This window comes from Brienomyrus brachyistius, chromosome 1 (assembly GCF_023856365.1).
Source record: "Brienomyrus brachyistius isolate T26 chromosome 1, BBRACH_0.4, whole genome shotgun sequence".
Taxonomy (NCBI): domain Eukaryota; kingdom Metazoa; phylum Chordata; class Actinopteri; order Osteoglossiformes; family Mormyridae; genus Brienomyrus; species Brienomyrus brachyistius.
In genome coordinates this window covers 5,158,041-5,230,129 of record NC_064533.1, presented here as the reverse complement: position 1 = coordinate 5,230,129, position 72,089 = coordinate 5,158,041, and the positions used below count along the sequence as shown (strand labels likewise).

General features: G+C 46.1%; 1 protein-coding gene across 2 annotated transcripts; it reads left to right on the top strand.

Annotated features, from left to right (window-relative positions):
* The first annotated feature begins 34,521 nt into the window (after positions 1–34,521).
* Positions 34,522–71,355, top strand: LOC125751896 (protein shisa-like-1a). Of its 2 annotated transcripts, XM_049031315.1 has the most exons (5): positions 34,527–34,873; positions 49,373–49,567; positions 55,898–56,111; positions 61,048–61,341; positions 67,994–71,355. In XM_049031315.1, coding segments are annotated over exons 2-5 (576 nt in total). In that variant the 5' UTR covers positions 34,527–34,873; positions 49,373–49,500; the 3' UTR covers positions 67,995–71,355. The 2 variants fall into 2 exon arrangements, with proteins under 2 accessions (XP_048887263.1, XP_048887272.1); XM_049031306.1 differs by lacking the exon at positions 67,994–71,355 and having other exon boundaries at positions 34,522–34,873; positions 61,048–61,345.
* The last annotated feature ends 734 nt before the right edge of the window (positions 71,356–72,089 follow it).

The following is a 72,089-nucleotide window of genomic DNA, read 5'->3' as shown; positions in this document are numbered from 1 at the left end:
AAGGCCGAAGTCTTGCTTCAGCCCTTTTCACGTCATTAGTGCATACTAATAGTCATGCTTTGATTAGTAACTGACTGCAGCTCAGGGGAGGAGCCGATCCTGCGTGTGTCCCCATCGCCCTAAAACGGCTTTTTACTAAACAGCTTCTTTTTTTAGAGATCGGATTCGGAACAAGGTCAGGCTGGGATGCTTAGGCAGAGTGTACACTGCCGCTGTTTGATGTAACTACGCGATTGTCCGTGGGGGGGGGGGGGGGGGGGGGGGGCAAGATGAGCAAAATCACGTGACATGGACGGAGAGCTGGAACAGGGACCTTATTTGGAGGGACTGGAGATGGGATTAACAGCGCATTACCAGTACGAAGGGAAAACAGAACCAGCATTAGGTCACGGAAAGAGAAAGAAAAAACAAACTCAGCCTTACATAATTGGTAATAAACCACATGGTCTTCACCTGATTTAGCTCGAGTCCAGAACAGCGATGCTGGAGAGATTCTGTAATGTTCCCAAACACAAAGAAGAAATTACCCTGCTGAAAAAAGAGAAATGGACCTGCTGGTTAATGCTGGCTTGGTGCTGGTGTAAGCTGGTGGACCATCATAGCTGAGCTAGTCTACCTGCACATAATGCTGATCCACCAGCACCAAATCACAGCATATGCTGGTATAACCAGTATGCATTATTCTGGTTATGCTGGTAACCAGCCATGTTGGTCTGTACTGGTTTTTTTCAGCAAGGTAATCTGCTGGAAAGCCAAATTGTGACAGTTAGGGTCTGCTGTTTGGTGATTTTGAGACGTTTTGTATCGCATGGAAATTAAAATTCACATTCACATGACAATTAAGATCTTCGCTTTCAGCAAGATGTCCGAGAAGATCCAAAGCGGTCCTAAAGCAGCCCCGTGCACAGAATCATTCACTTGTTCAGACAACAAGGAATTTATAAAAACCCTGACAGTAAATTATTCAAAAGGGCCAACTTAACACCCTCCCAACATTGTAAAAATACTAACATGCTGCTGTGTGGCTTTCTCTTCTACTGTGATGAAATCAGTGAGATTTTCCAAATATTAAATGATCTGAGGAAAAATATTCTCCGTACTTGATACCACATGTGGAGTTTAGATGTTTATCTGGGCCCAGGAGGATTTTCCTCCAAGTCTTTCAGCTTCCTCCCACAGTCCAAATTTCAGAGAATTGTCCTTCCAGTGTGTGTAGGTGTACTGTGTGGTCCAGCCTTCCATCCCAAGAATTCCAGTTGCTCCACATCCATTCACTGGATGGTGGTGCTGGAGGGAAAAAAACATGTTGCAGGTCCTGGTCTTCCGGGGCTGTACGAGGCATTGGGAATACTGGGCATTTTCCTGGTTCCTATTATGGGACCCCCACTCCCCAGCTAGGCAATATTTACTGAGTGACACCCACCCTACCAAACCTCACCACCCAATTTCCCTTTGTCTCGGGTGCTGCATTACGTATTTCACTATCCACGGTCATGACGGCTAGGGAGGGGTGCTGGCAGTGGGGGTTCATGCCGTCGGCTAACACCCCCTCTGAAGATGCTGCCCTAGGCGGCCACCTATGTCGTCTGATGGGTTGACCAGCACTGGGCAGAAGTCATGTTTTGCTCTTGAATTACAAACATCAGTGTCGAAAATGCTTGTATTACTCACTCCTTACCATATTCTCCTCGTTTGTATATAGTGCTAAATTTTTATCTCACTAGACATTCATACACTTACGTGCACTGTTGGTTCATTCTGCACACCGAGACGAGAAAACAGCAGTTAAAAAGAGGCCAGGGGGTTTTTGCCGGAGGTCTCATGATTGTTATTCATCGCCACGCTCTGTCCTTGCCTGTATAGACAAACACTGTCATTTATATCACGCCGAAGAGTGACAGGGTCACTCTGGAAATGACAGACAGCCAAGGCCCACATGAGCGAGGAATGGATGACACCCATCAGCAAGCTCTTTGTCCCACTCCCTCACCCCTACCCACCCCACCGGAGACCGGAGGGGATTGTGGGTAAACAGAGAGCGATACTGGGCCTCTGAAAGGAGCCCTATTGCACACATTCCATGCAACATCTCAATGTTTCGCCATGACAGACTCAACGGTGCCTGAGTTAGCTGATCATGAAAAATGCATCGTTCGCGTTGAAATGGTTTCAGAGGTCAGGGGGTACATGAAAATGGGATTGTAGCCCATACCCATTTTTGAAATGATTTCTCTTCAGATTATCCACTAATGCATTTTGCTTTTAATGGATGCAGGTCTTCGGCTATAACAGGCACATGTTCCAGGATGTGAGCCCCCTCCGGATCAGAGAAAGGAGGGCGATTCCTGATACAACTAGAAGCAAACTTAACGCTAACCATTAAACATTTGAATTTTAATTCAAAACACATACACATACATCAGTGGTTTGGTTTTTTTTTATCTAAATTATATCCACTTTTGGGCAATCACCTTGACAGCATATAATTAAGGAATCAATTAGGACACATTAAACAAACTACCCCAGATGTACACACTCGCGTTCCACAACATCTCACGTAATTAAAGACCTTTGGAGTCTGAGTGAGGCTCTTAACCCCCAGCTGCTCAGAGATCGTCTGACCCGGCTTTCTCTCTTGCACTTTTTTTTCTGATAAATAAATGTAAATGTTTTCTTCTGGTCTTTGGAGGTTTCCTCCCACCAGCTGAAGTGCGTGGTGCAGGTGAATTTGAATCTCTAAATGGCTTGTAGTAAATGAGTGCTTGGCATGCGGCAGTATCCCATCCAGGATGCTCCCTGCCTTGTGTCCTGTGCCTCCCAGAATTGGCTCCAGGCTCATAGTGACTCTGTACTGGATACACATTTTTGCAAGATGGACTGATGGAGAAACTATATACTCCCATTTGTCTCTCCTGACAAAAAAAAAAACGAATGGTGTAAAATGTGTGTATTTTAGCTTCCAGGCTGAGCTCACTTCTCCACGAGCAGAAAAGCAATGAGTGGAGTATTAGCATCTCACTGCAGCCATGGGATGGAGTAGAAGCCGCCCACTGGTGCTGTTTAAGGCTGATGATCTGCTGTCTCTCAGGAATTTTGATGAAAGAACACGATTCAACCCCACCTATAATGATCAGTTGCATTCCTACTTAGTCAGGCATCCCATTGAGCGTGGAGTTCCCTTTTTGCTGGAAATCACTGGGTAATGTGTTAAAGATAGCAGTATGCTTAAAGAGGACATCTTATTTGCATAAGAACAACCCCAGTGGAGCACAGCCGGAGATATCCCCTGCTTCCATGATTTATTAAATGCCCAGACCGTAAGCATTAGGTTTAAGAACACCACCCAACGATTTTTCTTTCTTCATATGAAAAATAAAAAAAAAAATGAAAATGGTGAAAAAGATATTGAAGAGAAAATTTCACTCACAGGATATATTTTAAAGGAAATTTCTGAGTTTTGGGAATCTAACAAAAGTTCCTCATGGGATTTCACAGGGAATGAGCGGATTTCGGTTCCCAACACCACAACATGTGATGAGGAAGTCTGACTTTAGGTCGCTGGCAGTCTCCACTCAAACACAAAAAAATGGGAATGAGTGAGTTTTGGAAATTTGCTCTTCAATTGTCTTGGTCCCTAGTGCACGCAGTAGGTGATCCCTGAGATGCCCATTATCTCGGACACAACAGTTGTTGTACCAAATCAGGACTGAAAGTAAGGCGGCATAGCCAGCCAAAGTCAGAATTATGTCAGGCTAGTCTCTATTCCTTTCCACCTGATTTTCATACCTGTATTTTTTTCAGAAACAGTCAGAATGGATTGCTCCTTCCGCCGTTCGGACTCTAGGGTGCTCCCGTATAAAAGTCTATGATTGCTCCATCGCGAAATGTGAGATGTAAGTTTTCTTTTAATACCTTTGCTGTCCAGATCTTAGACTGGGTCTTTCAACAAATTACTCACCGACGTTATATTTCTGAGAAATCTAAGATTCATTATGTCCTGTCTGCATATAGATGACTTGCTTGACCTAGTCTTAGTGAGTTTCAAATGCCCAAACAGAAAATATAAAGGTGGTCCCAGAAATTCACTAGGACACATCAGGTGTCGCACCAGATCAGGATCGGGATGAAGGCGGCAGAGCAAGCGGAAGTCCAAATCATTCAAAAAGCACGTAATGTTCTGGTCACGAGTGGGTGACCAGGCTCTCCTGGTAATTCTGCCATTTTATCAGACCGAAATACACACTGTCCCTGCCAGACGTAACCCCACCCCAACTCCCTACATCTCACAGTCGGGACATGGCTAAGGGTGGGCTGACTGTGAAGCGTGACTGCCAGGAGCGACATCCCCTGGAAATCCCTACACAAAATGAGCTTTAATATAATTTGCAAGTGTTTCTATATCAGATTCACCTCGCATCCAGGCTAAAACCTGCCGTACATCCTTTCCTTCCGAGAATAAGCCTCTTATATCACTCTGACTGTGACTGGATAAACAGTTAATGAAAATGGATAAATATTGCAATCTTTCAAATATAGTAAAACTACAGTGGTTGCAGGCAATGGCATAATCTGTGCTGTGCAGATGGGAAACATCAATCCTTCTGAGAAGATCTGAAAAGTCAGTTGCATGGTTAAGAGCAGACTTGTCTTCTAGTTCAAGACCCCTGAGACATCTTAATGACAAAGTGTGCAGACTGAGTATATCTATATATGTCAGGAAGGTCTAATATTCAGGTTAATGCTTTTAACCTGTATCCGCAAGGTTCTAACCTGTACCCATATGCTCCTGACCTGTATCTGTAAGATTTTAACCTGCATCTTATAAGCACTTATCATGTTTCTCTTAGCTTTTAACCTTCAGGTATGTTGTCCTGTGAAGACCCTGGTATCCACTGTAGCTTGTCAGGGAAGTGTTGGTAGACATTTCCCTGCATGATGGGGACCACCCACAGGTATCACCAAAACTGAATTTCGAGTTGAAGGATGACAAAAGTCAGACCCTAGGTGGGTGAAGATTCCTCTATGGGTGGCTGGCTGGGCTAATATTAAACATTTTGTGAAACAACACTGCTTACTTTCCACATCTGTGATAAGTCATGTGTAGTTTAACAAGCCCTTTGAAGTCAATCAAGTCGAGCCCTGAATCCTGTCTGTGTCGGCATTGTTGTACGTGCAAGCCGGGGCATGAAATGTGTGACTTTAAGCTAATCTCACAGGCGAGTGATTTGGCCCAAAAAGTGAGCATTCACCAGATAACGATTACGTGTGATTCAGCGTTTCCAGATGTCAGCACTGATGTGTTAGTCTTGCCGAGGGCGTCTGTTTCTGCAGTAGCTTTCATGTCAACAAATTCCCGTTTTCTTCTGGCAAAGCTGCATGTTTAGTTTGAAAGGCTTCTGGAAGTGCTATAACATATCTCTCATAGTTTGCATCTTTTTGCTGTAAGATAATCTGTCTTTTGCATAAAATGAAAATAATATTTTTTCATTATTTTTTGAGTTGAAACTACCTTTTACCTAACATCAGTTTAATGCAATGAAACTTGGATGACAATTACCATATTCAAACAATGCTATTTTGGACATTTGTTGATTTTTTTCAGGTGTTTGGAAGGATCTAGAAGTTAGATACATTGCTGAAAGCTGTAGAAAACAGATATGTCTCTTCCAAGAATGCTTCTTAAGATAAGGTCAAATCATAAATTGCGCATCTTCTAGCTCAAGGGCTCTGTGAAGATGAAGCCTCTTTGAAGATGAGAAGTGTTACAGAAACTGTGCTTTGGGAGATTAATGACCACTCTGAGTGCCACATGTTTTTAATTGACTTTTTAGCAATGTTTTTCATTCACTTTTAAAGTTGACCTTCAGAGCAGGGGATGCCATTCGACTGCTTGGATGGGGGGAGCCAGGACGTGTACAGGGGGTGGGGCCAAAGGGGCACAGAGAGCCTTCAGTGTCCCCCCACTCTTGCCTCTCACTGTTTCAAAACATTGTTAGGCTCCTCTGTATGAATTATGGCCCTTTTTTATGCATCCCCACCGTAAAAAAATCCTAGAATCGGGACAAAACCTGGGCAGAAGACTGAATTATCTTGATCTTCTACCAGTAAACACGAGTACCAACACAGTGTGATGCACTATGGGTACCTGAGCTCCCAATCATATGGTCTTTCTTACAGTATGTTTTACATAATGAGAGAGTCAAAAACCACGAAAGGAATCAACGGAGGAATCAACGTCAATCATTAACCCACTTTACTTAATATGTATCTCATGTATCTCATCAAATAATGAGGCTCTCTCTCACAACAGACACGAAGACTGAATGGAAGTTTCTAGAACTTCTTCATTTGGATGCCAAAGGTGGAGGGTTGGTCTCCTTAGAACTGAATCCCAGAGCATGAAGTAAGTGCCCGTTTTGATTAGAGATTTGATTAGAATATCGGTCCTCCGGTGTTTGATACTGTACGACATGTAACTGTCAGCAGCCCAGCTTAAATCATCACAAGAAGAATTTAGAGAATTTAGAAGATCTTTTCCCTGTTACTAAATATCTCCCTGCTCCAGGGAGGCAATCTGCAGAAAGATTGCATGTACGGACTTTGACATTTACCAAAAAACACACTATAGACACTATAAATGTCCCTGCTTGGAGATTTCTGACCGCCTACGATGTGCTTGGAGAGAAGCCTTCTGCAGTATAAACATCCATTATGCTGCTGCTAATTTGCCCGGACTATCCAGTATAAAGTTTTGACTATCTGTGGTGTTGGACGCGTTTCACAGAGCTACGTCGCTATCATGTCAAGGCAGCTGTTAACATTCGTCCCAAGAAATCCGTCGCTCAATGTCTGAACTGTGCTAACAGGTTCACATCCTGGAATAAAGGCACAAGTGATTATAGACCATTAGGTACATCTGTGACATTAAAACAAATGCAGTTTTCATGCCTGCTTCCTATCACATGCTCATGTAGACCAATCACAGTGCAATTATATACCCCCTAGTGTCCTTAATGTCAAATAATCAAATAATCAGCTTAATGGTGTACCATCACACATGCTGGGATAATACGCAGACCTACAGTGCATTGCTCTCGTGATGTACAGGTAAGTGTCACCATGAGTAGACGTGAAAAGTCAATTGTGGGCTGCCTCTTATGACAGGTTGCCAACACCTGGTGGCAGATGTGAGCTGAATGAATAGTCCTCTTTGACAGAGCCAGCTTATCTCTGAGGGGACACACACTGCAGTGATGCATTTATTCCCAGGGTTTGAGAGTGGGGTGCTGCGCGTGGTGTGTGCATTAGCCCGTTGATAGAAAGTGCATATCTATTAGCGAACCACGCTACACCAACGCAGCACTATCGATGCGCAGTTGGTGTGCCCTGGCAGGGTCCATGTGGCATTTAAACGGCCTGCTCCCAGCTGCAATGCCTTTCAACAGGAGAACGGGGACCAAAGCTCTTCCCATTATCTCAGGCCATAATACCTCGCGGTTTGGGCCAAACTCTGACATTTCCACCACAATGTTCATCCATTATTATGTGTCAGGCTAGCCTCTTTTCCTTTGTCCCACCTGTTTTTCACACCTGCATTTTTTTTTCAGAAACGTTCCGAATGAGTTGCTCTTTCCGCCATTTGGACTCCAGGGTGCTCCCGTATAAAGGTCTATGATTTTTCTATCCAGAAATATGGGATGTAAGCCTTCTTTATATGCCCTTCTTGTCCTGCTCTTAGACTGGGCCTTTCAACAAATTATTCACCTAACTCACATTGCGGAGAAATTTAAGATTCATTATGTTCTGTCTGCATAAAGATTACGTGTTTGACATTTCCCACTTCATTTTTAGTGAATTTAAAATGCCTAAACACAAAATCAAATAAAAGTGTGTCACATACAAAAGTATGCCTATTATTTTGGCAAGGTAGTATGTCAAATACTTAATAGGTACTGTCAAAGGAGTTAGCAACATCAGGTAAAATGCAATCCAGCAACACCAAACTTCAGTTCTGTTTTAAGAACTTACTATACATTTTATGTCACATCTGTTAATAGACAATTCAGGTCAGATCAGGTTGGGAAGCATGCGATCCCCCAGGCAGATACATGGTCCAGTCCCACCCTCCGGAAATGGCCATCCATCTGACACAGCCAGGTGTTACACTGGCGTCCCCCTGGCCTGGTCCAGCCACATGGGTCCTCAGCAATGAGGATCCTGCGAGCCGGATCACCCTCAGGGAAATGCGCCTCATGGCCGTAGTGCCGTGACTGACACTCTGTCACAATGCAGGATAGACAATTGACAATGATAATAGGCAATTATCACATTTTATTATCCATAAGATTTAAAATGTCTGTTGCAGTCTATAATCCAAATGTCTATGTTCACCTATGATAGAACATTAAAGGGAAAGTACACTCCCCGGCCACTTTATTAGGTACACCTTACTAGTACCGGATTGGACCCCCTTTTGCCTTCAGAACTGCCTCAATCCTTCATGGCATTGATTCAACAAGGTACTGGAAACATTCCTCAGAGATATTGGTCCATATTGACATGATAGCATCACGCAGTTGCTGCAGATTTGTCGGTTGCACATCCATGATGTGAATCTCCCGTTCCACCACATCCCAAAGGTGCTCTATTGGATTGAGATCTGGTGACTGTGGAGGCATTTGAGTACAGTGAACTCATTGTCATGTTCAAGAAACCAGTCTGAGATGATTCAAGCTTCATGACATGGTACATGATCCTGCTGGAAATAGCCATCAGAAGATGGGTACACTGTGACCATAAAGGGATGGAAATGGTCAGCAACAATACTCAGGTAGGCTGTGGCGTTGCAACGATGATCAATTAGTACTAAGGGGCCCAAAGTGTGCCAAGAAAATGTCCCCCACACCATTACACCACCACCACCAGCCTGAAGGCAGGATGGATCCATGCTTTCATGTTGTTGACGCCAAATTCGAACCCTACCATCCGAATGTCGCAGCAGAAATCAAGACTCATCAGACCAGGCAACATTTTTCCAATCTTCTATTGTCCAATTTTGGTGATCCTGTGCAAATTGTAGCCTCAATTTCCTGTTAGTATCTGACAGGAGTGGCACCCTGTGTGGTCTTCTGCTGCTGTAGCCCATCTGCTTCAAGGTTCAACGTGTTGTGCGTTCGGAGATGCTCTTCTGCATACCTTGTTTGTAACGAGTGGTTATTTGAGTTACTGTTGCCTATCAGCTCGAACCACTCTGGCCATTCTCCTCTGACTTCTGGCATCAACAAGGCGTTTTCGCCCACAGAACTGCCGCTCACTGGATGTTTTCCCTTTTCTGGACCATTCTCTGTAAACCCTAGAGATGGTCGTGTGTGACAATCCCAGAAGATCAGCAGTTTCTGCAATACTCAGACCAGCCCGTCTGGCACCAACAACCATGCCACGTTCAAAGTCACTTAAATCACCTTTCTTCCCCATTCTGAAGCTCGGTTTGAACTGCAGCGGTTTGTCTTGACCATGTCAACATGCCTAAATGCATTGAGTTGCCACCATGTGATTGGCTGATCAGTAATTTGCATCAACGAGCAGTTGGACAGGTGTGCCTAATAAAGTGGCTGGTAAGTGTATATGGTTTATGTTGTGTAACCTGAGGCTACATTTATGTATGATTGATGAGTATGATTGAACAACTCAACTCTTGCATCCAAGTTAACAACAACCATGATAATATATCCATCAAAAAGTTGCACTTACATGGCCGAAACTTGTCCACTATGAGGCACAATTAACTTCACTACTATTGCAGATCACAGAGCTAGAAGCTATTAGGGGTTTATTGGCTTTTCTTGCTTTTTGTTTCACTCCTTGCAGCCCTTTTTACTGAAAGCCCCAGAGGGCCGACATTTCCTGCCAGATTTGATTAGTAAGAAAGAACAGATCCAAGACCAACAAATTACCACAAAAATATCCAACGCAGCCATAAAACGGTGATGGCTGGTTTGCCAAGATGGTCGCATACTAAGCCCTGCCTCATATTCTCATATGACCTAATGCGCTTTATTTGTTATGCTTTATGTGTTTAGATGATTATTTTATTCACAGCGATGCTACACGGCTCGCAACGCTGCCCGTCTTAAACAGCTGTGTCGAAGATTCAGTTTAGCTATTCCTTTCAAGTGCACCGTGCTGGTCATCGAGCTTGGAACTGAACCTGTAGCCATTCCGACCTCCTCTACTTGTGATGGAAGAACCTGTATGCCCCCTGTAGGACTTCCAGCCCAGCTCCTCCTGGTATTGAATTGTACTGGTCTTGAATATCTGGATGCAGACTGTACTGGTCGAAGTCCATGCAGAGCTTTAGGCAAGCTTCACTACCGGCACCCCTCCTTGGCAAGCCCCACCGGTGACACCCTCTCGCCCAAGGTGTGAGGAGCACGCCTGTTCGAGACAAAGTGAAACCGGCTTGCTATGCCGGTGCCCCCTCAGAAGATGGCGCCCTACGTGGAAGCCTATGTGATCTAATGCAGAACTCTAGTGGTTTACCCACGGACATTATTTCTCATTCAATAAGCCACGGCCGAAGATAAAAGGTGTCGAAAAAGAGGGGGTGGGAATGGTAGGGGGGGTCATAGTGAGGGGGGGGGCAGGGGTTACGATGAAGGTTGCTGAGGAAAGAAGTGGTGGTAATTTGACTTGTAAACCACACTTTCCGGGAACCACTGAAAATAGTCTCACAGCCCAAGACCAACTGAGAAATACTAATCTGACTGGTTGACCAGCCCTGAATGCAGATGCCGGCCATGTGTGGCTCAGCTCCCCAGATGCATCGTGGAAGTCTGGCTTTCCGGGAGCTTAGATACAGGCCGTCGAGTCTCAGCGCTGGCTGGTGGGCAGAGCGTGAGTGCTGTCGGCTCGCACGCATTCCGCTCCGGCACGTTTCAGTACAAACATTTACAAACATCCCTACGCATGCCTGCGGCCCCTGAGCCAAATCCAGTCAAACACGCGCCACCCGTCATTTGGAAATATTTACTTCTTGTGACACGTTATAATAAATGCAAGCACACATCCTGGAAGCATTTCCGAATGATTTATTTGTGCGATTGTATCTTTAGCACAAAAAACAAATTCTCCTTTGTGCAAAACTAATACTACTATATATGACAGCCGATCTTTGGTATCTACCTACCTCTCTGTCAGCCCTAATATATCCACCCCATTTATTTGTATTTCCTGGCTCCTCTGTGGCTTGTAACGATCCTACTAATGTTTACAGTAATTCGGAGTAATGGACCATACAGAAAAGACAGGGATTCAGGGAAGGTAGCGCCGCCAACTCTCTCGCTTGGATCAGTCATCGATACCGAAGGCGAACGCGGCACTCTGTCCTCAATAGTTTGCTCTCACTTTCCAGAAGAAGATGCATATTATATATGGACAGATTTTGTTTAAGTCCCGAGGGCGGGGGAGGTTTCTGAGGGGTCTCTGCGGCTGCCCTCGATATAATGTGAGTGCTGCTTTAAGCACTCTGGTCTTAATGCATGAAACTACATTCGAGGTTTAAAGTTTCAGCGAAGGATTTTTGCATGGATGGGAACGACAAAAAAGTTTCACGAATGTCTTTGCCTAAACTGCATTCTCTGAGAACTGAAGTCAATGAATATTGTGTTATATTTAGAGATTCAGAGCCATGTTTTAGCAGATGAACCTGCAGTCCTGTTTTTGACCCCAAAGTTCTCTTTTATTTGTATTGGGGGGGGCGTAGGGACCAATATGCCTTGAAATTCCACCAGTTCTATCCAACACCATTTGCTGGACTGGGAGCTGAGTGGTGAAATTCAGGCCATAAGCCGCACTGACCAGCTATGCATTTTCTGTACAGTCAGACATATTCACATTTAATATATATCATAACAAAGGTCTTCATTCCAAGCCCTCTTCAGGAGGACCACATCTTTTTGCTGGTTTTACTTGTCCTACGGCTTACACAAAAACCAGCAAAAGTGTGCTCCTTTCTAAACTGGTGTAGATGACACGTACTTCGCAGTAGGAAGCCTAAGCCCTGTCAGCACTGAGCACTCGAAGGCCTGCCAATGAGGAGAGGCCTGGCAGGCAGGAAGTCCCGCCCTCGTGTGTCTGTAGTGTCTGTAGTATGTGCAGCCCAGGGTTGGTTCTTTACACCTAAGACAATGTATCATGCCCAGGAGCTTAAAAAGGCTCTATTTTCTGTAACTTAGTCCTGTTGGCCTGACATATTAGAATGGATGGGCATTCATTTCTCCTAAAATCATCTTGGGTCTTGATTTTTTTCTCAAATTCTCTTAAATATATTATTGAAAATCAAAGTAACAGACATAACACATGTATGTGAATTGTACTTGGGTTCTATTTTGACTAAGTTAACAATGAAATTAATTCAATAATTAAGACTTTTGCATTTTATTAATAAGCCATGACATGGAGTCTTGATTGAATATTGACTCTACATGGAGTGATGCTGTGTTTAGTGCCTAGAAACAGGATGGCGTGTCATGACACCTGGCCTCTCTGCTCCTGCTGTTTCTGTCTGTTCCACATTCAAAGATTTTTCCTTGCATGGGTCCTGCTGTATCTCCACATTATTTAAGAACTTTTTTCATTCTGCTGATCCGAAGGACTTGAAAACGGCACAGTGGGGTGGCCGGGATCCACAAGGACAGAAGAGGAGTAACTCTTTCAGAGCTGTCAACTAAGTTAGCCCGTGTTTAGAAGCTAAATCAAAATAACCGAAAAAGTTACATCCATCCTTCTTGAATAGCCAGAACTCCAGTAGAGCAGTGTTTCCCAACCCAGTCTTTGGGGCATCACAGATGGTCCACGTTTTTGCTCCCTCCTAGCTCCCTGCCAGATGGTCCACATTTTTGCTCCCTCCTAGCTCCCTGCCAGTTGGTCCACATTTTTTCATCTATCTATCATCTGTCTATCATCTGTCTATCTATCTATCTATCATCTGTCTATCTCGGTTGCCAACTCTCACGCATTTGGTGTGACACGCTTTCAGTGACTCGCGCTCATGCAAGAAGTCTTACGGTAAGTCTATAGTATTCCATTATTAACCTAAAATTAGATACATCAAAAGTTGGGGTATTTTGCTAAATCTATTGTCTGTTTGGTTTTGTTTCTCAGTTGATAGGTTGTTTGACTCATTCTTAATCCAGTCAGGGGTCCCTGTATCTGCGCTGTGTGATAGAACTTCCTTAAATGATGTTACAATGGGGGAAGTGTGTTTGCAAAAATGTTTTACCTAAAGAAAATTTGCCAGACATTAGTTTTTCTCCATTACTTTGGCACGTTTCATGAAACATGCTTAACGTTCACAGTATTATACAGTAAGCGCATTTCTTAAATACTGTTTTTTTTTTCTGAATGCTTAAACACTATCAGTTATTCTTGAAGCACAATCTGTGAAGCCATTAACACATGTAGCCAATGTATTTACCAAGTGTGTCAAACTGGATGCACATTCCCTCCTTTACACTCAGTTTGTAATTTTATTACACTCTTTTTGCAAAACTGTAAACACAGCTCACTGCTTTACGCTCAGTTTTTAATTGTATTCTTCAAGCAAGACCATAACTACCAGTTTCTACATTCCTACACTATTTTGCCAACTGTCTTTCCACATTGACACATGCGAAAACACTTTTAAATAATGAGTTCACTTATAAATCAGACCTTGAGCACTATATGCAGGCCACAGGTGTGTGGTGGGCCTCCCGCTGGGGGTGTGCGCAGGTATCTGACTTCCGGGCCTCCTTGGTTCTGTCTCATAGGAACCTGAGTCACACATCATTAGTCCAGACAAGCACCGCCCACAATGCCAAAAAACAGCCCCATGATGCGTTGGAGTGTCTGCAGCTGAGGCAATCTGTGGTAAGATATTTCCTACCTGGATTCGGTGGAGGTTCCCCTGAGACACATGGCTGACCAGGCCCATGTATGTGCACGTTTGGAAGATGGAGAAGGGAGTTCAGGAATTTCCAGCAGGGGTATGTGTGGGGGCGAGGCCACCAGGGCGCTGGCCACATCTTAAAGCTGATTGGCTCCAGAGTGTCTCCACCCCTGTCACTCACTGAATCAAACCATATCATTGGCTAAAATTATAGTTGACCCTCTGTATGAATTATAGCCCCTCTTATGGCGGAGTCAAAGATATTGCTAATAATTCCTCAAGGCACACTTGCCTTGTCTTGATTAGTGAACCAGAACATCTTTAGCACTGAGTTGATTATAGTATTATTGGGAAATCAGTGCTAAGCCTGCAGAATGTTTAAAAAGCGTTATCTCGGTGGTATTTTAAGTGTCCAAGCACCAGTCGTGCTGGATCCCTGCGGTTTTTACTTTTGTATTTTGATGCTTTCCACTGTTTTTACAGGCGCAGAGCACGAAACAGGGAAACCAGGAACCAAATAGGACTTCCTGCTGGTCTGCTTCAAACGGTATGTTTTTGTTGTTTGGCTTCGTTTGCGATTAAGCTAATTCTGACATCAGTGCGTCGGTTCGCTGAGAGCTCACTGCAGGCACAGGCTGCACATCTGTTCACATGCAACATCTGTCCGTCTCTACATGTTTCTCCTGCGTCACACCGTTCAGACACTTTCCACGGCCAGATACCGTTTGTTATGACTTGTGAAAAAGGACTCGAAACACCCCATGGTCACTGTGCTCTGGAGCTGTAGGAAGACCAAGGAGATTCCTTTGTCTCTACTGATGCTCTTCTACTGCTGGGGTCACTGGAGTGGCAAGGATCCTAAATCCTAATGAAGCGCGAAGCACAGTGAAGCCGTGCTGAAAAGCCAAGGGAGATTCTGGGTGATGCGAGAGAGGAAAGCCTTGCTTTCACTAGGACTTCCAGTTTTCCAGTGACAACCCAGTCTCTGTTCTTGTTGTCATGGAAACTTATATCAGAGACCAAGGGGAGGCACAGGAAGGAAATCTTCAAATACATTAGTTCTCTATTATTTACGCTATATATAAGCAAGGAAAATGCAAATAGAAAACAAAATATACTGCAGTCTGTACTTGACAGACTGTTAAGCTGACCTCAGTTTATGAGCTTATAAAATATGCTTTTGAACATGTTCTTTTATATAATAATCTACCTTTACTGGGTTGTATATTACCTTTTTATAATCACTATAAACTATTATTTAAATGAATGGCCTTTGCATCATATTTTGTAGTAAATGTTTGACGTTTTTAATGTTGAGGATCTCCTTCACGCTGATGATTCCCCGTCCTTCAGTTTAGAAGCATCGTCTCTGTAAGACACGCCGGTAAAGTGACGAGAAAATAAAAGACTGAGGCCAAGACCAAACCCCCCAAACCTTTTTTTCTGGAAGCTTCCGTACGAACCTGCGTCAAATGCCACCATTTTGCAGCTGGGACTCACCAGATGTACATTTTTTAGCCTTTAGCAGATGGTGACCTACCGCTGGATTCAGTCTGGGGCCGGTGATACAGTCACAGTGTACAACATCAGGGTCACTTTGCCGAGATGTTGATCAACACTGTATTTATAATGATCAAATTAAATCGCTTTGACCTTTCATGCTAAATGGGTTAGCTCTCAGTTCAAAGTCTAGACGCAAGCAAATCCTTTTATATTGCATTTCTAGCCAGGAACCTGCCTTTTAAGAATGAACTGCAGAGGAGGGGAAGTGTTATCCACTTATTATATATGTATGCAAAACAAATCGCCAAGACTTTATTCATAGGCTGGTAATTTCCAAGCGCAAGAAATACAAATTAATTTGCTGATTACAAAGTTCCCACTGTCCTACCTAATTTTTATATCAGCTGGTGTCCCACTCAACAAAGAACACAGACTGCTTTTTGTCTGCACACAATATGCGTAAGCTATTGCCACGTAATCGAACCCTCATTAATCAAGCCCCTGGTGATCCAGTTAGTCACCTAACAGACTGCTCTCCTTCAGACGTCTTTTAGCAGCTAGCTGGACGCGCACAGAGAGTACGACTGGGCGTTTCTGAAGCTGCAGTCGAGGTGCTGTGTAATAACAGGTTATGTAAGGCGCTGTGCATGCATATTCCCAGGCATGACGCACTTCAAGTCTGCTGTGTGCAATTAAAAGCAGATTTAGTTTTGACCTGAAGGGTTATAGGTTTTTCTTTCTCCTGAGAATTGGGTAAAAAACACACGGCGTCCTGGTGTTAAATTAGCTCGTCCCCGCACTTCAAGGTTTTCCGCTCGTGGGCAGCGAGCGGAGATGTGATCGGTGCGTGATGGCCGGGCGTCTCTTTATGGCCAGGATGCATCATGCCTCCCTGATGTGACTAGTGGGGGCAGAAAGCCTAGTTTTGGCGGAAAGCTAAAAGTCAAGCCCCCCGGAGGCCCCTACACAGGAAAACAGTGGGGGCGGGGAGATCTCATTCCCCGATAGCAAATGGTTTGGGTGGGGCAGTGATTGGCCCAATACACAGGGGCGGAGTCACAGGGGCACTGGCTGATTGGCTCTGGAGTGCCCCTGCTCCTGTCACTCAACGATTCAATACATATCATTGGCTAATGATAAGGATGGCCCTTTTGTATGAATTATGCCCCCTCGTCTACTGCCTCTCCTAGAATTGCCCCTGCCAGGATATGTGCTGCGGGGGTAGGGGCTGAGGTGGTAGCCGTAGCTTTTGTTAGCATGGGTAACACTGAGGCGCAGCTTCAGGGGGCGTGGTCTTTGAGAGGAGACCCCAGCTCCTATGTCTCCTCTGAAACTGTATCTCTCTCATAAGTTTATTTTATGATTAATGTTAATTTTATAAGACACTCATTTTCATTCATCGCTTTTGCATTCTTAAGCACCTCCTTTCATCTCTTTTCCAACTGAATGTTATTTTATAATGTTTTTTTAAATTCACCTTTTCATAACTTAAAAGCTCCGTCAAATCTTCGGTCTCTGTACTTTGAATTCGTTGCGACACCACGTCTTCCGTTCCACTAGTGCCATTTGGAGCTGTTTTTCCTAATACTGAGTGACAGTTAGTCACTGTGTACATATAGATTACAGATACACATACGATGGGCTGCAATGTAGATACGATGTAGATCTGTGGACCTCATCCATTTAGATTTTGTACCCTTTGTGCTCTATCTTTCTCATCTGCCTGGTCCTCCGGAGGCTGCACTCTGTTAAAATCTATCCTTTTGAGTCAGTGGCTCTGCTAAAAGGTAAGTAGATGTTTCTCTTCCCAATCAAGAAGAGAAATAAATACCTTCTCTCCAAGGACACGCTTGCACAGTGTCACTTATCGTGCCCCATTCAGCTTATATCTCATGCAGAATGAGCCACACCTTCCTAGTAGTGGCTGCAATCAGCCAGACGGTTGCCAGGGAAACTGCTTCCACCACATCGCCGTGATGGAGGACGGAGTAATGTTCTCCCAACTGACCTCACCAGGAAAGTCTAGACCTCTGAACTTTTTACTGGCATGTTTTTCTTAATTTCTAGCTATATAACCCTAGTTCATTATCTCGCTTTTTACTGAGGGAAAACAGTGATTTCACGGATCTGACAGGCGGTAGTTTATGTCCAGACTCAGATGTGCTTAGATTCTTTATTTTCAGCTATAACCTTCCCGAAAACCATCTGTACATTTTTTTTTTAATGATTTAGGTGTTTATTTTCATAAACATTCTGCTGTTCTAATTGCACTGAAGTCTGCTTGCCAATGCCAGGAGGCATAACTCATCTCGAAATGGCCCGTGGCACAAAATAAAGATATACAAAATAATACACAATGTTTGTGAGTAGTAAGATACGTCCGGAACAACTGGATCTTATTTCCGTCACCTTTGAGCTTGGATTTTGGAAGCATTTGCGAATGCTTTGTTCATGCATAAGGAAGAATAGTCTTACAGCACAGGAGTCAGCTGCAGATTAGCCAGAATCGCTTCAGAAATGGGCTGATGGGGACGTTTTCTGTCTGGCTAGTCACATAAAAAGGCATTTGTGAGTGCCTGTGAAAATATATCAACTGCTTTGAAGATGTTCTGGAATGTCTTATCAAGCTTCTCATAAATATGCATGGAGGCCTTGGCGTTTTCATAGTCCTGGACAAATTCTATGAGGTGAAAAACAGCCTCTATTATGTCATGTATAAACATCATCCCCATCCTCCATAATAAATATGTAAAAGGGACATCATTTTTACAGTCAAAAAGCTTTAAAAGCGATGCCGTTCAAAGAAAAATGTTGTCCTTACAACATAAAGATAAGTGCAGCGAAATGGTGTAGATTCAGCCGTATTCAAGTGGGTAGTTTTAAAGTTCAACAACAAAATATTTTGAAACATCGATCCATCCAGCCATCGATCCATCCATCCATCCAGCCATCAATCCATCCATCCATCCAGCCATCAATCCATCCATCCAACCATCGAACCATCCAGCCATCCACTTTCTGTATCCAGTTTTCCTTTTCAGGGTCACGGAGCCTATAAGCACAAGGCCGGGAATAACTCAGGACGGGGCACAAAGCCATCACAGGGCACACTATTTAAAACAGCTATTCATGAATGTTTAATGTTTAATTTGTAAGATCCCAACTTGTATTTGAATGGGACCAGTTAATCTTATTTATTTTATTGTCTCAGAACTATGATAATTAAAGTCTGGCAGCAGGATCTGTGTGCAGAAGCTTAAGTGTGTTACTGACACACCTAGGTGTATAAGGGCACAGTGTATTCTGGGTAAAAATAACAATATGCAGGGTTTGAGCTGACATGCCGTGCATGTAAATGCCATCCCCCTGTGGGAAAGAATGACAAACCTGCCCACCTGTCTGGAAAATATACCTGCCCTTGTCATCATCCTCCTAAACTGTACTCTCTAATTGTTACTGACGTGAAGGTAAATGTACCGACTATCAGCGCAACTCAATTGGCGGACGCCAATCAAAATTTTACAGCCAGCAGTCCGCTCGGCAAATTTTACGATGACCCATACAATCCTCCTTGAAATATTTTTGCAACTTGACCACTGCCCGTATGATACAGATGCTATTGCCCCAGGGAATACTTTAGTGATAAAGGGCTATGTACTGTGAAATGCACTATTTTATTTAGTATTTTATTGTTTTTGCTTATTATATCTCTTGTATATCACTTAGCACAGGGAGGTCTCACAGAAACTCATCTCATTGAATACATCTACATCTGTTTGCTGTACTGTTGTGCGTTTGATAAATCACCTCGTATTTGATTTGGTTTGATGATAGTAAGTTTGCTATATACTGTATTACAAAATTCAAGGCCAAGTTTAAGCCCATTTGCTGAACTGCCAGCCAAATAAAATATGACATTATTAAAAATAGCACCGTAGGTGGATGTGTTAATGGGATTCCCAGATTGTGGTTGAACGGGGTGGGAAAGCTGAGTCCTGCTAGCGGGAGCCGTCTGTGGGTCGTGTCTCCGTCGCTCGTGCCTGGACTTTGGCATCGATCCAGCAAGCGGCCTTTCCCAACGGGATGTGCAGGTGCGGGGAAACGGGTGCAGAGGCGCAGACAAGGACCTGCAAAGACAGCACACCGCAGGTAACCCCCCTCTCATAGCCTGGCAGGACAGCCTGGGGGACGTGCAGTGGACTTCTGCACATTTATTCCCGGGGGGGGGCAATGCTTAGCTACGTGGCCACACCGCGGCAATATGATGGCTGGCCACTAGGTGGCGAAGCACTTTCAAGACCCAGGAGGAGCCAATGAGGGAGCCAACGACCTCTGAGAGGAATCAATTTCACGGTTTGGTTCGCAAACCCAGCCCCATGTGTGTGTGTCAGCCCTGATTGGTCTAGGAAGGTGGACCCCGTGCGAGAACAGGGCAGACCTATCACAAAGAAGGTCATAAGGTCACCCAAGACACCCAGAGGAGCTCTGTCTGTGGTTATGGGATTAAGACGGCCACCCCCTCATCACCCCCGAGCTGAGGAACACTGCTCCCAGCCCGCCTCCCTGGCAGAGCAATCACCAGTCTAATGAAACCCGTTTCAAGGCCAGAACCGAAGCCGAGGCAGATCTACTGATTCAAAGAGCGTCTGTCCCCAAATGCCACCTTTCATTTACAGCAACACAGCGATTGCTCTGGGGGGGGGGGGGGGGGGGTGCAGCAGGGCCATGTGACTCGGGGATGGGAGGAAGTAAAGGGCAAGCTGTATTTTGGTGCGGGAGCAGAAACAGGTTTAGCAGGATGGCGGAGCAGGAGAAGAACAGAATGACAAATGCAATGTATTGTGGGCCGTGGGACACAGAGTGGCAGAGTCGCACAAAGTGCGGTCATGTGGTCTGGATCTAAAAAAAAAAATACAAAAACCAGTATCAGAAATAGCGACCAGAGAAAATGAGAGCTTAGCATCCTATCCAGGGTGGGACTGCATCCCAGCTCTCTGCTACCCTGCTCAAGATGGATGGATGGATGGATGGATGGATGGATGGATGGGCTCCTCCCCTGACCTTGCCTCAACTCCATACCCACATAACGATCCTTCAATCATAAATGGATGTTTCAAATGATACATAAATAATGCAAATTTAATTTAAACAGATCCCACTAATGACCAAACATTGCTGAGAGATTCCAAGCTCTTTCAAGCCTCATTAGTTTAGTTCCCTGTTTGGAAGGTTCTGCCAAGGAGGCTGAGAATGGGAATCCCCCTGCATGGGGTACTCCTCCCAGCTCGGCCCTCTGACCTCCGCCTGGCACCGTGTGACATCATCCCCATGCTGGGAATGGTGACACACCCCACTGGGAGTCATTCACATGAGGACAACAGGCCAGCTGCGAGCGCCGGGGTCCAATTAATCTCCAGCAGCTGGAAATAACAGGATCCACATTCCGAGAGTCACGTCGCATCGGGCTAACCATGGCAACCAGCTCCCTCTGACGACACAACGGGTTTCAAAACAGTCCCTTATTAAAATATTAAAATATCAGAGGAGCAGCCGGCTCGTGCACATCCGCAGCTGCCGTCAGGTCGCTGTCAGCGGTGAGTATGGGGGGGCATCGGCGCACCTGAAAAGGTTTTATCTCCCCTGTCAGCCCGTTCATTGTCGGGAATGGACAACCCCTAAATGTGGAAGAGGACACGCCCTAAACGACTACCCCCGCCCCCAAAAATAATCACCAGAAGATGATAAAAGAAATTAATGTTTATTAAAGTGCCAACTGCAAATACATCACTCGACACACATTTAAATGAATTATTAGATGTAATAAAATGCTGCGATTTTTGCGCTCAGCTGGCCCCACCCCTGAGCCCATCCCGTGAGTGCCATGTGACAATAACAGTCCTAAGCTCCGCCTCTCATTCATGGTAACTATGCCTCATTTATGGTAACCACGGAAAACCGTGCCTCTCAGTCTCACCTGGAGAATCACATGGTGTCCCCTTGCTCCATTGCGAGGGGGGGCGTGACGAGCTTGGAAGTCAGGGACAAGGTGTGCATGTAATCTGATCGAAGTCAGCCTTGCCAGACTAAGGCCAATTAAGGCTCAACGACGCGTGGAAAAATCGATCCGCCGCAACATTAAATCCCATGTGCATCCAGAACGACGATAACATTCCTAGCAGGCATAAATATCCAGGACTGCGATAAATAATAGCACGCTCTGTTTACATATGACTGACCCAGGGCTGGGGTTGAGGATTAATGGCTCTTACATGCATTCAAAAAGCATCTTTCCATATCTACCTAGCAACTGCTGTGTTGTTTTTCGTTTACTGTCTGTTGTGGGCCAACCCAATTAAGTGCCCCCCCCCCCAGGTCCCTGGCAGTCCTGGCCTTACAGCCCCCCTCGTATCAAGCCAAAGGCCCAGGAGATCTGCCGGCTTCTCCATGGCAACCTCACAACTTCCCGCCTGCGTCATGGCGACCGAGGCCGTGCTGCAAAGCCTATAAATATGTTCTTCGGAGGTTAATAATTTAAGTCATCAGCTGCGTGGCTGCGAGGTGATTGGTTATGATTGTAATAACCAGGAGCGGGCAGCAGAGCGAGCCCAGCACCTCACTTCCGAGACGGGAGCCTCATGTCTACCTGGGTACATCCCTGCGCTGCTTACAAGGATGCATCTAAAATTCAAGCTACTCGCCCTCAGTGATCATTATTGTTATCTGATCCGCTTTGTGTAAGTTGCAGCCATCTTGAGAAGATGCTAGTCGAGGACGGAGGAGGCTAAATTCTAAGCCAGTAACGTGTTTCCTCAAAGTATAAGAAATACTCAATGATATAGAGAGAATGGCAGCACGTGCAGTGCCAGTCGGGGGTGAGCTGCTAGTGATGCTTTAACTGCGCGCAGTTACAGTGAGCGTACTGGTGCAGAATGGCTGCCATCATATCATGCAGGTGGGGGCTGCACAGTGGTGCTGATTGACGTGGCTCCCCATTGCTTCTGTGAAGCGCTTTGGGTGTCTTGAAAAGTGCTACCTAAATGTAATATGCATTCACTCATTCATTCATTCCTAATTAGCCCCAGAGGCGCGTGTCCACCAGCTTCAACGGCCTTGGGGTCCAGGTTCTGTCCTGGAGAACAAAGCAGCTACATCTGCTTTCAGTCTACCGCTTCCCACTTCTTCCAAAGTCTGATCCCTTTCTCCCCCCCCCCCCGCCCCCCTCCCCCAGTGCCACAACCAGCTCCAGCTCCGTGAAATCATTCAAATTTGAAGACTGAAGTGCCCTGAGAGCAGGGCGGCCATAATGGTAACATCTCATTCTTCAGGTGGTTAATGCTTATTAATGCTGATTAACGGCAGAGCCGGTGACCATCACTGGGAATGCTGTACCATTTTCGAGAGCCGAGCGCCAGCAGGCAGCTGGGTGTCACTACCCCTCATGGGGAAATCGCCACGGTTATCGAGGAAATGCCGGAAGATCGCCGACGATTTCAGCTTCTGCTTCTGATTTAAACTCCACCCAATCAAAACTAATTTTTGTCTTTATTATGCACTAATTCATGCCTGATACTAATAAAAATAATCCATTTTATTTATATAGCGCTTTTACAATCTTAATCTCAAATATGCTTATAGAGAAAGTACACAAAAGCAGATAACAGATTACGCATATGGAAGGTTAAATGCCTTAACAAAAAGAAAGGTTCTTAGCTTGGTTTTATAATCTGAAACAGAGGTCGATAAACGGATGGCAGTGGGGAGTGAGTTCCAAAGGCGGGGAGCTAAACGGCAGAATGCACGGTCGCCATAGCTATGTAATTTGGAAGGGGGGGATGAGGAGAGAGCCAGTGGAGGAAGATCTAAGACTGCGGGGAGGCTGGTAGGGTAGAAGCAAATCAGTAAGTTATGGTGGACTTTGATTATGAAGAGCTTTACATGTGAGAAGCAGCATTTTGAAATGAATGTTCTCTTTTATAGGGAGCCAGTGCAGGCTCTGTAGAATGGGTGTGATGTGTTGGTAGGAACAAGTGTGAGTAAGGAGGAGGGCAGCAGAGTTCTGAACTATCTGAAGCTTATGGAGAGATTCAGCAGCGATACCCGCGAGTAGTGAGTTGCTGTAGTCAAGACGGCTAGAGATAGAGGCTTGAATGAGGGACTCGGCAGATAATACTAAAGCTTATGCTAATACAGACCAGAAGCTCCCATGGTTGTCCTCAGTCTCCTGCCCTCACCAAAACTGCTTTGCTTCACCTCAGTGTTTTCCAGCCCAGTCCCTGGGGACCCCCAGACAGTCCGCCCTTTCTCTCCTGCCCAGTTCCCAGCTGAACCAAAGAAACAGGCGAACAGGAACCCCGAATACCAGAAGATGTGGTGGGAGCTGAGATAGAACACAGACGTGGACAGTCTTGTAGTCTAGGTCTCACCTAGGTGGTCTTTTGGCACCTACAGAAGGTACACAAACGTATAAATGATTCACTTGGCTGTTGTTACAAAACAATCAATTCTGCATAAAGGCTGCTTTGAGAGAAGATGAGGGACTCAATGAATGTAAAATGCTGTCTGCGTTTATTTTTTTTAGATGTCTGCATTGTCTATTTTTCATAAAATAAAAAAGGTACTTAGGAATAAAACATCACTGTCGTTGGAGCAACTGTCTGTATTTTTTTCTTGATAGCTGCTGAATATGCCGTACTGGCAAGTTACACTGAGAAATACTGAGTTGTTATTTATTAATTTGCCTAGCAAGTATCTGTTTTCCTTACGTTCAGTTTGTAAGGCTACGTCACTGTTTCTCATGTGGGATATCCGTTTTCGGTGAGTGAGACCATTTTAATTGGGTCGCAGAGTATGCGTTTTGTCAGACTCTTTTTGTTTTTTAACAGTGCATGAAGGCATCGTGCCACTGTTACTGCCTTATATTCTATTTGCTATTACTGCATTATTTTTTTGTCAAATTAACTTGGTTCAAAATTGTTTTGAATTGAGGCGTGACTTAATGACCCAGGAAAAATGTGAGTCACGAGGCTAAACCAACCGAGAACCACCGCACTGATGCACTAAATCCTGCTGCTGATGTTGGGGTGAGCCACCTCACTCACCCCCCCCCCCTGACAACCCCCCCCCCGGGCCTCGGTGTCGCCGTCCCCAAGACTCCTGTTTGATGAATGGCCGGCCCCTTTCTGCACCTTGTCATCCTGTGTGATGTGTGGCTATTTCTGGGCTGAGCTGTCAGGCCGTTTTGCGGGGGACCGTGTCAGTCTCCCTCGGAAATGGGGGGGGGGGGGCAGGAGCAAGATGATAAACGGTCTCTGAAGATGCCGACGGACGGGTGGGGTGTTCCACTTTCCCACCATTTTACTTCAAATTTAACCAGAAATGTTTTCTTTTTTTTACTTGCCATTATTCTTCCTGCCATCATTCTTATGATTGCAGTGTATTATCTATTGCTCCTTCCTCTTGTTATATTTTTGCCATGCTTTCATTTATATATTTCACTTCATATATTTCACTTTGTCACTGTTCACAGCTGGCTGTCTCTTCTCTAATGTTTTCTCAGTCAATCAATAAATCAATGAAAGTTTTATTTGTCCTACATATATATATACTTGGTACAATCTGTATTGAAGTACTTGCTGCAGTTTAATGCGAGGTGGCTTTAACTGACTCGTTGCCTTACACAGGCTCCGAAGATACTCCTCTGATGTATTACTGTCAGTCTCTCGTGATTGTGTCCTTGTAGAGACCTGAGGTCAGTTCAGCGCAGACGACGCTGCGGTATTATAAAGCTGCCCTTCGTTCTTGAACTGGGAGATACAGAGGAGGAGGTCTGCTTCGCCACAGTCTGTAATTTAATTAGCCGGCTGTCCCTGAGTACCTGATTTTCAGAAAGAAAAACACCGAGGTCAAGCAGATGTCCTTTTCCCCCGGAGTCTCTGATTGTCCGTGGGGTTACTTTATGTCGCAGGGCCCCTCCGTATCTCAGCTAATGGAGACGTCTGTGGCTTTGTGAGAATTCCTTTGGGAATGCCTGGACTTCCTGATGCTAGCAAGGAGAGGACCCCTTTGGATGCTAGCAGGAGCAAAGCCTCGCATAAACAACAGCCAGTGTCGACACCGGTCGCTGTGTCCTACAGAAAACAAGCCAAAGCATGAAGCCAGAACCTATAACAACTAATACCAGTAATAAAACAGTCTATGAATGTAAGTCTGAGTGCATGAGCATCGCTGCTTGTGAAAATGCCCATTCAGGATATAATTATACCCATGACAGCCCTTTGCATTGTTAAAGTACCGGTGAAAATTACAGTAATGGCGTGATTTATGTTGCATAAACATTTGTGTTGTTCACTGAGGCTAAAGGATCATATCTGAACTGCTTAAATTATGGAGCAGAAGGATGTACATGTTCCCGGCACCTTTTGGCGTAAATAAATACGGAACTGAGAAATTTGAATAGCGTGAGATCAGGGGCAGGCTTTGAATATAAATGACAAGTCTGCAATTCGATGTACTGCATTTTAGAGAGTATTATAGCATGATAAATAGCCAGACCTTTGCATTTTGCAGCAGATCTGTCTCATTCTGGAACATCACGTCGGAATTGCTGCTCATGCATCGGTTTCCACACGCCGGCTGAATTTACATATGAGAAAATAAATGCTGCTGTGTTTTCAGAAGGATAACCTTTGTCTGCCCACTTGACAGCAATGGCACCTGAAACTAATAGCAATGAAAAGAAAGCCTAACGCAGCTGTCGGATGAGTGTGACGGCACTGAGTTTAATATCTGCCACACATTCCCACCCTTCTTCGAGATGCGGCAAACTTTGACCCGGAAGATGCCATTGGATGGGCAGAGTTCCCAAATAGTCTCAGATGTCAATGGAAGAAATCAAATTAAATAATTTAAAGCTAGACCCATCTTGTCATGCCCGGCTTGTCCGCTCATCGTGTGTGCCACGCCCCCTGATTACCCGCGTGTGCTTCCCTGATCCACTCCAGCTGTCTCCGATTATTTTGATCAGTCTCGTTCATTTAAGTCCTGGTCTTGCTTGTCTGCCTTGTCCGTCATTGTGGTTATGGTGTGGTTTCTTGATTCTAGATGTTCCCCGTTCTTGATTCTCGTATTAAACCCTGCGTTTGCCCTGATTTTCGCCTGTCTCACCTAGTCCTTACCTGCCTACCCGCACGATCACCGCTCTGCTCGCCCCCGATCGTGACACATCTAGATTGTGTCACTTGTGGCCTATGCTGGGATTCTGACCAAGATTCGCAGTTAGAAGATGGGTAGATGGATGGATGAGATCCTCACCTGACCTCACCTCACCTCGCTTGATGATCCTCCAGCTACAACTGGAAGTTTTAAATAAAAGATAAATAATGCAAATTTAATTGGAACGGATCCTGAGAATGATCATGCATTACTGAGACATTCCAAGGTAACAAAAAATGATGTAGGAAACACATTCTAGACAGTCATGTTCATATTTCTGTATTTGACTGTCATGATTGGTCCTTGTCCTACCCCCTTCAATATGTTAGTTCTCTGTTTGGCCAGCAGGTGTCACTGGCCATCTTGTGTCCTTAACTCCTAGTGTGTTTCCTTGTTCACCTGGCTGCCGTGTGCCTTAATGGGCTATGCGTGTGGCTGTTTTTGGTTCTTGATTTATTCCTCTTATATATTGGTATATTTTTGCATGTCTCCTTGTTTTGTACCTTTGTTTATTCCTGCTTGTGCAGTTTTATTATGCTCTGTTTTGATTATGCTTGCAGTGTCTCTCGGTGTTTCAATCTGTCGATTGTTCTCACCTGTGCTTGTTCCTAGTGATTGTTAATGCCCACACCTATCTCATCTCTTGTTTATCCTCATCGTGTCTGAATTTTATACGACTGCCCTTGCTTCAGTCTTCAGTTGGTTATTGTAGTTGTTCTGCTATACTGTAGCTGTTCCTGTGCTGCTTTGTTCTTCTTCCTGTGTTGTTCCCCGCCTTATTGTTTGTTGCCTACATGCTTTGTTTTTGACCCTTGTCCCAAGTCCCTTGTCCTGTCCGAGCCGGAACGTTCGCCCTTTACCACGCCCGTCCACAACAGTGACTTTGTCGTTCCTGCTTCAGTGTCTGCTCAGATCACACCTTCCATTTTAAACTCTTATGAATTAATCATGACATGATTGCAGGGTCCGTTTGTCTCTACACTATAGGACGGCAGACAAGCTTTGTTGTATTGTTTGTGATGCAGGTATCTTCTGCACCGTCATTCGTAGCAGAGTTTCAAAGGGTACTCTGAGAGCAGCTGTACTGCGGTGTCTGTTTGAAAAGTCACAGCGGGAGGTTGTGAGTATTTACACTGGAAGGGAGTGAGTATGTGCACATATTTTCCCTGTTTTTCTTAAGACGTAGAATAAACCCGTCCACAGGGTGCTTCGTATTAACTTTGGGAAGTTGTCACACAGTCCGGTGAAACATACGTATAGCTCACGTCGAAATATGAGTAAAACCCCCCAGCCTTTTCATCTGAGAGGCCCAAGCAGTCTTAGGCCGTCCGTTTCCTGCCTGAATCTTTATTTATTTATATATTTTTTCATTTATTGTAGATGGTTCTGTCACTTCTCAAAAGGTGCAGCTCACTGTGAAAATCGTCACCACCTGGCCCCCGGCCCCCAGCTGATGTAACTGGCTGCTCTGGCAGCAAAATAGTATCCAAAAAAAATACCCAAAACATACAGTTTGCTTCTTGTTTTGGCTTCTGAACCCTGTGAGGGGCCGTGTTTAGGACCGCGTGCGTGTGAATGACAGCTCGGGTGGCAAGATGTCAGTCTGTGTCGCACCACTAAGGGAGCATCCCACGCCCGTGAAGATGTGGGAGGCTGGAGAATGCATGCCTCTTGCTGGGAGGGTCTCGGAAGAGTGGCGTCCAATCAGACGAATGCCGCTCTCGCTGGAAATGTAACCTTATTGCAGGGGGGGCTGTGGCATGTTCTCTGAGATCAGATGGGTCCGGTGGGGGCTCGCACCCAACTGCAGGTGTTCTAGAGATTAGTCACATGAAAGCAGTGGGGGGCAGGCAGGCCTGTGGACACCTAACACTAAGCCCTAAACTCCGGCCTGCTGTCCATCTGTCTGTCTCTCTCCCTGCCCTGCAGAAAATCAACCCGTCATCGTGAGGGAGAATTCTACTACCGTGTACCTAAATGTACCTGGTTCATAAGCTAGAGGGTCATGTAACCATGGGGGTGGTGTGTGGCTATGTGGGACTGAGCCTGTGATTATGGTGACAAAACAAATAAAATGATTGAGTAAATACAGCCAAGGTTCAATAAGAGCAAGGTGTAGTGGAAGGTGTAACAGTGTTTTGGTGAGGGTGGAGGGGCTGACCAAATGGATTGTGTTGATTTCATTCACATGTTTCAGTCTATTTTTTGTTTACAAATAAGATGATTGAATTGCCCTGGACACATTTCTCCAGGTGCCAAAGCCCGTTTTCTCCCTTCTGACAATAATATTTGCTCCCACATCCACGTTAGCTTTTTAATTTTTTCCGCGGCTAATTTGTGTTAGCATCAGTCCAGCCCTGTCCCAGGAACCCCAAAAGGGAATCCCCATCCCAATATACTTTTTATTCTCTACCTTGTCCTTGTGCAATATATTTTATCTTCCTGACTTTATATAAACAGAAATATTACTGAAGTCTAATAATATCTGAAGTCAGAATGAAGAATTCTAGTATTATATTGCCTGCATATTCCATCGAGCCAGACTGTGTGGTTCCTCAGATTGCATAACCTTAGAACTCTACAAGACAAAACAAGCATTTGCCCACCTCAGTGCCACAGTGACGTTTCCTCTCTTGTAGTATCACGGTTGTTATGGAAATGAACCTTGAGAAATAAATTTATGGGAGGCCACAACTCTCAGTGTGTCATGATGTGTTCATCTCAAGCCTTCTCCTGATCTAGCACAACTGTTTGGCACATTATTTCTTAACACGGTCCTCAGTTTTGTTCCCTCCCGGCTCCCAACATGCTAGAAGCAGGAATTTGATGTTCTTGATTAGCTGGAAGCTGAGAGGCAACAAAAATGTGCAACTGTCTAAGGACCTCTGACACCTGGGTTGACATACACTGAATTAGGACATTGCTGTTGATGTGTCAAATGTATTAATGCTTCCTCTGTTATCTTACCTACATTTACTACTCCCAGGCCAATCTGGGCACTAGAACTTCTAGCTTTGGAATAAAGTGACCAGCCCGCCAAAAAAAATGGTACGTGTTGCACGTCGGTGGTGAAAAGGCTGTGTTTTTGGTGCCAGTGACTCCCGCAGAAAAGAAAAGGTGGTGATTACAGAGAGTGGGAGAGAGAAGAGGGAGAGGCTGAGAGCTAGCAGGTCGTCCCTGCATGATGCGGCGCCTGTATCTTCAGGACGATGGAACAGAAAAGGCTACGAACCACCGCAGAGCAGGCAAATATGTTACCATCACTCCAACGGTATCTGCTGCAGCTATACGTGGCACTGGAGAGAGCCTCGTACAGTGGACGTCAGGTTCTGTAACACTGGCGCAGTGCACGAAAACACAGTGAAGTCAGCTTTCACATCAGCATGGCCTCTGGTGGATGGCCTTTCTAGAGAGCGTTCTCCAGCAAGCCCCTGCGTTAGTCATAGCTGATTCCTACATCTGACTCAGCCCCAGCAGCGCATAAATTATGCCACATACACAGGACTCTGATTTGCGCGGATACGTATTTTATTAGAAATCCATAAACATTGTTAATCAGGGTAAACAAAGTTTAACAGAGAACAGTGAAGGAAATTCAGCGAAGCACAGTGAAGGATGCGGTTCTCTGTCTGACTGTCGGTTCCTTTTAATTACCTCTGGGGTTGACATTATTGCTTTCTGAACCTTTGTGTCTCACGGGACATCGTCTTTTCTATTGCGAGCGCTGATAACAGCAGCACCATGGCATTAAAGAGCAGCTGTGTGGTCTCAGCCGAGCAGGCGGCGTGGGATCAAATGTCACCCAGAAGATTACTGCTGCTGCCCAAGGACTCAGATAAAGGTTTTTATTGAAGGACCTTGAGAAGCTGTGCTGAGGACCAGGAGAGGAAACATGTCTGTTGTAATGAATATAGATCCATGTCTTGGGTGACCAAAGGAGTGACAGCCCTGTCATTCAGTCAGAGCTTCACACTCTTGCACCGTTTCAATACAAAGTTGAGAACCAACGATGACTTTGTGCATTATTCTCCTCAAAGGATACATCAAATATTATGCAAGTTTTTGTAATGGGCTTGATTGCTTTGTCAATCTCTGATGACGTTTTTCATTGGTTCATTCATCTCTGGGGGTTAAGATGGTCAAATGTGTAGATTTGGGTATTAATTGCAGGGAGGTTTTGGGCTGTTTGGTCCCTATCAGTATTGGAACGAAACCTACGGCCTAGTAATAGTTGACGTTTAGGAGACCATGCATGTGTCATAATGCGGTTTTACAGCTGTTAGGCTGTATTTGAATACCCCCCCCCAACCCCCACCCCTTCAAGGGCACACTGGATCTCAGAATCTCAACGGGGGACCAGCCAGCAAAAATCCAGTTCCTGGATTTCCATCTCTGGGGCCATGCTGACCCCAAGTCAACCATAAAAATAATGTTGAAGTTTCATATTAACCTTTCCAAATGGCACATACCAGATAGGGAACTCCTCGGGCTTTGCTCGGTGTGAGGCCCGTGGGATAACTGCTCATAAAATATCCTCTGAAACTTCAGACTGACTCTCTGCTGCTCAGTGAGCATTGCATTGTAACAGTTCACCCACCGCTTAGCTCTCCTGCGTGTCCAAAGTCAAGGAGACGTCTTCAGGTACATGCTTTGCTAACAGACGATTCATATCGCTGCTTGTTACAGAAGGGAGTGTGATTCTGGTGGCTGTGACTCAGAAGGAGGCACCACTGGGGGGAAAGATTTAGAGAGTTGCAATGGGGAGATACTGCCAGAATGTGTCAAAGGTCAAGGGCTGGATATGGAGGGACTCACTTATTAGTGCCTCAACCGACGAACAGAGGACATCATCCATACAAGACAAGAAAGCCCCCACCTCAACTGCAGAGTGACACTGCAGGGCTTGTTTTCACGGGCAGTAAAGCACGGAGTTACCAAGGACACACTTGTCTTTAATAAGGGACATTGAAAGCTGATGCTCCGCTCATGGGCTGCCCTTGAAGGACTCCAAAGCTCAGCCTTCAGTCATGGAGGAAAATATGACAATATTCGCTAGCCTTCACTGAGGGGAAATTCAATTCAACGAAATTTAATATGGTTGAATTATTAATTTACAGTACATAGTTGCACAAAAGCAGCAAAATTTCCATTTAGTGCTGGGATTACAAGTGTTAATTACATAACCTCAATAAGAGAGTCAACCAGTAATATACATTAAATATTATTCCTCCGGGAACAGTTAAAGGGAAATGTATATCATAAATGCCAGTTATGTGTGCTACCTGTTACACTTCTCAATTGGATTTCCCTCCATATTGCTTGGCGTAAGAAACATCCAGTGCTCTCTGGTTCCAGTGTAAGGGAAACCCCTCACTCCATATAGACAGTGCCAGTCAACCTATTAAGCAACATAGGCAGCTACCTAGGGCACAATGTTTTGTGGGGGCACAGACTTAATTAATTCCACTTTGTCTCAGAAAGGGGGTACCAGCGGTGGAGGTGCCACATGGGCTTCAAGCCATACTCCAAAGTGGGCCAGGAGAACCACAGAACCATCGGGTTTCATTGGTCACATGCATTGAGAATCTGGGGATCGGAACCTGCAAGGGACCTTCCGGAAGGCCTGTCTTGGTGCTTGAGCTGGGATGTGACACTTAAGCTCAGCAGGTTTCCCGCTCCTCAAGCCTCCAAGCCAGCATCACAAACAATATGAGCTTGAATTTTGGATTCCCCATGTATTTGAAATGTTAATATGTATGAGCGCTGGCAGACTGGCCCAAAGGCACAGATCACACGAGCATTACAGGCTGTGGACCATGGCACCAATTTGAAGATATCTCAGCTGCTATTAGCTCATACCGCATGTAAATGAAAATGCAAGAACCTTATTTTGAGCTTTTTTTTATACCATTCACCTTTAACCGTGGACCAACTGTCTACATTTGCTGCCCATGTCTTAGAGGTGCATTGCACATTTGAAGCACAATATCTGAAGAAGGTTTTCTTACCACTCTACCACTTCAAGGGCTGCAACATCTTTTCAGGAGTTCAAGAGAAGAAGGACCGGGGTTGTGTGGTAGGGGGTCTCTAACCCAGCAGGTTAATCCAGCCCCGCTTTCTTCTACAGCATCACAAGAACCTCAGAAGGCATCTGCAGGTCATCACACTCGAACTTTCTGCTTCCTGATGGACACCTTCAATAGGGGTTTAGGATAGCAAGTTGTGCTCATCTTGTTGTGCTTTTCTCCTTCCACCACCAATTTAGGAAGGCTGATTCTTATCTCACCCTCACGCCTTCCTGTTAGACTCATCTCCTTCCGTTGGGAGTTAGGATGCTAGCGGTTGCTGATTTTGATGGCCTTCCTCACTTCCTGGCTCTGGGCTGCTACTTTACCTACAGGCTGAACTCACTGCCTACACATCAAACAAAGCTGCCGATGTGTCTTGTGTGGGTTGCTACGATACTATAATTGACAGACACATATGCTTCTTGTTTCTCTTCAGTTTATCCCTCTTTGAGCATCAACTTTGAGTGCATTCCAGGGGTGCCTTTTTAATTTGAAACCATCTTTACTTACAAAAAGTCAACCCACATCCTCTTTCACTATATGAAACAACACACGCAGTATCATAGCCTGGCAGTCCCTTTTTGTCTCAGTGGAACGTATATCATTTTGCCTGTCAACATCTCTAAAAAGCCCAACTGCATGAGGCCGGTGATGGTGCTGTTCCCTGGTCGCACTTTGCCCTGCCTGCTCCTTTGGGCTGACTGAGGAGCTGATATCTCCACTATCTTCAACAACCCAGCCCATAAATGTGCCCTCTGGCCCTCAGGATGCAGGGTCTGTCTACATAGGGATCTTCTGTGCTTGCTTCTGGGGTCATGCAGCAAGGAAACGTTGAGGCTATTGTTGGATATGCAGCAGGGGTTTGTTTGTGTCCTGTGCTGGACTGTGGTCACAGGGGGGATGTAGTCTGGGCAGCGCAGGTGAGGTGAAGGTTTTTTATGATGGCGTCCCGCGCAGCCCGACGTGCCCGAAACGAGCGGCATCTCTCAGCAATGCAGTATTTCTCGACCTTGCGGCTCCTGCCCCTGGATCTAGTCCAGAGAAACCACAGTGACGCCTACATGGAGACACAGCAACACCTACACAGAGACACACCTCTACCTACACACAGCACAGCAACACCTACAGAGACACACCTCTACCTACACACAGCACAGCAACACCTACACACAGACACAACAACACCTACACACAGACACACCTATACCTACACACAGACACACCTCTACCTACACACAGCACAGCAACACCTACACAGAGACACACCTCTACCTACACACAGCACGGCAACACCTACACAGAGACACACCTCTACCTACACACAGACACACCTCTACCTACACACAGACACACCTCTACCTACACACAGCACAGCAACACCTACAGAGACACACCTCTACCTACACACAGACACAACAACACCTACAGAGACACACCTCTACCTACACACAGACACACCTCTACCTACACACAGCACAGCAACACCTACTCACAACACCCACAGAGACACACCTCTACCTACACACAGACACACCTCTACCTACACACAGCACAGCAACACCTACACACAGACACAACAACACCCACAGAGACACACCTCTACCTACACACAGACACAGCAACACCTACACAGACACACCTCTACCTACACACACAACCCCACCTATACTCAGACACACCCTCACCTACACAGAGACACACACCCCCACACACACCATGCAAAACCGCACGCACAGTCACAGACGGACCACACAGCTATACACACACACACACACACACACACACACTCAGAGCCAATCTCAGCCCCACACCAGGGCACACACGTTTTTTTTCTCTCTCTCTCTCCCTCTCTCAGTTGCTCACTCGCTCACTATCGCTTCATCTCTCTCTCCCACCCCCCTTCCAGCTGAGCTCCAATCATTCGGATACCGTGTGCGAGAGTCAGGAATACCGCTCCTTTCCCCATCACCAATCTCCCCTCTCTGACTCGAATCTGCTCGCCCGCGATGAGTGGGATCCCCTCGGCACCAGGGCTCAGCTGCGACAGGAGTGCGCTGGCTATGGAACGACGGGGCAGAGTCTGACGGAAGGAAAAATAAGAGACTCCCTTCATCAAGCCTTGGCTAAGGTGGAGCCGGCTGCTTTTAATCATCCCCGGACAAAGGTATCGAACTTTTTCTTCTTTCTCTCCCGCAGGCGTTCGTGTGCATGTGCTAGAAAGGAAGTTAAAAGTTTTTATTTTAGCCTTCCTGGTGTTTCTCACCACACATGTGATTATTTTTGAATCCATATGAAAGGGTTAGTGATGGAGTCTGGAAGCTAAGAGCGCGGGACAGGAAAGCCCAGGCAGCCGATCCCAGGTGCGCATTCAGCCGTCGTTAGAGAAGCGTGATGAAAAGTTTGTTACTTCTGAAAAAGCACGCCCCCCTTCCCCCCCCCCCCCCCAGTATGCAAGGGCCAGGTGAAGCCCTCTGTGTTGTCCGTCACCGCGGCGACCGCGGACTGTGAAAAGCCAGCCTTCCCTCCTCCCCGAATCTGGCAGCGGAGCCGGATTGGCAGGCGCTATCGTTAACTCGGAGACGGGAGCATCGAGCACAGATTAGCGTATTTACAGAGCATAATGGGGAAGTCCAGGTGGTCTTTGTGGGACTCTTGGGGCGTGAGGGGTGAGGGAGTCAATTTCTGCTGGACAAAATGTTTCTTGACCGCGCACGGCACACATGAATGACAGTCACAGTTAGGCTTCCTGACGGTTTGTTTCTTTAGTTTGATTCGAAGATGCATGTGAGCTTGACACACGGGTGACGGAGGTTCTTGTAAGCAACTGGCCAGAGAACATCTGGAATAATGCTAATCGTTACACCGGGGCCTGTTCTCCGCTTAATTGGTTGTAAGCTGTCATGTCTTTCCTGGGAAGTGGGTCACGCACGGACCACCACCAGCCCTACCTGAGGCGCTTGTCAATCGGGATTCTGGTGACTCCTACTATTTTTCGCGTAGCAAGTCAGAGATGTCACCCGGTGGCCAGGCAGCTTGGGAAACTGTGTACTAAGTGGATTCCTGGCCATCTGACCATCTCTTACTTCACGGGACAGTGTGCGTGGGGGGGGGGGGGTGGTTACCCTATACATCAGCAGATCTTGGACGTGAGGACAGCAGCCACTGATGTTGCTATGTCTACCTGATAAACTCTCGCGCTCCTGTGACACAATCTACCAGAGTATTGGTATATACTAACATGGAATATACCAGCAGGTGAACAATAGATCTCAATGCAGGTGCTAAAGGACCTATGAACACCCCAGCATTACAGCAAACTATCAGACAATGATTGCGTGGTGCACTGCGGCTTCGGATTTTACTGCTTAAAAGGTTTGAGTCAGCACACAAGTTAGTCATCAATGCACATTCGTAAAAAGGCATTCCTTGCTTTCTTGCGAGACAAAAAAAAAAAACTGTCTTTGGTGTCTTTGTTACATTACAAAATGCCTTTTAGAGAAAAAGGGGGTCTTTTAGATCAAGCTGGTAGGTGTAGTTGGTAGCACGCGGGAATACTGGGTGTGAAAGATAAACTGGAAGGTGCTTTGTTGGGAGTATGTCATGTGAGACCCAGGTGCATTCTGGGAGTTCTTTATGCTGTTAAAAATTCCCCTGCTTGACAAAGATTTCGCTAATGACCTTTGACATTCTAAAAACTACCCTTCCGAATCAGTTATTAGAGATGTTTTTTGATCTAGTGTTAAGTATGATTTGTCTGAGGATCAATAATGAGGTTTAAATAGACCCTGTCAGTCTAATCAGCAGGTAGATGAACAAAGCCTTGTGTTGAGTGATTAATGTACCTTACATATTGTAAGCATGGTATATATGCTTTGTCAGTGTCTATGGTCTTTAAAGGACGCAGGGGCTCAATTCCACCCTATGAGATGAATGTACACCCTTCACAGGCCTCCCCCAGGGTCTGTCAGTAACGAATGAATGTCCAGAGATGGGGGGTGGAGGGGGACGGTTGTGAATGTTCTGTTCTTGCAGAATTGTCAGGCGTTGCCAGATATAGCCAATGAGGAGCCTAATTTTAGGCACGAGCACTGATCACTCTTAGGCGTACGTGGTGGATCTGGGCACTGTAGCCAGAAAAATGAGAGCGCAGTAATTCACCGGCGTCAGGGTACCACTCAGCACACCTGGGTAGATGAAATAATGGATGGGGTCCGGAGATTTCATGCTTAGCAAAGGCGGGACAAAATGATCTGAGTATAAACAGACCTGATGGAAATTAAGGAGAGCGAGGTCATGTGGAGGCTGCCTGGAAGAGCACTGAAGGAAAACCTTCTCGCAAATAGCTGGCCTGCATCTCTCTAGCACAATAACAAGCAGCGTATAGCTGGATAAAAGCTGCATGTCACTTTGGGTAACATGACAGCTAAGCGACTAAAAGGAAGAAAATTGCCTACATGTCTGTTGTCATCGCTGGCGAGGCAATTCCCAGTAATTGTATAATTGAGTTATATACTTCCATTTGTTTATATCTATTTTACTGATTCATCTCAGGAACTTGAAGGAATTGCATGAGAAGGGCGGCCAGCCAAGAATTGTTATAGGTTTTTGGTGGGACGGTACATTCTGTGGGCTAGAATCCAAGGTTTTGTTCCAGTCCATGGATAGAGAGTGCGGATAGTGAATGGGGTCCATCGCTTAACGTGGTAACAGCTGATCTGTGACTGTAAAGACAATGAGCAGTAATACATTTGTGTTGCACCATTGACTAATGTTTGGCCTGAATTTTTATTGGTAAAGTGTAATTACTGCACACAAAGACCTTTGGAATTTAAATGGAAATCCACACTGAAAACAAGCACATTAATAAATGTCAAGTTATTGAAATTCAAAGAGATTTTGCATTTGCCCTCCCGCCTTGAATTCTGATGTTCATGCACTGAATGAAGATAAACCACAGCAGAGTCTGTCATGAGAACATCATCAAATTCCCAGCTCCGATGGAAAGACGGACTTTCTAATTGGGACAAAGTATAACGTTTGTAGGATGGGGTACAACTTGGACCCCCAAGTGTGTTCCCTGTCATAATAAAACCTTCATCATGGTTTATGGAAATGTGCATGAATCTATGGCTAAAGACTTTGCTCTGAACTATTAATGATTAGTCAGAATGTCTAATCAATTATTTCTAATCTCTGAGGTGTTAAAATGGTTGCCATTGACGCAAATGACAGCAGGCCGAAAAGTCATGAGGCAGTTACCCGCATGATGCACAGCCTTTCCGATAGGTCAGCATTGCCCATGAGAGATAGTTAGTGGCCCTTGTTTGTCCGGTTGCCTATGCCACCACCCCCCCATGTGACTAGATGTTTGCAGTCGATGGTGTTTCTGATAACGGCAGACAGAGGGGGGTCTCATTCGGTGAGCTGAATGGAAACGTACGGCCTGTCACCACAGTGGCAGAGCCGCTGACAGCCTGTCCTCCAGGAACCGCGACGGCGGCCCCTAGGGTGCTCTGGTTCTATCCGGAGAGCATGCTCCATTTCAGCTCCGCACGCTCCGCTGGTGCCAGGACTTTCGCTGTGAGCGACAAAAGGGCAAATGTCCAGAGGGCTCGGAGGCGGGATCCAAGAGTAGAACGGGGCACTTGGCAAAGAGTGGAGTTTAACAGGTGCGGACAGAACCCGGGAGACTCAGTGGGAACTGATGTACTAGAAGCACCAGAAAGAGTCTCAATCAGTAGGATTAGAAAGAACCCTTCGAATTTAAGAGTAGGAGAGGAGCTTCATAGTACTCTGTTCCTTAGCTGCTTAAATACAGCCTGAAAGCCTGCCAAAACTGGAACGTCTGTTCTGCAGAGCAGCGGAGTCAGGAGGCGCTGCCCTCTAGTGGACAAATGGACAATGCGTGATAAAGGAGACTGGCCGTTTTAGCCCTGGGTCCACTTTGCGGCAGAATCTTTTTGAGCGCAGGCCTAAGCACACAAGTCCAATCGTTTACTGCTGTGTCCGCAGAGACGTCCGCACTCCACTCTGCCGGGGAAAGTGAAACATTTACAGTGTACTGTGAAAAAGCTGCATTCAGCTCCGGCATTTCCGCGCACAGCGTTTTGTCCTGTTGTTGATTCGCAGAGTGACTGTACCAGCGGAACACATTTGTGTACGGGTTTTAATCAAATACGTCCCCAAAAGCGGCACGTTCCACACGTCTGGCATGTCTACGGCAATCACACTAACCAATAATAAGAATTTCTCCAATCATGTTAGAAATATTACAAAGATCAGCTTATAACCCAGGAGGCCAGTTCATAAAAAGTTACCATAAAAGGTTTCAGCCATAATATCAGCCTTATGAAATCCAGCGTATATTCCCTCCCCCTGTCAGTCTCTGCTCGCTTAATGAGTCCCTTTTATTAGACTTTATTAGCTTGTTTTGATAGAGGGCTTCTTCCATGCCATGCAGATTCTTACCACAATGTCGAAATTTGAAGAAAAAAAATCATCTGTTTCTTTTTTCATTAGAGACACACGATGCTGCCCATCAGCAGTTTTACACAGTACATAGCAGACCTGCCGTTTCATAGCGGCGTTTAACCGAGTTCATATTTAAGGATGAGAATTTTGTATCTCAAGTCAAAGAAAACTATGCAAAACTATGCTATGTGGAAAATGAGCACAGCGTTTAATTTGATTATGCCACAAAGCAGCATTACTGAGGGTGGCTAATGGGACGAAGGTGGACTTGGTAATTGGCTTTCCGGAATATCGCACTTTAACAAAGCATGACTGGAGAGGTCTGTGCACAGCGGCGCAAGGCTTTACACGTGCCGACTTTAGAGAGAGCTGGCTCTCCGCCACACGGATCGGTCTGGAGATCCCGCTGTGATTATGAAATCTGTCTTTGGCTTGCCTTTTCATTCGCTTTTTATTAACAGGGAGGCTAATTGCCGGACTAATATTAGAGTCATTTTCTTCCATTGTTTTGTGATAGCTGGTTTCCAGGGTAACAACGAACTTCCCTCCAGCCTTGCACAACATAAGGACTTAATTTTTGTTTTGCAAAGACTTTCGTTTTAGTTGATCTACTGTGGAACAGATCGATGCAATAGTTATTATTTGTATGACTTATGATTCATTACCAGTGGGATTAAAAAAAATGTATACAGCTAATTTTATTAGCATCTGATTTATTAATGAGTATTCCTGGTTAAATGCAGCACCAAATACTATGGCTTGTTTTATGTTCATGCTGACATGAAATTTAGTTAATACAACTTTGCAGTCTGGCTTAGGAGGGTCAGCCTACAGGGAAGTGAGAATTTCCCATCATGCATAGCTTCCATACTGCAGGTGGTTGTTGAGAGGAAGTCTGCAGTGGACTACTTAGCATTTAGCGAGCTTTCTTGTTCACAGTTATTTCTAAATCTGTTTCGATGGCAGGGGTGGCCTTTTGTTAAAGTGTTGCTGGGACCGACACACTTTCTCCCCAATACAGGGCAAGATTCCGTCCAGCTTCACCTAAAATGCATCCCGAAATGTCCATCACTGCGCGATTTTGCAGTGATTTTCAGTGGAAACTGTTTTAATTTCTTCCAACGTTTAAAAGCCGCTTTTACAAACCAGTGGCTCCCTTGATGAATTATGGCGAATCCCCCCAGGACATCCACAGTGGACAGGATCCCACTACGGGTCAATGGTTAATCTCCAGTGAGCACTGGAGCATGCGAGTGTCTACCTAGGCCTGCCCTCATAACTCAGAGCTTATTCAAGGCCAGGGAAAATGTTTTCATAAAGACGCGTCCATCGTTTGTGAGATGCTCTCATTCACAATCAAGCCATTTGTGAATACTGCATTTGTCAGTAATTCGATTTTTCTCTACATTGGCATTAGATGCTAATTCCCATTATTGTTGTCTGTGAAGGCTCACGTGGAAAATGCACTATACTGAACCAACTTTGCTTGCCTGATTGCCTGGCTGACCTCTCCAAAGGCCAAACAGTGCCATCCTGTCTAACCGAAGGTCATGGTGAAGGACTGAACCCAACTGAATACAAAAGGATAAGTGCAGAATGAAAATAACCACTGAGGTTTTCTTTGCTGTGCTGCTATATTGCATCGCTTGCGTTGTGGAGTCACGGGACGTCGTACAGATGAGAGAGAGCCTTGCAATGTTAAGGAGGTGGGGCAAGCGTTCTGATTGGCAGATCGCCTGCCACTCTCCATGCCTAGCCAATGCAATCTTGAGGTTTCTGGTGACAGCAGGAGAAAACATTAAAGGGGGCATTAAAGAAACAGTCGGGGCATTATGAAGGAGGGGCCGTGAGGAGCCTGCAGCTGTCTTACAGGTACATTAATGCAGCTGCCAGGTACAGTGTCTGAATCGCTTAATCACCACGCCCCCCACCCCCAACACTTCTAATTGCTGCCAGTTATTTTCTAGCCCCCATGCATCTCCCTGTCTCAATCCGCAAAATACGGCCGTTACTGAAAAGGATCATCACAAGCTGCTTAAATTAATCAACCTAAACGACGCGCTAACATCAGCCCCTGCTATCATTTTGAATGATGGTGCCAATCAGAGATAATTGTGAGTGGCAGATTAATGCTGTTTGGGGTTTTGGCACAGTTGCTGCAAGGGGGGATAAGTTCTGCCCCACCCCCCGGATGTATGGGCGTACTTTCTTGAAGTTCTGACATCCTCTTGTCTTTTAGTGCTTTAAGCAATGTAATGATGGACAGCCAGCTCGAGGAGGTGGGGGGGACTTAGTAGATTTATGCAGGCTGGTAAAAAATATGTGAGCACAGAAAAGTCCTTGAGCAAAAAAAAAAAAACAAAAAAACAATTTTATCTTTGTCTTAGTCACATGACACATGGAGGCGTGGTCTCACATGACACATGGAGGCGTGGTCTCACATGACACATGGAGGCGTGGCCTCACCTGGCACATGGAGGCGTGTCCTCACATTACACATGGACGTGTGGCCTCACATGGCACACGGGGGCGTGGTCTCACATGACACATGGAGGCGTGGCCTCACATGACACATGGAGGCGTGGCCTCACCTGGCACATGGAGGCATGGCCACACATGACACATGGAGGCGTGGTCTCACATGACACATGGAGGCGTGGCCTCACCTGGCACATGGAGGCATGGCCACACATGACACATGGAGGCGTGGTCTCACATGACACATGGAGGCGTGGCCTCACATGACACATGGAAGTGTGGCCTCACATGGCACATGGAGACGTGGTCTCACATGACACATGGAGGCGTGGCCTCACATGACACATGGAAGTGTGGCCTCACATGGCACATGGAGACGTGGTCTCACATGACACATGAAGGCGTGTCCTCACATGACACATGGAAGTGTGGCCTCACATGACACATGGAGGCGTGGCCTCACATGACACATGGAAGTGTGGTCTCACATGACACATGGAGACGTGTCCTCACATGGCACATGGAGGCGTGGTCTCACATGACACATGGAGGCGTGGCCTCACATGACACATGGAAGTGTGGCCTCACATGGCACATGGAGGCGTGGCCTCACATGACACATGGAAGTGTGGCCTCACATGGCACATGGAGGCGTGGCCTCACATGACACATGGAGGCGTGTCCTCACATGACACATGGAGGCGTGGTCTCACATGACACATGGAAGTGTGGCCTCACATGACACATGGAAGTGTGGCCTCACATGGCACATGGAGGCGTGGCCTCACATGACACATGGAAGTGTGGCCTCACATGGCACATGGAGGCGTGGCCTCACATGACACATGGAAGTGTGGTCTCACATGACACATGGAGGCGTGGTCTCACATGGCACATGGAGGCGTGGCCTCACATGACACATGGAAGTGGGGCCTCACATGACACATGGAGGCGTGTCCTCACATGACACATGGAGGCGTGGTCTCACATGACACATGGAGGCGTGTCCTCACATTACACATGGAAGTGTGGCCTCACATGGCACATGGAGGCGTGGTCTCACATGACACATGGAGGCGTGGCCTCACATTACACAAGGACGTGTAGCCTCACATGGCACATGGGGGCGTGGTCTCACATGACACATGGAGGCGTGGCCTCACATGACACATGGAGGCGTGGTCTCACATGACACATGGAGGCGTGTTCTCACATTACACATGGAAGTGTGGCCTCACATGGCACATGGAGGCGTGGCCTCACATTACACATGGAAGTGTGGCCTCACATTACACATGGAAGTGTGGCCTCACATGGCACATGGAGGCGTGGTCTCACATGACACATGGAGGCGTGGCCTCACATGACACATGGAAGTGTAGCCTCACATGACACATGGAGGCGTGGCCTCACATGACACATGGACGTGTGGCCTCACATGGCACATGGGGGCGTGGTCTCACATGACACATGGAGGTGTGGCCTCACATGACACATGGAAGTGTGGCCTCACATGACACATGGAGGCGTGTCCTCACATTACACATGGAGGCGTGGCCTCACCTGGCACATGGGGGCGTGGCCTCACATGACACATGGAGGCGTGGCCTCACATGACACATGGAAGTGTGGCCTCACATGGCACATGGAGGCGTGGCCTCACATGACACATGGAGGCGTGGCCTCACATGACACATGGAAGTGTGGCCTCACATGACACATGGAGGCGTGTCCTCACATTACACATGGAAGTGTGGCCTCACATGACACATGGGGGCGTGGCCTCACATGACACATGGAGGCGTGGCCTCACATGACACATGGAAGTGTGGCCTCACATGGCACATGGAGGCGTGGCCTCACATGACACATGGAGGCGTGGCCTCACAAGACACATGGAAGTGTGGCCTCACATGACACATGGAGGCGTGTCCTCACATTACACATGGAAGTGTGGCCTCACATGACACATGGGGGCGTGGTCTCACATGACACATGGAGGCGTGATCTGCATAGGCCAGGGGAAGATGATACCTTAGGGCTGGAGTTCAGTGCAGGGCAGCCAATAGCATCTCTCGCCGCAGGTGAAACATTCTTAGATGAATGGTCCTGGTGATGACAGCAAAGAACAGCAACATAAAAATACAAATTATTTCTGCCAGATGGCCACAGATCCTGTGTTGACGAACAGCAGGGGAATTTCTTAAAGAAGAATACCAGCAAAAAAAAAAAAAAGATGTGAGTGACAGATGTAGAATCTACGGCTGTTTGTTACTTTTTGTGTGAAAAGTAGCACTATCTCACCTTCCATCATAGCCCTTTCAGTTCAGAGAAGGTGTCTGCACCCCGAGGGGGATTTAGGGGGAAAAAATACATCCACAAATTCTCCCCCTCCCCCCATCAAGAAAATGGGCATGTATAAATACGCAGGCAGCCTCTCGCACTTCCCTGCTCTTTCCAGCATCCACTCGGCCCGGAGTCAGTCTGCAGATCCAGGTCTCCTGTTCCCACTGGAGATCCATTACGGTACATTACAGTCCAGCGTCTCAGCAGCTTCATGAAAAGTGGATGAGAGCTACAAGAAGCAGATGTTACATTCCACACCTTCACTCCAAATGCCTGCCACGACTATGCAAAGTGGCGTGATACCATGCTGACAGAAGGACCAGGAGGTCCCAGGTCCCAAAGGATCTACCACGCTTGAATTATCCAATCATTTGTTTCATTGTCTCAATAAATACTGAATTTTTCAAGCGTCTAGATGTGTCAAATTTGAAACTTTGTACCTTTCTTGGCTTAAAGATGCATAACCTTGTGAATAACAGAGGTGTTTCATGTGCTTAAAACATGATATTACTGAAGGCACATGAAGCTCTTTTGTGATCCATTTCTTGACATTCCCTGAAACTGCCGCCTGGTGTTTATGGGACACTGGTCATGTCTTGTCTCATCTCATCTCCCCTGCAACCTCCAGAACCTCCTTAAGCTCACGAGGCACCATCCCCCTGTCCAGCGCAGGACGCATTAAGGTATTTCGGGCTCACCGAATCAAGAGTCATTCTTGCATGCATGCGAGTGGGCTCTGTCTCGCATTGGAGAATAAGCTGTCGCCTCACAGGACGAGGGATTACATTTGCATATATATGAAATGTACGAGGTGCAAATGGCAGATAGAGGAGGCGATGGTGCCTGGAATACAGTCTTCCAAGCTTCGATCGCTGGCCTCCACGGAAAGAGGCTGCGGAATCTTCAACCGGGCTGTTAGCCAATAAGAAACAGCGCAGTCCAGCAAAGCCTTCAGTTCAGAAGATGAATGCGTGTGGATGCAGAAGAGTTTTATCCTCTAACTAGACTCAGGGGAATCACTATGCGTGTTATTGGAGGAACAATACAGGAGAAATAGTTCCTATGGAAGGACAAAGTGTTCTGACACACATGTAGATCAACAATTCCCTTAAATACAACTTTTTTGCTGAGTGTGATGCATCAGTGGGGTTTTGGGAGTAAGAAAATGGCTGGAGTTCCTTTTCTCCTAAAAGAATTGAGAATTGTGGTAAATTCAGACACACTGGTGAGACGTCCCCTGTATCAGCCAGAGGTAGTGCAAGTACCTTTGACTTACCTGGTTTTAATTGGATGTAAACTGAGAGAACCATAAAAGTAAACTCATGTTGTTAAATGTGTCTGCCCAGCTCTCTTCCAGCTGATTATCCAGGTCGCTAAATGTGAAACGTCATTACAGTATAAGATGAATCCATCGCTCATAAGAGAAGGCCTGAGCCACGGAGTTTCTCAGAGATGGGTGATCCGGGGGGAGTCTGAAGGAGACAGGTGACAGAGAATAGGGTTAGAGGCAGACTCAAAGTGGGGGGGAGCACCAGTTCACATCTCTGGGAGGGGGTTGGTGTATAGCTCAGCTAGGTCTCTGTGCTTCTGATCGGAAGGACACCAGTTCGAATCCCATACTCAGCGTGTCTCTCTTGGATTCTTGAACAATGTCCTTAACTCTCCAAAAGTGTCCTAGGAATGGTGAATGGATGACTGATGCTGTGCTCTGACCCCAAACTCTGTCCTCACCTGCGTGTCCCTGTTTGGTATCCACTTTGATAGCTCAGTTGGTACAATGGAGGACTTTTATTGGAAACTGAGTCATCCTTAGGTTTGAGTCCACCATGAAGGAGGCAATTTTGGGCAGTGTGTGACTCGGATAGAAAGGATGTTGTATCTGTGATCGGAAGGTTGCTGGTTCAAATCCCAAGATCAGCAGAATGATTCCTCCTTTAGGCCCTAAAAGCCCAGTTACTCCAGGGACAGCCTGACCCTGCCTATTCAGCTGTACATTACTTGCGATAAATGCAGCTACTAAATAAAACGTAAATGCTATGTGTATGAATGTCTTTAAAAAAATAGCACAAGAGGAGATATCTGAGAAAAACATTCCCTTGTACCTGTACAAATGGCAAACATAGCCCCGTTTCATAAAGTTTGCATTAACAGTACCAACATTGTAAAGGATTGGAATGAAAGTCTTCCTGTTATTGAGTCAATGTCCCATCACATACTGACAAAGAACTCTGAATTCTGTATATTTTTTATTTTCCAAAGAGGGGGCGCACTTTCCATGCCGCTTCCACCAGTTTGTCAAACACATAATTCAGCGTGAGGATGATTAATCTCAGGCCACGAGAAAGAGATCGACTCTTTTTGCTAAACTGCCAATGAAACAGAGAGCCCAGAAAGTGAAGTAATTTTTCCCCTCTCAAAAAATGTCACCAGGAACATCATGGGTGATCTAACTGAATAACGACTCGAACCACACATCTTCTGCCGTCGAATGGAGTTAAAAACCGCCAGTCAAGCCTTTTAAACATGAAGCACGTCCTGGTTTCATTCGGCTGGGCACAGTGGCAGCCTCCATAGGGCCTACAAAGCCTGACATAACCTTCACTGCAACACCCCATATTCCACAGAGTGATATAAAACAGGACCCGTAACTTTAGCTGAGATGGATTTTGTTCTTTTCGTCATTTACAATAAATCTGAATGTATAATGAAAGAACAATATTTTGTTATTTAGTTTGTATATATTTTACTATTTATTTGCAACAGCTACAGTACAGCAGTGGATCTGGGCTGCTTCAGCCTCAGGATCCGCTTCATCCTTTGGCAACAATAAAGGTTGTTGCCCGATGGGGTGGGCCGTGGTCGATGGTAACAGTTGTCAATGGGGGTGGGGGCGGAGCCATAATTTGACCTTCCAGTTAAAAAACACTGATTTGCAGCAATACTTGCAAATTCACTACAGTTAAAATGGAAAATTCCAGGTAATAAGTCTGGCTTCGGAAGGAGATGGGGGTGACATTGGGGGTGACTGAATTTGCTGGGGTGGGGGGGATATGCATATTGTGACATCACGGGGGGCACACATCCAGCAGTCACATTGTGAAAGGTGGTCACTCTGCAGTGTTGTGACTTCACAGGGGGTACACATCCAGTAGTCACATTGTGAAAGGTGGTCACTCTGCAGTGTTGTGACATCACGGGGGGTACACATCCAGTAGTCACATTGTGAAAGGTGGTCACTCTGCAGTGTTGTGACATCACAGGGGGCACACATCCAGTAGTCACATTGTGAAAGGTGGTCACTCTGCAGTGTTGTGACATCACAGGGGGCACACATCCAGCAGTCACATTGTAAAAGGTGGTCACTCTGCAGTGTTGTGACATCACGGGGGGTACACATCCAGTAGTCACATTGTGAAAGGTGGTCACTCTGCAGTGTTGTGACTTCACAGGGGGTACACATCCAGCAGTCACATTGTGAAAGGTGGTCACTCTGCAGTGTTGTGACATCACAGGGGGCACACATCCAGCAGTCACATTGTGAAAGGTGGTCACTCTGCAGTGTTGTGACATCACAGGGGGCACACATCCAGCAGTCACATTGTAAAAGGTGGTCACTCTGCAGTGTTGTGACATCACGGGGGGCACACATCCAGCAGTCACATTGTGAAAGGTGGTCACTCTGCAGTGTTGTGACATCACGGGGGGTACACATCCAGCAGTCACATTGTGAAAGGTGGTCACTCTGCAGTGTTGTGACTTCACGGGGGGTACACATCCAGCAGTCACATTGTGAAAGGTGGTCACTCTGCAGTGTTGTGACATCACGGGGGGTACACATCCAGCAGTCACATTGTGAAAGGTGGTCACTCTGCAGTGTTGTGACTTCACAGGGGGTACACATCCAGCAGTCACATTGTGAAAGGTGGTCACTCTGCAGTGTTGTGACATCACGGGGGGTACACATCCAGCAGTCACATTGTGAAAGGTGGTCACTCTGCAGTGTTGTGACATCACGGGGGGCACACATCCAGCAGTCACATTGTGAAAGGTGGTCACTCTGCAGTGTTGTGACATCACGGGGGGCACACATCCAGCAGTCACATTGTGAAAGGTGGTCACTCTGCAGTGTTGTGACATCACAGGGGGCACACATCCAGCAGTCACATTGTGAAAGGTGGTCACTCTGCAGTGTTGTGACTTCACAGGGGGTACACATCCAGCAGTCACATTGTGAAAGGTGGTCACTCTGCAGTGTTGTGACATCACGGGGGGTACACATCCAGCAGTCACATTGTGAAAGGTGGTCACTCTGCAGTGTTGTGACATCACAGGGGGCACACATCCAGCAGTCACATTGTAAAAGGTGGTCACTCTGCAGTGTTGTGACATCACGGGGGGCACACATCCAGCAGTCACATTGTGAAAGGTGGTCACTCTGCAGTGTTGTGACATCACGGGGGGTACACATCCAGAAGTCACATTGTGAAAGGTGGTCACTCTGCAGTGTTGTGACATCACTGGGGGCACACATCCAGCAGTCACATTGTGAAAGGTGGTCACTCTGCAGTGTTGTGACATCACGGGGGGCACACATCCAGCAGTCACATTGTGAAAGGTGGTCACTCTGCAGTGTTGTGACATCACGGGGGGCACACATCCAGTAGTCACATTGTGAAAGGTGGTCACTCTGCAGTGTTGTGACATCACGGGGGGCACACATCCAGTAGTCACATTGTGAAAGGTGGTCACTCTGCAGTGTTGTGACATCACGGGGGGCACACATCCAGTAGTCACATTGTGAAAGGTGGTCACTCTGCAGTGTTGTGACTTCACAGGGGGCACACATCCAGCAGTCACATTGTAAAAGGTGGTCACTCTGCAGTGTAGTGACATCACGGGGGGTACACATCCAGTAGTCACATTGTGAAAGGTGGTCACTCTGCAGTGTTGTGACTTCACAGGGGGTACACATCCAGCAGTCACATTGTGAAAGGTGGTCACTCTGCAGTGTTGTGACTTCACAGGGGGTACACATCCAGCAGTCACATTGTGAAAGGTGGTCACTCTGCAGTGTTGTGACATCACAGGGGGCACACATCCAGCAGTCACATTGTGAAAGGTGGTCACTCTGCAGTGTTGTGACATCACGGGGGGCACACATCCAGCAGTCACATTGTAAAAGGTGGTCACTCTGCAGTGTTGTGACATCACGGGGGGCACACATCCAGCAGTCACATTGTGAAAGGTGGTCACTCTGCAGTGTTGTGACATCACGGGGGGTACACATCCAGTAGTCACATTGTGAAAGGTGGTCACTCTGAGTGTTGTCGGTGCTCTGACCCTACGGCTGTTGATGTGGCTCTTCCAGGTAGAGCACCGGACAGCTGTGACCATGAGGGGGGGGGCAGCGGACGCTCCAAGCCCCCACCAGGTCTAGCTAGAGCTTCCCGCAGCCGCCCAGTCCCAACCTGCCATCACCCGCATGCCGATGGGAAGATGAGCGTCACCGGCCGGCGTCCCTTCAACGTCCTGGCTGTCATCTTCCTCTTACTGTCCACCGCAGGTGAGGCCCTCTCCTGCTGTGGGCGTGGCCAAGTCCGGGGTTGGGGGGGCGGGGGGGCGGGAGAGCAGCATCACTGCCTATCATTACATCTAGTGCGAGGTTAATAAATGCATTTATACATGGCCTCTCAAAGTGGAAGTGCCCAAAAGCAGACTGGTCCAGTAGCACAGTCCAGTTGGACCATATTGCCAAGGCAACAAGAGGACCCCCCATCACCCAGAAGTCCCAACAGAGGGGCGACTACATGGCCTCTCACATTAGACCCAACTTTATATGATCTGTCATCACTGAGATACAAAAGTGAGAATGAAGACAACTAGAAAGGACTCGAGTGCATCACAAATGCTTTTCGCATGCAGGCATTGAACTTGCAGACCGGAACGTTGCTGCATTGAAAGGCTTTGTCCTGCCTATTTATGTTTGTATATTTTGTCTATATACAACAAAGCAAGTTCCAAAGCTTCAGACCAAAGCAAACACACCAAAATGGAGTCACAGTTGCTACTGGGCCTAGTTTGTGTCTCTGTGCTCGTCTTTTGTGTTGATTCTTGTGCCTTAAATACATTCAAGAATGCTCTTTCAACCAGCATGCCTCTGACAGTGTGAGCAGGGCAGTGAACAGAGCCATGTGACACGAGGCCTGACTTCTCATTTCCATTTTATTTTTTTCACACGTAAACCTGCCCTTTTGGGGTAGAAATTCCGCATTGGTTTGCTCGTTACGGCTTAACGAGGCTCTGGGGTGAGACAAAACACAGTGATATATTAACAGAACGGCAATCGGTCTGGTGAAAAAAATCTATACTAATGTTTACAGTTGATATGAGTTTCTAGCATGTAATGAAAAATAAATTAAATGCAGCTTTTAAACACAATGAAGTGGACAGTAACCTGTCAGCATGTTTGTATGTCTCTGCTGCTCCTGATTAATGCAAGTTTAATGAGCTCAGGAGAGACGGTGGGAATTGAGGCTCCCTGATTGGCTGTTGGTCTGAAAGTCACCTGGCTCGCAGTTTATTTCTAATTGCTCTTTTCTTTAAAATGCACCGCAGAGGATTATAATGAATACCTGTTGGCTGCTTTAAATGTTTGCTTGGAAGGTGGGAGCCTTGGCAAGATTAGATTTATACCTGTTGTCGTTTTTAGCTACATTTACCGTGGCGCCTTAGCCAAAAAGATATTTGGGCATATGCTAAACTTGATGCTCTTTAATTCATCGAATCTTGCTTCAGCATCCTCCAGCAAATGAAACCAAGTTCTTCATCATGGTATCGACTGACTTAACTCCGCTAGCTAGCGACCCCATGCCTTTTGCTACCACCTGGTACCAGCTAAACCTGTTGAAATCACTGTATATGACCCAGAGCTGTGTTTAACCTTTTCTCGACTATACAACATGCTTACGTGATGCACACTTTTCAGAAAATGGGTCCCAGATATGATGTCTTGTAGGTTTTGCCCAGTGGTCCTACTCTTATGGGAGAACCACCTTGAATTGATAGGTTTCCTATCCAATCAGACCCGATTTTGGCATAAAGTGGATGTCATTAACAGACCTGATCTGATGCAGACTGAGATGTGAGATCCACATGGACAGTGTCTTACTATTGTTTAGTATAGGGTTGGCCAATCTTATCCAAAAAGGGCTGTTGGGTATGTGGGTTTCTTTGGGTGGGTTTTCATTGTAACTCCCTAATTAGGTTACTAATTAGAGGACTGATTGGCTGAAGAGTCCTCACACCTGGGTTTGATCAGCTGACCTAAAGGTTATCACAAATACCTGCATACACACCGGCCCTTTGCGGATAAGATTGGCCAGCCCTGATTTAATGTGACCACTATTAACGGCTAAGTAAAATCTCTTTTGCAACTGGCAATAATTCAGTTGCGCTTTAACAAGAATTGACCGCTGTAGCTCTCTAGTTCAACTCCCAATAGGTCTGCTTTTGAGCCTTTGACCAAATGTACTTACCTCAGTAAATTCCTCTTGTAGTGGTGAATTCTAGGTTTTTTAAGTTAGGAGGCAAAAAAGAGGCCATAATTCATACAGAGAGGCCAACCATATCATTAGCCAATGATATGTTTTGAATTGGTGAGTGACAGGAGAGCGGTGCTGTACAGGCCAATCAGCTTTCAGTTGGGACCAATTTGAAAACATTAGGCAACTTCGATGTGTGTGTATAGTCGAGTCCCTGACTAGCCTCGCTGCAAAAGAGGAGGTGGGATTGAAGCAGTAAATGCAGCTGGGGTTAACTGGCCAAAGGGCTCGCAAAGCAAATTTTCGCGTATCGCAGTGTCAGTGATCTGACCTCAACTGAAAAACAAAGCAAAAGAGCAATGAAATATGAAAGGCGCTCGCCTGGCCTGCTAGCGCTGTTTGTCGCAGACCTCTTCTGCTCACTCCAGTTAACAGTACACAGCAGAGGGAGGTGTACCGAAGTAGTTTATTATAGTTATTGTCTCCCTCCCAAGGGACGAGAACAAGCACAGGGAAAAAATAGGAGCGGGGCAGGTGGGAGAGAAGGAACAAAAAGCCGTCTGTTCGACATGTGATTAAGAAAAGAGAAACGGCCCCTTTTACATTTAGCTGGGAAATTGGCTGGAAAATGTTGAGGTTAGTATTCAGGTTAACTGTAGGGGGGGGGGGACAAAAAGACAGACACACAGTGCATGCACACACACACACACACACACACACACACACACACACACACACACGCACGCGTGCACACAGGCAGTACACACATACAGTGCACATACACTCGCTCAGAGAAATAAGGGACACTGGTTATTTACAGAGAGGTCTTGTTCACAAAGGGATTGTTCATCGCCTGTGTCTCAAACTGACCTAGCTAAAATAGTTTAAATGCACACAAACCTTGGGATTATTCTTAGAATTTTAATAAAGTATATTTAAATCATAAGTCAAATACACCCACGTTTTTCTTTTTAAAAATATCTAATAATATTCCATTCTGAAGTTGTGTATATAAAGTCCCTGCTTACAATTCACTCATAATAATATTTTCTTGATTACATGGCTGCCAAAAAATGTCAAGGGGTCTCTTGGGGAAATACGAGCACTTTGCCCTGTCAGAAATTCCTGAGGACACTATAGGCTTCTGCGTAGCCCAAAAAACACAGGCGTTCCTCATACTTGGTTGTTCCACTCTGAGCTTCTTGCCCTCAAAGCCAGAAGCTTCTCTGAGCCCAACCAAGGTGCTTATTACCCCGAGTGGCTCAGAGCTCCTCCTAGGTCCTTCACTTGTCCTTCTCTCACTGAGCGTGTCAGGATTTTTCTTTCATTAAGTGCTTTCCGCAAGTAGAGGATGGCTTGGCCTTGAGTCGTGTCCAGCTGGATCGCAAGGCTTAGTCATATCAGAATGGCCTCTACATTACATACAAGCGAAGGACGCCCTCTATAAGCTGAATTATGTGCAAAATATTTATAGAAAATAAAAATTATTCTATGCCTAATGAAAAACAGAGTAGACAGTTTTTAAATCCTTTGGGTACAGTCAAACATCGAATCAGTGACCAATCGGGTGACATAGACACTCGCCTAGAGCAGCGTTTTCTGAAGTGGCACTGACTTAACACGCCCATTTCACTTTGCCCCTGTGTCGGGGGCAAGGGGGGGGGCAGCGACAAAGCTTGCCTAGGAACCCACATGGCCCTCAGCCAGCACTGGGTGGCATCTCCTGCAACATTCTATTAGTTATTCCATTAAACTCAGCTCACCAATCCGAAGCTGCTTCTTCAGTTTGGTAATAGCTGGACTCACGGTGGTCTCAAATAACGATGCCGCAAGCTATTAAGATGTGTAATTGTGTTATGACTCACCCTATTTCATAAGCCTATGATAAAAAAAAAAATGTTTATAAATGTCTGTCTTGCATTATATTCTGCTGCGGCACAGTGTCCTGCTAGGGGCCAGTTAAAGGATTTTCATTGTTTTTGACCTTTTCGAGGAATTTTCTGGCTGTTAGGTGATCTCTGTGCCTTTGCCGATTGCCATCAAAAACACATACTTAAATTTAATGCCAAAAAAGCCCTTTCAACATCATCTAATAAGCATAAATATAGTAGCCCATTGCCGGTTTCAACTTTCAAGCCAGAAATATAAAAGGAACAGAACTGGAAACGAACTGCAGTGCTTGAAGGGAGTTGCGCATTTGCACACCAGCCTTTAGACGTGCCTTTCAGCTCGTATGACTGATCAGTCATTGGGTGGCAATTGTGTTGTTTTAGCTGGCGATGGTGGGATGGCTTTTCATATCCGTGTGGGAGGTAACACCTGAAGATGTTGGGGAGATATTGCTCAAAAAAAAACTTGCAGAGATAGTCAACACCTGCCTCTTGCAAAAGCTTGTTGGTTCCTGCCGGGGTGGAATTGTCTTTAATGCGGCCCAGTGGGCATCGGGCCCCTCTGGAAGGAATTCCCACGTTCTTCTGCCATAACTGCTTATCGCATTCACTGCAACATCCATCTATATGCAAATGACAGCAGGTTCTCCTTTTAGCTAATGCTCGCCGTGGATCCAGTCTGTCATTATACAGCTGAGCTTCCTGCTTGAATGCCAAGTCAAGCATCTATGCCTGTGAAATATGTTAAGGATATAAAGGTAGAAAGAGAGCCTCCTCTTACGCGTTTAAGCTGCAGCAATGATGCATCTGTAATGTTTCACAGAATACCTCCTGCCAGTGAACTTGTTGACTTTTTCGTTTGGCTCTATGAGGTGTGAAAGTGATGTGAAATGAATCCAGATCCAAGCATGAAGATTTCACCCGTTTGGCTGGGCACTGAAATATCACTGGGGGGGGGGGACAACAGCACTTTCATTCACAGGACAAGGTTCCTTCTTTCTAGGGCCCCAATCAAAAAGTGAATCCCCCGGCAGATTCAGGGGGCCCAGCACTACACAGGGGCCCCGCCCAGAGGCGCAGTAGGGGCACGGATACCCCGGCAGATTCAGGGGGCCCAGCACTTTACAGGGGCCCCACACAGGGGTGCAGTAGGGGCACGGATACCCCGGCAGATTCAGGGGGCCCAGCACTTTACAGGGGCCCCACCCAGGGGTGCAGTAGGGGCACGGATACCCCGGCAGATTCAGGGGGCCCAGCACTTTACAGGGGCCCCACCCAGGGGTGCAGTAGGGGCACGGATACCCAGGCAGATTCAGGGGGCCCAGCACTTTACAGGGGCCCCACCCAGGGGTGCAGTAGGGGCATGGATACCCTGACAGATTCAGGGGGCCCAGAACTTTACAGGGGCCCTACCCAGGACTTTGTGCCACGATGAGGCCTTTCCTACACAGTGTAACGTGATTCATACCCTCAGGTTTTTTGCAGCAAACATGCAGTTAAAGTCAGTCATGTTTTGTTGTTGCAGGTGCAAAATAGATTTTGTGGGGTTTATTTAATCTTCTGCTTATCCCATTATGTAAATAAGGCCAGGATATTGAATCTGTACCCTTGGAAATGCCTCAGAAAAAGCATTTGCAGCCGCTGTCATAAATCTAGATGAACTTAGATGACAAAGCGAACATTAAAACAAACTCTTACGTAAGTCTGTGCGTTTGTCCCTATATATGTAACAGTGCATTCAAATAGCTCTGCAGCCCTTTGCTTTAAGTGATCTGTAACAGGCATTTAAGAGTTCAATAGAAGATTAATTATCCCAGCATGCAAGCAGTTAAAGTCAGTAGCAACTAATGTTCAACCATTCAACCATTGTTTGTCGTGTGTTTTTCTGCATAGTTGTAGACAGAAACGGTTCAAGTTACTATTTCATAGGTCACATTTGTTTATTTATGCGAGTGAAGACAGTGTACATCCCCGGTGTACTTACATCACTGATTGACACTGAACTGCTATTTATATGTAGCATCAAATAACCCACCATAGGCATCGTAGTACTGTAAGATCCACAAAACACTCCGGATGTAGTTTAGACCCCAACTTTAGAAGGGAAAATGCATAAAAAGCTCGGCATTTTTTCAAATGTGTCTACAGGGAGTTCGGAGCAGCACAGTAACCAAGACTCGATAGATGGGTACTGTGCTGAATGTTCTTTTCCTGTTTCAGTTGCGTGATTTGACAATCATGCAGGATGGGAAGACAATTGATGCAACATCCAAAACTATGTATCATCTAGCGTTTCGGCGGTTTTAATTGCTGAGCAACACAGGCCCACCAGTGCACAAATATAAATTCTCCCGACGATGCTGGCCTCTTGCGTAGGTCGCGGCACAAGCTCCAGGCAGAAATGTAAACCAGTGTTAAGTGACGTCATTGCTCCTGACCTGCTTCTTCTGATTTCCTCTGTAGCTCTCTCAGCACACTTCCGGGTGTGTGAGCCATACTCCGACCACAAGGGGCGCTACCACTTCGGCTTCCACTGCCCGCGCCTTTCCGACAACAAGACCTACATGTTCTGCTGCCACCACAACAACACGGCGTTTAAGTACTGCTGCAACGAGACCGAGTTCCAGAACATCATGCAGCTCAACCTAACAAGCACCTCCGATGGCGTCACACACAAGTAGGTCACTGAGTAGACCTCCCCTAAGTCCCGGCCATTAATGCTGACATTCTTGTCAAACTCCTTCACTACATCTCTAGAATGAACCGGAAAACCAGTCAACATGACAATGGAGAGTGTTACTTGTTGTGATAGATATTTGATTATGCAAGACTAACTGCAATGTCTATATTTTGAATTGTTCAATATACTATTGCGTTTTTAGGATGAATTCTGCCTGTTTTTGCACATCATGCACAAGAGTCACATTTTCCTCATAAGCTACTTGTGATTCAGCCCAAATGACAGTGATGATATACGAGGCCTCTTTGAGGACATTGATCTTTAATGAGATCAGGTCTGGAAGGCTCTTGCCCATGTAGTGCTTTTATGTTGATTTGGAAAGAGGGGGATTCTTTACAAATTATGCAAGAGTTAAGACTTTATTTTTTGAATGGAGTGTCTTTCGGCGCAGAATCAAAGCCTGTCAAGACATGACCTTGATTATAAAGATGTCACATGGTCGTGAGCTCGAAAATGTGGAATGGCTCCCCAGGCAAAGCAGTACATTAGAATAACTGTGTGAAACACTCCAGTTGGGTTCTCCAACTAGAACCACATGCTGTAGTATACCGGGGATGGGGTTTTCCGTCTCAGGGTTACGGGGACAAGCAACGATGCAGTGAACACAATACAGAAGGCCAACATGAAAATCGAAACAAGCTGTTTCACGGAGAAAGAGAAAATAGAATTGGAGCATGTGCATTGGGGAATAACCAGGCAGAAGTCCAGAGAGGCATCTGGGCTGGCAAAGAAGCACAGAACAGATCAATTTTTACCAGTAGACATTAACAAGGGACAGGTGGAGAATCTCAGTGCAAACAATCCCAGTCACATGACTGTCCCTCTCGAGATGGCCACACCCTCTCTCATAACAACCATCCTGTCGTCCGGGATACCGCTTAACAACCCTTTTCATATTCATGTCCCAGTTTGTCTATGGTCTTCCTCACAGACACATATAGTCACAAAAATAAATCATGGGGTCTATTTCAGCAAGTAAAAAAACACGCTTCACAATAACTAAAGGGACAGATTTTGATTTAGCTCATTACTAAATAGCAGAAGGGAAAGCAACATTGTATGGAAATCATGTTCCCTAGTCTTTCTGCAAAAGGACTGTAGGGAAGAGGACAGCCAGGCAAAATAGCCAAAGCAGTAGATTGCAGTATTTATCAGGAATATCAGACACTATATTTCAACAGTGGGTGGGATCATTTCCTGGAAGAAGGAGTAAAATAGTCTGAAGCAACAAACCCCATCTATAAAATCATTTATTCTTTGAAAGCAGTTGCCGGGTTTCCAGGAAAAAAACTTGCTCTTTCCTGTTGCTCACCCTACCAGAAACAGGTTTCAACCAAAAAAATCCACAGCAGGAGGAGAGAAACGCAAAAGAGTAGTGAAAGGTTTGCAGTAAGGCGAGCCAGGGCTGTGAACGCTTGCTTCCTTGCCAGTGCGTTCTGCCCAGTTCAGATTAATTCAGACAGAGGTGGGGAGACTGCGGGATATGGACTTTCAGCTTTCATTTCTGCTTAGCAGGAAGCCTTATGTTTGGGTAGCTGCATCTACACCTTCTTGACTGGTTTTCATAATACTCCATTATCGGTGGCTCTTACTGTCATGAGTGCAGTGCTGACAAAAACAGGCAGGTGCCCCAAATTGGCGATATCCCAGCATGCCTCTCTCCTGATCTGCCACAACTGCTCTCTGAGGAGGAGTGTTCCTTTGTTTGCCCTGACTACATCCTGTAGAGGAACTATGCAAAACACCTTGTGCTCTGCCTAAGCCTGGTGAATTAAACTCACAGTTTTCAGCACGTCTACGGGTTTGAGATGTCAGTCACACAGCCAGTGTCAACTTGCTGGGAGCGAAAATCCTAGCATGCGCTGAAAGAGCTACACTGACCTGCGACTAATGCTGATCGCTGTGGCAGCCCTCAGACACAAACCACAAGAGAGGCAAATTGCACCTTAAGCTGACACAAAGATGTCGACAGATTTATTTCATATCTTCTCAAGATTCAAGATGTTTTCTTGGCCATGTACAACAAGTGTAGTGGAATGCATATCCTTTCATCATCACCAGTGCAAGAACATTATACAAATAAATCAATACTAAAGAGTTATGCCATAGTGTGCTGTAAATAAGTAACACATTACAAATCAAGTGCAAATAATGCTATCAATAGACAGTAATCAGGGACAAGTGGAGTGACAAAGTTGTATGACTTTCCCACCCAGGATTTCCACGCCCTCTCATAACAACTCTCTGCTCTTCCTTTGATGACTTTTTTCATATTCACAAAATCTCTAAAATGCAAGTAACATTACAGCAGTTCAGATGTAGCTGAGTCTCAGTCAACCGGTGCAAATACTCTCAAATGAGCATTATAAGTGATTAAAACCCTTTGTAATTAAAACCGCGAGCATGCAAACATTTAGTTCTCCACTTTATCTAAGATCAGCTAGCTTTGTCTAAAGCCGACATTTGCTGTGTAGCTCAGTCAGTCTCATTCACTGGCTCGCTGTTTCCTCACCATCCATCTCGAGTCTTCTCCCATTATGGCCTGCTCCCATTGAATCTAAAAATAACGGCTTTAATATTGATATGGATTAGGCTAATCGCCCTTGCTCGGGCTATAGATTAGTCATGCAAGTCAAAGCGGTATGTAGGTGATGATTTGAGCTTTAGATAATCGCTTGAGTGGAAAGGCATTCTGGGTAATACCGAGACCCAGGAGTCTGATAACTGAGACGCCAGCAAACTAGCATCAATCCCATCACCTTTTGCCCAATTCTGTCTCCTAAAGGACATCAGTAATGATCGTCGATGTCAGATCCGGATGTCCAGATGTTAAAATACCATTTCAAACTTCAAGTTCTGTGTGCCTTATGGAGGGGGGTGGGTTAACTCCAAACTATATCTTCCTCTAGTCATCAGGGGTGGGGCCAATCCAACCCTTCTCGGAGCACCAACCAAAATTTGATTGACCTACACTGGAGATCAAAATCAGAGAACAATTTATGAACACTTGATTTTTTCCAGAAATAATGTCAATATTTTCATTGCTCAACATTCGAAGGAATTACTGTTGTGGCTATACTACGCTACTAGAACAGTGTAATACAAAACAACCAAGGAAATTGAACAAAAAAAACTTTATTTTACAGAAAAAAACGGCGATCAAAATTAGAGAACAGCAATGACTGGAGCATGAAGGTAGATCGCAACTAAATTTTCTGAAGGTTACAACAGTCAGAAATGAATAGTAAGTGTACAGGCCGTTCCTTTGAATGACTTCAGCACATCTGCGTCCCCCAGGCACCACTAGTCTCTCACACAGCAATGCTCTGATTTTGGGCCACGCTTCTTGCAGTCTCCTTCACAGCTCAGTGACTGTACTGGGTTTCTTAGCCATAGCTTTGTCACCAAGGATTTTACAGAGGTTTTCTATTGGGTTTAGATCAGGACTCTGTTCTGGCCATTTCATAATTTCAATGTTTTAAACTGCTTTACCCGTTTTGCTGCTTTGAAAATATTCCTGCATGAAAATTTCACCTTTCACTGACTTCTTAAAACAGTTCAGTCTTTCCCCAGTCTGACGATGACGATAATGTTTCCCCTCAGACCCAACTAAATTAAACTTGCTTTCATCACTAAAGTGAACTTTGGACCATTTCTCCTCTGTCCAAAACCAAGTTTTTGTTTCAACCAACCAGTTGAGTATAAAGAGTCACAGTTACATGGTAGTGAACTGGTTGGTTGAAACAAAACCGTGGTCTGGATTTGTACTCTCTGGACCTGAAATCTCCACCTCTGGGGATGATCCTATCAGCTATCTTCTGGATAACCTGCTGCCGGAGGGTTTCAGTCACTTTAGAATGGCTCAACATCTTGCAAAGTCATTGGTTAAAATACTGCTCTTTTACTCCTGTTTGGATAACTTCCAAATAGGTCTACGTAGTGACCTTGACATTTAGGAAATTGTAGGTTGTTCTCTAACTTTGATCTCCAGTGTAGTTCTCATTCATCACCTTCCTTCCAATTCTGACAGGTTGATAAGATAGAGGGGCCCCTGCTGGCCACTGGGCCCCAATCAGCTGCTTAGTTTGCTTATGCCTTGGGCCAGCCCTGATCAGGACCACTCGTTTCATACGAGTAAGCCTGTGATGACTGTCATTCTGCCTTTCGATAAGACCAGCTCAGAGAGAACTGGAAGGCAGTGGTTGTGAGTCACATGGTTTTGTGGCAGCCCTGTAAAGGGGATGGGGGATTAAGCAAACAAATGACAGAATCACCCTATGATGCTGCTGATACATTTTTCCATTTACAAATCGTTGTTATATGCACTTGTAAGCGCTTCACGGTTCAGGCTGTCTGGCTCCACCATTGGTAAGGTGAGATGTAAGGCACCCACTTATGTATGAAGGTGGCTGTACTGTTAACATCAAAGACATCACCCCTCTCTGCATTCGGCACATGCTATCACTGTGAAAGTCGCTCTCATCGAATGTCCTTGAGTGCCTCCATAAATTCTTAAGATCTTCAGAGGAGCCCACAGTTAGAGTCTAACTCACTCAACCAGATTTACCTCTTCGAAGTGATTCACTGCTATGCAAGAATATGATGTGGGGCTGAAGGGGGGCATGGTTGGTTGGGCTAAATCTTTGATATCTTTATATGACAGTTATTGTAACCTCTTAATAAAATTCCCTAGCATGTGATTTCAGGGTGATACATTGAACCACAAGCCTCGGTAGAGCTTGATTGATGACTATTAGTGTTTCCAGAATGGAAACGATGAAATTAGTCATTTTTGAGGGACAAACTGATTGGCTTCCATGACATATAAGACTCTTATTCTAACACATTGATCACTCTCTGCCTCTGACGACAGTAACTACACGGCTCTTGTTGGCGTGTGGATCTATGGCTTCTTCGTCATGGTCTTGCTGGCCCTGGACTTCCTCTACTACTCGGCCATGAACTATGAGCTGTGCCGAGTCTACCTGGAGAAGTGGGGCTTGGGTGGACGGTGGCTCAAGCGGGCCAGGAACCAGTGGGCCAGCGCGGCGCAGGCGGAGGACGGGGCCTCATCACATCCCATTACCCTGGCTCATCATCCCAGACACAGCCTGAGAGGGGAGGCCCAGAGTCCTTCCGGCATGTCCTACCACACATCCACAGCCTGGTAAGTCTGTGGCCTGGTTCCCCTTAATGGTGCCTGGTCTCTGGTATCATCCACTCAAAGAGGATTAGCCTTAACCTTAACATATCTTTGCATAAATCATTCATCCAGTGAGGGCACTTTAAAACATACAGAAAGACTCCGCAGAGGTAAAGCCTTAATCGAATATCACTGTATACCAGTGCAATTACCAGGATACCATCCTGGGGTAGAAATTTGGGGTATGTTTGGCTGAGGGGGATGGAGTATTGATGATATGGGGGCTCCCTTATGGGGGGTTCCTGAGCTCTTATGGGAGGTACCTGAGCTCCTGTAGGGGGTCCTGGGATGGTTCTACTACATCACTAAAGATTGGTTAAATTGGGTCTGTCTCTGTTGAGAGTGCAGACAGTCTGCTTAGGTGGGCACTGCCCAGCCCCTGCCCACCCATAGCCCTGCTGTGTACTGTAGCCCCACATATATTGTAGCCCCACTGTGTACTCTAGCCCTGCTGTATATTGTAGCCCCACTGTGTACTGTAGCTCACTGTGTACCATAGCCCCGCTGTGTACTGTATACCTGCTGTATATTATAGCCCCGCTGTGTACTGTAGCCCTGCTGTATATTGTAGCCCCGCTGTGTACTGTAGCTCAGTGTGTACCTTAGCCCCGCTGTGTACTGTAGCTCACTGTGTACCGTAGCCCCGCTGTGTACTGCACACCTGCTGTATATTGTACAGTAGCCCCACTGTATACTGTAGTCGCACTGTGTACCATAGCCCCGCTGTGTACTGTACACCTGCTGTATATTGTACAGTAGCCCCACTGTATACTGCAGTCGCACTGTGTACTGTAGCCTCGCTGTTTACCAAGAACCTTCTGTATACTGTAGCCCTGCTGTAAACTGTAGCACTGCTGTGTATTGTAGCCGTGCTGTGTACTGTAGCCCCATTGCATATTGTAGCCCCACTGCATACTGTAACCCCGCTATGTACTGCAGCCCCACTGTGCACTGTAGCCCCTCTATATACTCTATCTCGTTGGAGATTTACTTACACAAAATTGTTCAGAGGTTCTTTCTGCCTTTAGAACATTTTCGTGTAAGTAAAACTCCAAAGAGCTATACTGTAGCCCCGCTGCGTGTTGTAGTCCTACTGTACACTGCCGTGTCTTTGTTTGAAGTACCCAAACGGACCTAGACAGCTGCATCTGTTTCTCCTGCAGGTGCATTAAAGGACACATTTGAGTCTCTGCCAGGTTTTTCCCGGGACAGACATAGCGTGTCATCTGCTGTGGGTGAACGGATCCCTAGTGGCAGGATCACGCTGGCACGCGATTCCACTCCTGCCAGGCCTCCTGGCGCGTCTCACACTCCCCACTGCGAATGTCTTGCTCGGCGCCTCCGCTATTCCGCTCTGCCCTGTGCCCTAACTGCCACCCAGGGGAACACAGAGCAGCCATTACAAGACGACGTGCACTGCAGCGGGCAGTGCGTTATCCGCGGTCTCCCCTTCAGCGTTTTGTGCAGCTGGCTCGTGGTGGTCATCTCAGTTCAGAGATGCCTCACTGGAAGCCAGCGTGGAATATTTACTGGGTAATGTGGTAATACTGTCCCTTCCCTTTGAAGTAATCGATACCAACGTGTTCAGAAAATTTACAGAAGAAAAAACAACTTCTTAGAATTTTTATATCTGGAACATTCTTCCTTTGATTTTTGCTAAATGTCTATTGTTTGTCTTTTAAAATTTATTGGCATAAATATTTGTCATCACTTGCCTAAACATCGTGTATATAATAATATGTGCCGTTCTGCTTTTATCATCGTCATGGCCATAGCTGCTGGCGTGGTCTTCAGTGGCATCACACTGCCTGGCAGAGCGCACTCCGCATGCCTGAGGTTTGCGTTGCTAACGCTGCCTTTCCCGCTTCTCTTACTTAGAATCCCATCATAAATTCCCAGCAGAATTTGGGGGGGGGTGGGGAGGTCCATCTGTTTGTAATAACCTGTAATTTCTCTTTCAATTGCTTTTGATAGAAGTTGAGACTTGGAGATCCGTCAGATTTCAGGGTCCGATTGCACTTTCTTCCCCCGCTTATTTTTCATACAGAGAGAACGGGGGTCTGGGGGGAGAGTGATGTTTGGGACGGACGCTCCATGTGAGCAGGGGCGGGAAGGATGAAGAGGTGGTGAGGGACACCGCGCCGGCTTTACTGCCTTTAACCCCCTCGTAGACTAGGACTACCGTCTCTCTCCAGCAAAGACTTGTTGCCCTACTTTAGGAGCGTGCACGAGTGTGCAGGTTTTGTGCTTTGGAAATGTGAAATCCTCGCCGCACAGGACAAATGGCCCTTTTAACCAAGCAGAATGGTGAAATGCAGTGATCTGTCTGTCTTTCCGTTTCCAGTGGAGAATCAAAGCAGTTTATACCTTTCAGTCTGCATATAAGCCACTAACACCCCCCCTCCATTTCCCATCCAAAACCCAGGCTCCTTCTCAAAGAAATATTCTGCTTGGATGCCTAAAACAACTCTTACCGAGCCATTGTTCACGTGTGATTTTGTCTAAGTACCTTACAATCTTACTTCCTTTCTGCTTCACATCGCCATGAATGGAAAGGGGGGGCGTATCTCTCATGCACGTTCCTTCAGATGCCCCCCCATTTTCTACTGAGCAGCACCCCCACCCAGCCGCAGCCCCTGAAATCAGTCACGGCCCCCGGCACCCCAAAGCCAGTTTTGCCCATTTGCGTTTTAATGGAGAGACTGTGAAATGCTCCCCGAACGTCCTTTGTGCTCTGAGCTCCTCTGGGTTGCTTCTCTAATCCAGCTGTTCATTCTTCCCATCCATTTTTGCTTCCCCGAAGTCACAGGCTGGCCCCTACGCTGGCATGCAAGGAGCTGCAATCTCAACATGTTAATAACTGCACACATACGATGAGTTCATGTGAAGAACAGGCACAGTCCTGGTCGTCAGTTGATGCCCGGTGACCACATGTAATTGGCTGTACACTGAGGTCGAATGACTAGACAGACAGACAGACAGAGACAGATGGACTGACACAGACAGATGATATATATTCACTTAATCCCTTAATGCCATCACATGTGCTCACACTCTATGTGTAGCACAGTAGCTGTTGAAACAAGACCTCCCAGGGATGTCAGCATTCAGTGTCTCCCCTTCAGACGCCTCTCGCTGTCACAAATAGCGCAGTTTCAGCAGAGTAAGACCTGCCAAGCCGCCACTACCTCGGCATGCGGCCGACGCAGGAACACCGCCTGATCCTCCGTCTCCATGTTCATGACTGTCAAATTAGAGCAGACACCTGCGGAATGGACTTGTGAGGCAGACTGGACCTTCGGAACCTCCTGTTAGCCTGACCCAAAGGCTCCTTTTTGGCAGATACATTTACCGGTCGCCCATTGACTCATCAGTCCCCTGCCTTTGTAAATCTATACCCAGCTCATTCTCCTCGGGGCTCGGTGATTGAAAAGCCTAGAGCGATTCTTAAAAAGAAATTGCGATTGATGTTTACATGTGAAAGCCTGCCACCTTCAACAGGAGATGAATCTGGGAGCACGAGCGACAGCTTAAGGTTCACAGTTTAGTAGTTTTGCTACTAGAAGCTGTTGTTTTTTTCCCCAGAGATTTTGGAGAATAAAAAAAGTACCCAACGGGTTCTGGGCCCAGCTGCTTTCTGTATATAAGCCCGAGTCTTTAACTGCTGCGCCACCTGCTGTTCAGTAGCTGCAAGATGAGAAAATTTTAAAGGTGGAATGCAGAGCCCTTAAAGAGGTCCTTCCCTGGTATTTGAGTCCCAACCCAACAAGGACTGCTTGTATCACAGTCATCTTAAATATGATTTTAAGTTGCTCTTTGCAGAATTATTCATCACACATTGTGATACGATCTCCTGCCAAAGCTGGGCTTCGGAATTCCCCCACAGTAGTTTGTTATTGTCGTTTATTTACATGCATTTCTGCTGGTTGACTCGCTGTAACAGCAACGAATGGAGCCTTGGAAACATGTCATTTTGATGTCTTGGCCGGAACTGGGAGGTATAAAACGCTTAGTGACGTAAGAATTACAGCAGAGTGCAGCAGATATGGGTGGCATGGCAGCAGATGGCAAACGGAGGGCGCTAGCGTGCTGTGAATGTAGCTGCCACCTGTGATCTGTCACCTGTGTCCTCTGTGACACTAAATCCTATCATGAGATTTGGAAATATGTTCCCACTGCAGTGTCTAAGCAGGAGCCGCGAATATGCAGATCAGGTGGATAAATTCCCTGGTGTGAGACTTGTTGTTTGATCATACCGAAGGGATTATTGGCAGGACCTGGAAAGATAAAACAGGTTGGAGGCGTGTAGTGGAATCTGTCTGATGGTGTATGCAAGCCAGAGGTGAGATTGTGTGGTATTTAGCGGTGCAGGTGGGCCGGGGGAGTAAGCGGTAGGCCGCGTGTGCATTGGGTCGTATAAGCAGCAGGTTGCCTGGCTTGGCGTTGCAGCAGATCCTAATGAAAGGGCATCTGTGTCCTGACTCTCCTGCTCTGCGTGCCAGGACGACCCGACCCGCCTTCAGGAGGCGTCCTGTGACTCACCTCTACCATGACACTCAAGATGGTCTCATAAGAGGCTCAGGCCATCACCACCAGCGTCTGACTGGTGACGGCGAGAGGGCTGGGACCGGTTCCAGTCCGTTTAGCTCTGCTGGAGAAACCACACCACTGCAGGTCCCATGAGCTTCTGATAACTGGGTTTACATGGTGACGGACCCTTGTCCCTAGGTTGTAAACACCTGAGCCTTTGGAAGGAAGCCAAAGAGCAAAGATGGCCAGTCTCAGTCTCCTAGGACCTCAGAGTTGTTTCTGGTACGCACTTTTCTGAAAGGGGACTTCATTCAGAGTGCTGGCTGCTGGGGCTGAGAGAGAGTGAGAACTACTGCATCTACCTTCCCCAGGGACTGCAGCTAGCTGCCCGCATGCTAATGCATCAGCTTCGGCTGCTTCCCCGCATCACAGGCATCGTCCTGCTCCGATTCGCTGGTTGATTGAATTCCGATTATCGGGGCCTATAGGAGTCTTTATTACTGATTAACCCCCTTTGCGGTCAATGCGTGCAGCTAATCAGAATGTCGCCGGTTCAAAGCCCAGGGTCATGCCCTTAAGTAAGACCCTTAACCCTCAAGCACTCCAGGAGCTGTCTGATCCGACTTCCTCAGCTGTGTGTCACCCTGCATGAAAGCGTCTGCTAAAAAAAATGTAAATTTGTTCCATTTATGGTTCCTCAAATTCCTTTAATCCAGACAAAAATACTTAGTTCTATTTTATTAATACGTTGAAGTCACTTCCCCTTAAATTAATAAATAACTCCCCATACTTCAGGCATATTAATAAATGAAGAAAATAAAAGCTATTTCGTAGGGTTCCCAGGGCTCGTAGCCAGACGGTAACGATCCCGAAAGCTCCGACGGAAATTCAAACTCATTAAAGAGGACATCTTTTTGGTAATGAAACCTCACAGAATACACAAGTCAGCCCGAAACCCTTTCGTGCTTTTGGTTCTCCTCAGACCATGCATTTTCTATCACATGCTATCGATTTAAATCTGCGTTCAGCTTTGTTAAAAAAAAAAAGTTGTGACAAGAAATTTGCCACTGCTTCAGAGACAGTCCTTCATCTTGAAAGGTGGTTACATAATGTTAATTACTTAAAGAAGCCTTAATTACTTAATTACCACTCCTGTTACTCAGTTTCCTTCAGTACATGTTAGTGTTCTGTATTCCTTAGTTATAAATAATTTCTCTATTATGGCTTTTTGCAGGATGTCAGTCTTTTACTCCCTCAATTGACCTTGGACTCTGCTCAACATTAATGGTTCTCAACCTATTTTTATCCAAGGACCCCCTGTGTCCATGAAAACATGTTCGATAAAAAAAGTTATCGATAAAAAATTGATATAAACTACCACCCAGGCCTAGCTAGAGCAACGTCATTTCTTTTCAACACTGACCACAGACACCCCCGGTTCAGATCCACTGTTCTAGAGCCTCTATAGGATTGAATGGATATCTTGCTACTGAACAGACAGAACCAGGATCCCTGGGATAATATAGGGATTAGGAGGGTATTTTGTGCGTAAAAACGCCTGAGCGACACAGTTAGCAGATGGACAGTACTGAGAGTATGACCAATTCCACAATAAGACGTAAATGCCAATAAACGGCATAAAACTACTGCTGTAACGTCTCTTGATAAATGGTGCAGCCATCTTGGATTCTGAGCGTCGATTCCTCCAAGTTTGCGAGTTGGAATTCCGACTTCAGGGGGGCGTTCCAGTTGAAATTTCCAACTAGGAACTCAGAACAAGTTATGAGTTAAAATGGAACAGAGGATGCATTAATGTGACCTTTACTGAGCTGCGATCTGGGACCTCGGGAGTCTGTCGCTAAAACACACACACCTTCTCTACGAGGGAACATCAAGCGGGCCTGAGGTCCTGCTTTACGAGGCAAGTACCACGCCACAACTGTCGGAGCAGATCGGCACAAGCACGTCGATCATACCGTGCAGCCAGCAGCGGACCGGGATACAGGGGGTGGGGGGGGGGGGGGTTTGGATTCTCAAAGATATCAATCTGTAAAAGTGACTCCCCCCCTTCTCTTCTTTCCATCAGAAAGATGCTAAGATGACATTGTACAGCTGTGAAACCAGGGAGAGGAGAATACGCAGTGACACCACCAAGGAACAGGCCTCCATCTTCTGATTGCAGACACAACAGCAGCTGGTACCCCCTGGTGGACCCCGTGTCTCTTCCTTTTAGCTGTTCCTCTGGGTGCCTGATAAAAGTATCGCAACTGGGTAAAAGGGGCTGGGAAGAGGGTCCCCCAAGGTTTGTGATTTTGGATGGGACCCCGAGTACTTGGCCTGTGGGGCTGTTTTTTTTTTTTTTTTTTTTAATGGGAACAGCGCCACCTCTCTTCTGCCGGCAGGCGTGACTCCAAGAATTACTGGCATGGTCGGGTGCACCGTTCTACAGCACTATGTGAAAGGGGTTTATATAAGCAACAAGAAGGGAAGAAAGGTTGTGTCTCTTAGCACCGTTTGGGTCGTCTTTGTCCTACTCTGTTCCAGGTGTGGATAGTTATTAGAATTTGTGGTAGGATTTTTTAGGGGGGTTTTTAATCGACGTGAGGCTGTCAGGTGAGGAGAGAAATGTGAATCTGGGACATCGGTAAAAACATAAAGACTATTTCAGCTTCCAAAATAAAACGAAAAAAAAAAGATTTAATACACCCATCAATATATGAAATATGAATTATTTTGCCTCCCTTTAATGCAGTACAGGGCAGTTTCACAGACATATTCGAAACGATTCTGTCTCTCGTTGCTATGGCAGCCAGATTTACAGGGCTAAGCTTGGTCATCAGTTCACTTACTTGAAACACTGTTAACAGTAATTGGATTTGCGATGCCGGAATTGCCCAAATCACAAAATAATTAAAAGGGAAAAACATGTTGGAAACACAAAAGTACATTGGACGCCGACATTGTAATAAAATGTGTCTGACTACTAAAATTCTAGAGGAGACGGGGTGAAGGATGAGATAGCATAGCGTTAGCCGTAGCCCTGGAATAGGTGATAGTGAATGTCTGTTGCCATGTTTTAGAGCTCTTATTGACTTTAAGCAGAAAGTGATACAAAGTGCAGCGCTCCTGTGAGTAGTGTAATGTGTCTGTATTGTAGTACCTACTTGATTTAGAAGGATTATACGCCATCGTGTTGAGTAACTGTGGTTCAAAGGGAAATTGCAGTCATTCGATCTCGGCGCACACTTCTTGAACAAAACTCAAGTCAAGCACAGGTACTCTACTGAACATGACAGGAGGCTTTCGGGCCACTGTAAGTGGCTTTTTCTCATGATCACGTCACTCGCCACTTTATAGAAAACTTCCCACAGAAATTTAGCCTTCTTGGCTACCTGTGTTTAATAGGAAGAAATACATGTAGCAGAGCATGAAAATACTATATGCTGCAGACGGAGGTTATAAATTAGGAGGCAGTGATTACTGTAGGTGCAAAGGCAGCTCTTATCCAAGGTGCACTGATGTCCACACTGTAGATGCTCTTAGAGGGAGCATGAGTGTGGTTGGGTCTGGTCCCCGTTGCTTTCAGTTCTATGGCTGTGTGGTAAACACCAGGGGCGGAGCCACAGGGGCACTAGATCCAGCTGATTGGTCCTTGCAGTCCCTGCATCCCTGTCATTGGCTAATGATAAGGTTGGTCCCTCTTTACGAATTATGGCCCCAAATCCTAGACTCGCCCCTGGTGACCACTGTTTAAAGGTCAATCTTTCATTAAAACAGCAAGGTGGAGGTGGGGACAGTATTTAATAGTCTTTGAAGACTTTAATCCTTTCCAGCGCAACTGAAGTGTATAGAGCAGCGGAGTTGATTAATAATGACAGCGAGAGGACACATCCCTATACCCCACCAGTCACATTTCTACGAAACTTAGTATTATAGGTGTCAGGGATTTAGAGATGAACGCCTGAGTAGCATGTTCTTAAACACCACTGAAATGTCACCGGAACAGCATAGGAGTGAGATGATGATTTTGAGAAGCCCTTTGGCCCTGCTTCTGCACGGAGATGACCTCTCCACCCTGTCTTCAGCTTAGCAGCTTACTGCATGGCGAGCATAGACGCACCCAAGCCAGAAGGAGGGCCTCCAGGAGAGAACCCTCCAGGTCTGATCGTTACACATTTTTCCCGCTCTGATCTATGAAACATCTCAACGCCTGAAAGCTTCTGCAGTTACTTGTGTACCTGCAGGGGGCGATACTTATGAGAAGGGTTTGGTGAAAAACAGGAGCGATGCCACCCCATCAGACCTCACTAACCTCGCGTAATAAAGCTCAACACACAGCCCAGCATCAGCCTACTTGAACGAAATATACTGACAAATACCATCTCATTGGTCCAATAAAAATCTTGTTTATTTATTTTCCTAACAGCATCCAGAAGTACAACTGTATCTTTCACGAATTTGTACAGCTGTACATTTCACTAATTCAGTCCGGGCTAAGTAGCACTCAAGGGTACAACAGCATCACCCTCCGTGTGACCTGAAACCTCTTAGTCATTTTATCAGTGGCTTCAGCATTAGGCTCTCAGTCTGGAATATGACTGGGAGAGAGAGGGGAAAAATCTCACATTAAATCTTAATAAATAAATGGCTTCTCGAACTTAATGAGATCCTTTAAAACATTTTTATGTTGTTAATGTTTGTGCTGCACCTCCAGGTTCTTGAAATTCTGCCCTGGAGGTAGAGCTAATGATACTACCATTCTGGGTAAAGGCCGGCAGTCAGCCAGGGCACTTTTGTTCATCTCACAGGGACAATGTAAGCTTCGTTTTATCAGCTACAGTCAATCCGAAGTTCTCATTAATGAAAGTTTAATGACTTATATGCCGTTATTTATTCCCAGTGGTGAGAGCGGCTGATCGTCTTCAATCTTTGTGTGGTCTGTATTCAAATAATTGGCTGGTGTGTATGATGGCGGGTGTGGGGGGGGGTCTATGGCTTATGTCCCACCCCCTCAAAAACCACAAGGTCTAGGCAGTTCAACCAGAAAAGAAACGTCCAACTGCCCCAACGAAAAAAGGACTGAATTGAGATTCAAAGCTGCAGTTAAAAGCCGTCAGATATTGGTTGTGGCGTCAATGTGGATCAGTGCTTTTGGTGTTAATGGGTAGCAAGTAGCTGGACCCCCTCCCCCCCCCCCCCGGCATAGAGGCCACCAGACTCAGCTTTCCTAATGGAGCTTAAGTGATCATGTCAGCTTTGCAGTCTATAATGGAGCTGTAGTCCTGAAATCCAGACACTGAGACGAAGCTGCTCTTCAGCGCTGCAGGAATGACAGGGGTGTCCATCGCCGAGCCCTGGGGGACCCGTGTAGGACCCGCGGATCAACCAGCGGGAGTGTAGGTCGAAGCCCACATGGAGGCAACCCGGCCATCAGCACCGAGTTACACTTTGTCTACATGTTTCCTGGTGGGGGTGGGAGGGGGGGCTGGGAGTTAAGGTTGCCGGGGGAGGGTGGTGCCACCGGTTGCTAAGTTGGTGCCACCAGCCAGGGAGGAGCATAGAGACTGTGACATTTACATGCGGCGGATACATTTTCCCAGCAAAGTAACATGGTAAAAGAGCATGACCGGGGTAAATGATCGCACCTAGGTACAACAGAAGAACCACAAACATCAGAACGGGCCAGATCAGCTTCGCTTATTGTTTTAGAGGCTTTGGCACTGGAGGGTAGGGAATATTATCCTCTTTACCTCACGCCGAGGGTGAGATCGCTCACCGCTTCTCTTTGGCTGATGAGGTTGCCATGGTAACAGTTGCCTTACAGTGATTCCCCACCTGTACCCAGTGGCTTTGTAGTGGCAGGTTATTCATCCCGGGTGTGATGTCAGTACGCACCTGCAGCTGTTTATGACTTACTACTAGGTAGAATGTATGGTTTAAGTCAAGCTGTAATTGCACTTGTTAACTTTGTATCGTTACACCAGGGAGAAATAAAGATCTATCTTTTCCAGTGTGTTTAAATGACTGAGCGTGATCCCTTTCCTCTGTTTAGGGACATCGAGTTTCCCGTTTTTGTTCGTCACAATACACAGTCACACTGTACACTTCCATGTTGTGAGATGCATTTGTCCTAGACGCGATTTGAGTTCTTTCATTGCATTGTCGGGCTCGCTACAATGACT

Coding starts and splice junctions, on each gene's coding strand:
- LOC125751896 (XM_049031306.1), top strand. CDS start 49,501: ATGAGCGTCACCGGCCGGCGTCCCTTCAACGTCCTGGCTGTCATCTTC. Junction 49,568..55,897: donor CCTCTTACTGTCCACCGCAG/GTGAGGCCCTCT, acceptor TTTCCTCTGTAG/CTCTCTCAGCACACTTCCGG. Junction 56,112..61,047: donor TCCGATGGCGTCACACACAA/GTAGGTCACTGA, acceptor CTCTGACGACAG/TAACTACACGGCTCTTGTTG.